The 50,999-nt window shown below is 41.2% G+C and overlaps 2 protein-coding genes across 4 annotated transcripts; one reads left to right on the top strand and one right to left on the bottom strand.

The window, feature by feature from the left end:
* Positions 1-40: 40 nt before the first annotated feature.
* LOC140538144 (uncharacterized) lies at positions 41-3,054 on the bottom strand. Its single transcript, XM_072660587.1, has one exon. The coding sequence runs from the start codon at positions 3,049-3,051 to the stop codon at positions 1,123-1,125; it is 1,929 nt and encodes a 642-aa protein (XP_072516688.1). The 5' UTR covers positions 3,052-3,054; the 3' UTR covers positions 41-1,122.
* A 13,621-nt stretch (positions 3,055-16,675) lies between these two features.
* ccdc50a (coiled-coil domain containing 50a) lies at positions 16,676-43,542 on the top strand. 3 transcript variants are annotated; one of them, XM_072660238.1, is made up of 12 exons: positions 16,676-16,907; positions 26,945-27,007; positions 31,461-31,590; positions 32,695-32,785; positions 33,012-33,114; positions 35,439-36,365; positions 37,037-37,161; positions 37,259-37,303; positions 37,442-37,558; positions 38,866-38,948; positions 39,044-39,147; positions 39,720-43,542. In XM_072660238.1, the coding sequence occupies exons 1-12, from the start codon at positions 16,859-16,861 to the stop codon at positions 39,737-39,739; spliced, it is 1,857 nt and encodes a 618-aa protein (XP_072516339.1). In that variant the 5' UTR covers positions 16,676-16,858; the 3' UTR covers positions 39,740-43,542. The 3 variants fall into 3 exon arrangements, with proteins under 3 accessions (XP_072516339.1, XP_072516338.1, XP_072516340.1); XM_072660237.1 differs by having other exon boundaries at positions 35,436-36,365; XM_072660239.1 differs by lacking the exon at positions 35,439-36,365.
* Positions 43,543-50,999: the final 7,457 nt, after the last annotated feature.

The raw sequence follows: 50,999 nt of genomic DNA, 5'->3' as shown, positions 1-50,999 counted from the left end.
ACAATTTTAATTTACTTGAAAGAAAATAACTTTACAGAAAATGACAAAGATGGTAACCTTTAATGGCAAAAATAAAAAAGGTTAATTTAAAGCACTTCTATTTGACAAACTATTATTTTTAAAAAAAGAGATATAAATGGAGATACATTTTTTCATACAGCAACAATAAACAGAATGACTACTGAGTTATGGGATCAATATGGGGCTCAGAGTGGTCCAGTGGATTAAGACCCAAGGATTGCTTTCCTTCAGCAGTCGGAACCCGAAAGAGCACAATTGGCCATGCTCTCTCCAACTGGCGCTTTCCTCCAAGCACGTCGTTTGCCAGCTGATGTTGCATTTGCAGCAGTTCAAAAAGAGGTGGTGGCTGGTTGCACGTGTGTCATAGGACACATGTGACAGTCCTCACCCTCCCAGTGTCGGGAGCATTACATGCGATAGGGGGAGAATACTAACGGGTGGGTTGGATTATCAAAATCTGAAATTGTGGAAGAAATTGGGTAACTAAATTTGAAAAAATCTTGGATCAACATTTATAAACATAATCTCATTGTTAATATTAAAATATTCCAAACAATAAAACATGTATGCTTTTCTAAGTATAGACAGAAGTATTGGGACACCTGCGCATTACACCTACATGAGCTTTTATGACATCCCATTCTAAATCCATAGAAATGAAATCCACAGGCATATGGAGGCAGTCACCCTTTGCAGGTTTGGAGCTCTGCAGTTATGGAGTCAGCAGAGCATTGGAGACTTTTCTGCACTATGCGCTGAGCTCAGCACTTGGCCCTGATCACACTCCATAACTTTATGTGTTCTAAGTTGCTGTGGTTCCTGCAAGCTTACACTTCCCAATAATACCACCCACAGTTTATACTGGAATATCTTGGAGGGAGGAAATTTTACCAATGGACTTGTTGCAACAGTGGCTTCCTATTACAGAATCGTGCTGGAATTCAGTGAGCTGTTAAGAACCACCCATTCTTTCACCAACGTGTGTAAAGGCAGGCAGACTACATGCCTACGTGTTTGAATGAAGCACCTAACTTCAATGATTAAGAGGCGTGACCCAATACTTTTGTCCATATAGTGTATAAGACAATGTATCGTTTTTGTCTAGAGTTTGCCTCTGAAACTTGGCAATCTTTTAGTTAATATTCTCTGATTTCTAGTAGCAAATGTGCCCAATTCCCACACCACTTTGTTTAGACGATACAAAACATAAGCACTGGCAACAATCAGGATAACACCAGTAGCTATGAACACAATATGCAAGGCCAGCAAGAGTCCACTGTACAGTCCAGTAGGTGGTATCGTCCAGAGGTACACCCAGCCCTTGTAACGACTATGGTGAACAAGGTCAGGGCAACTGTCAAGGACCACAGTGTCATAGAATGGATTCACTACTATATAGAATGCATCCTCAGCTTCCTCAGGAATGGGCATGGGGGTCAGGGCATAACTAGGGGTTGAAGGATGTGTGGTTGAGGATAGGGTTGTGGGAGGCAGCCTGCTCATATCAGTTCTGTTTTGTGGGGCTGTTGATTGTCTGGTAGTGGATAATAGTGGGAACGCTGATTCTAGAGGGCTTGCTGCTGTACTTGTCACAGAATTATATATGGGCCGGATTGTTGTGCCGCATCGCAGACTGTCGGAAGTCAGCGAGATCAGTTGGCGCTTTTGTAAGTAGTAAGGTTCATGGCAAAACACATCATCCAGATCTGAAACTAGATTTTGGTTTGTATTGATCCATTCTACTGTGTCCATAATACTGCACACGCAGTCCCATCGATTGTGTCCGAGAGTAACAGACTGCAGGGAGCTTACACCCACAAAAATGTCTCCTGGGAGATAACTCAGGTAGTTATAACTCAGCTCAAGCTTGGCCAGCTTTGGGAGGTTTTGAAAGATCCCTGCTGAAAGAGACCGAAGCATGTTACCGTTGAGCAAAAGGGTCTGAAGATTGATTAGCTGTGAAAATTGCTCTGGTTGCAGAGCCTGAAGACTGTTGAATTTTAAAGACAGCTTTAGAAGATTTGGTAGGCAGCAGAAGAGGTTCCTTGGCAAGGAGCTGAGCTTCTTATTTAGGTGTAAATTCAGATACTTGAGGCCTGTCATGTTAGCAAAGAGGTTCCAGGGCACAGTGCTAAGATTGGTATTATACAGGTAGAGTTCCTGGAGTCTCGGCATGTGGCCTACTAGCTGGTCTGGCAAGGAGAGCAGTGGGTTATTGTAGAAGGTAAGTTTGGTAAGGTTTGGTAGAAAGTAAAAGCTCTCTGCTGGAAGGTAGCGGAGTTGGTTGGTGGACATAGTCAGGGTCAGCAAGGAAGGCATGTGCCAAAAGAGCTTTGGAGGAATTTCTTGGATTTGGTTCTTATATAGCATTAACACCAGCAGGCTGTGTAGATGATCGAAGGAACCTTCCTCTAAAGCCTCCAGCTGGTTGGAGTACATAATCAGTGTCTTGAGTTGCTTCAGGTTGTGGAACAATGTCTGTGGGAACCTTCGTAGTAAGTTCCCAGCCAGGTTCAAGTGAAATAAGCTTGTCATGTCCTGGAAGACGTTGGCATCCAGCTGCGATATTTGGTTCTTGCTGATGTCCAGTTCGGTGAGATTCCCCAGCCCTTCGAACATGTCTGCACTGAGAGACACCAGCTGATTTCCATCCAGAAACAGCTGCTCTAAAATGCCTTGCCTGCTGAACACCCTGGGTGGAAGGACTGAGAGGGCATTAAATGACAACTTGATTGACAGGAGCTGAGGAGCACTATAGAAGGCTTCGGGGTGGAGGGTGTCAAGAAGACTATGGGTGATGCTAAATCTCCGGAGTAAAATGAGAGGCTGAAGGCTATGGGCTTTGAGGACTTTAAGGGATGTGTCATTAAGACTCAGGCGGAAGGTGTGACTGGCCTCCACAAGCGGGATATCAGTGATGGCTCCTTTGCAAATGACACCCCCATCTGGAAAGCACACACAGTCACTGGGGCATAGAAACCCAAAGGGGAGCTGAGATGCCAGTTTGAGTAGTAGAAGAATGAGCCACATGCTCAGACTGTGGAACAGAAAGCAACAACAGGTTCAGACTACAGCAAAACTCTTCATCTTAATTAATCACATGTGTAAAATAATTTCACCAATGACAGACCAGTAGAGAATATTCTGTTACATGCCGGATACATGCCGGATACATGCGGCCTTCTAGGAAAACTAAATGCCCCTACAATATGACTACAAAGGAATTGATGTGTACATATTACCTCAAATTAAGTTGACAAAAAATAGTCCCTTGCATGATTTATTTTCTAGTACTTGATTCTGCATCTCTTTGCCTTAATTACAGGGTCGATCCTGTCAGGTAAGGATTACAGCAGTCTTGCAACTCCAGTATGACAACAGTAGCGTGCACAGGACACAATCAATGTGTGACCGGTTCATTAAACAGGATGAAACTCTGGGACACCATGCCTGACCAGCAAAATCACCAGACACCAATCCCAATTTCTAAGAATTGTGTGAAAATATGAAAAAGAAATACACACAGAAATGTGCACCCAGTTAGCAGGAGGGTGGACTAAAAGGGTCAAGAGCTCCCAGGGGCACTCCTTTAGACCCCACAACTCTAACAATTCTGCCAGAATACTCAATTAATGCAATTTTATGACTCCTGTCAGTCATAGGCCCTTAGAATTCTCATAAATCCCCCTCCTCCATATGGCACCTCTGAGAACTCCTCTACTACAAACTGTTGTAATTGTAATTGGCAGGATTGGCACTAGGATGCATAGTCAAGTATTAGAGAAGAGCTGATGTTCAAATTGACCTTGATCTTCTATTCTGGTGAAGAAATTCTGTCGTTCAACTTCAGATATCTTGCCTGCCGTAATGCTAAATATCAATAGGATTTATAATTACATTCTACAAAAAGGTGCTAAAAAAGGTTCTTTGAGCAATGCCATGAGAACCACCATTGGTTCTTAAGGATTCTTTTTATCAAGAGTTGGGTGAGTGTGAAGAACCTTTAGATTCTTTACGCCTTTAAAAGGTTCTTTATACTCATACTCATCTCTAATCTCTAATACAAGCATGGATTTTTTTTTTTGTGGAAATGTCTATGGCATCACTCAAAGAACCTTTTGTCGCACCTTCCTCTTAAACAGTGTACTATTCAACCAAGTAAGTCATCAAAGTTCTGCCTACCTCTCATTCGCACCACAGAGTGTCTAGATGGAACAGAGAGCAGCTGCTGGTTTATAAAAGATCACTGGGTGGGAGCATTTCCTTAATACTTATCTATGGTCCTTCAAGAGACCACAAGGAAGCCTGAATCCAGTCTGATGAGCAGCGTGAGCAGACACATCCTCTGTCTATCTGTAATGCTCTCTCTCACTCCAAGCAGTCTTCAGGAGGTCATATTTTATGATAAATATGACTTTATGAGAATTTGATCCCATTAGACTCTTATCACAGCTGTTTAGCTGATCAGTCAGAACATTAGTACCATCTGCCAAGTACTGAGCAGGTCCCCATTGTGCCGTCACAACAGATCTGACCATTTGAGGCTTGGACTCCACAAGACCTCTGAAGGCATCCTGTGGTATCTGGCACCAAGCAGATCCTTTAAGTCCTATAAGTTGTGAGGTGGGGCCTCTATGGATCGCAAAACCCTACAACTGGTTTACTGGATGTCCTTTTTGGACCACTTTTGGTAGGTACTGACCACAGCATATTGGGAACACCCCACAAGACCTTCCTGATGATTTGGAGATGTTCTGACCCAGTCGTCTAGCCATCACAATCAGACTCTTGTCAAAGTGTCTCCGATTCTTACGTTTGCCAATTTCTCCTGCTTTTACCAACACATCATCTTCAAGAACTGACTGTTCACTTGCAGCCTAATATATCCAGCCCATCACCGATGTCACTGTAGATGAAGATCAAATTGTTTTTTACTTCACCTGTCAGTCAGTGGTAATAATGTTATGGCTGAAGAATCACTTTTGGTGAAGGACCTTTACATTGATAAATCAACTGATTCAGATTCTTCAGACCTTTAAAGGGTTCTTCACGCCCACACATCTCTTTTTAAAAACAAAAGGTGGTCCTTCTATTGCATTGCTCAAAGAGCCATCTGAAGCAGTGAATCGTCCACTTATGCAAGTTTTAAGTATTAAGTTCCACCAAGAACGATTGCTTCTTTTTTCCACTGCACTCAGCTAATGAAGTTATTCTGATTCATGCAATAATCATCCTCAATTCTCAAAAGATGGAAGAACAGGAAGAGTTGGCTGTGTAAATACTCGGTCACGTTGTTCACATACACAAGGTCACCTAATCACAGTGCTTCTTCATGTGAGTCATCGCTGCATCTGGCCCTATCATTAATTCTTTTGATGCACTGAGAACAACTGACAACTTGGCCCAGCATTGTATATCAGGGACACAATCTAACTCAACTCCTCTGCCTCTTTCTTTCTTTCTCTTTGACTTCCTCCCATTTTTCGTCTGCAGCTCATGACACGGTGCTTGTGGATGATAGAGCTCTATCTGCACAACTGCCTAGTGTCCGGCCACAGCCAGTGACTCAGCTGCTACTGGCTAAAATAAACACTAAAGGCCTGTTGAAGCTTCTTTTGCTCTTTTATTCGTTTTCTCACTGATTTCTATGTATTTCTTATCTGTAAGAAACACCTCATACACCTCATTAGAAACATCTAGCCTGCCACTGTACAGTTAGAGACTGTTGCCCATCTCCTTGCATGCACAATTTGTCTTAGCAGTCTTCTCACCCTTCACCAGCGGTTGTCAACTCATGACCACAAAGAACTGCTCTTGGCTTGACATTTCGTGGGGGTGCACCACACTTAAACTAGCAGTGACAATAATGACTGGTGTGCTTGATATCAACCCAGCACAGCAGGACAATAATATCTGCTCAATAGACCACTGGTCAGAAACTGGTGGAGCAGAGCTGACCGTTTCTGTGATAGGCTCCAGTATGGACACCTATATAGTCAACTTATAGGGTGGGTTTAACTTGCAGTGGTGGAAATACAAATTACCGCTAGATGGACAAAAATATTGGGACACTGACCTGAGAAGCTTTTATCCTGCTTTTGTTGGAGTAACTGTCCCTACTGTCCAGAGAAGAAGGCTTTCTATGAGATTATGGAAAAATACTGTGAGGATTTGATTGCATTCAGCAACAAGAGTGTTAGTGAGGTCAGGATGTTTGATGATCTCCACCCCACCTTATCCCTAATTCCACAACTCATCCCAGAAGTATTGGATGGAGCACCATCCATCATTCCTGAGAACTCAGTTTCACTGCTGTACAACTAAATGCTGGGGGGGTGTTATACCCCTCTAACCCATGGTTCATGTTTATTTGCTTGAGAGAGTCCTATTCTATTGGGAATATAAGATAAGATAAACCCTTTTAGTCCCACAGTGGGGAAATTCTCAATATATGTCTAACTCTACAGGGACTAGACAAGCTGTGTGCGTGCATTTGCACACCTGTGTCAGCTATAGGTGCAACTTAAGGTAGCTGCATGCCTTTTTGGGAAGGGTGATCCTCAGAACTGCAGGATGCTAATATAGCTAATCATCAAACCCTTGGGAGAACTCTTCTCAGGTGCGGTATATTAGAGGAAGGAGAAGCCTAGGATGTGCAGCGCCCTCTAGTGCTCAGACTAAAGCATCGTGTTTTACGCGAAATTCCACAGATGTTTTTTTAATTATTATTATTTGATGTGAAATGCTCTGTTGTAGAGAAACGTTACGAGGCAGAACTGTTCACAGAAGTGGTAAGCAGATGTCTTAAGCGTGAAAAGTCACTGAAAGAACAGACAGATATTATATGGTGCCCAGATGTCCTGTTTTCGGAATCTAAAGAAATGCGTCCGGCTGGGAAATCTGCTTTCATTTTGCGTCAGGCTTTGTTTACAGGCGACTCATACTCGGTGTATGGAGATGACGATTGCATGAGATGACGATTGACTACAGCCTAAAATTCCTAAACGCCAATGTGAATCGTCACTATTACGCAGAAACCTCCAAATATGCAACATTTTTTTTTTTTTTAAATAAATAATTCTAAGTAATTTTGGAGCAGAGTCGTCTTCTGTTGCTCCAAAGAAAGTATTTTTTGTAGTTTAAAAGGTAGCTGACTTTATATATTTATATTGTATATATATATATATATATATATATATATATATAGAGAGAGAGAGAGAGAGAGAGTTTTATATATTTATATTGTGTGTGTATATATATATATATATATATATATATATATATATATATATATATATAAAGAGAGAGAGAGAGAGAGAGTTTTATATATTTATATTGTGTGTGTATATATATATATATATATAGAGAGAGAGAGAGAGAGAGAGAGAGAGTTTTATATATTTATATTGTGTGTATATATATATATATATATATAGAGAGAGAGAGAGAGAGAGTTTTATATATTTATATTGTGTGTGTGTATATATATATATATATAGAGAGAGAGAGAGAGAGAGTTTTATATATTTATATTGTGTGTGTGTATATATATATATATATAGAGAGAGAGAGAGAGAGTTTTATATATTTATTGGTGTTGATAAATGAGTATATGCTATGATATTTAATAACGTCGTTGTATGTTTTTAAAGGTATTTAACTCCGTCCCACCCTCACACATACACATTACTATGGTCCTACAACTTAGGCCTTCTAGAAGCCCCCCCTCCAGCCACATCCGAATCATGGCATGTGCCAATTGTCATCTTTTTTAAAGCCTAAAATACGGTCACCCTGTTATACAACATAGTTACGAATATGTTGCTCGATGGCTAAGGTGTTAGGGTATCTTACAATACATCCTGTTATGGCAGAGATGTGCACATTTGTAAATCAAAATAATACCTCAACATTCAAATGATTTAGATTAACCACCATTGTATATGACATAGAAAACTCAGAAGATGGTACAAACCCAGATGTGGGAGTTTGGGCACTGGTTGGTTTGGTGCAACAGATAACACCACTATCTGCCAGTGAGCTACCACACACCATGTGGGAGACTGGGGTTCGATTTCTGGTCTGGGTGACCATGCTGTGCTACACTAGTAAGGGTCTGTGGGCAAGACTCCGAACACTACATTCTCCAAACCCTACATTCTTATGAATACGTTTAACCTTGTAAGTCGCTCTGGATAAGAGCGTCAGCTAAATACCATAGCATGTAAATAAAGAGCCTATATTTGCACTGTAGACCCAGTGATCCTTGCTTCTCATCACATCCACTGTATAAAATAACCACTTTCCATCAGTCTACTCTGAATGATCATCATCATTTAGGTCTGAGATGTGTGCTACTCGAGTATTTCACATTCTGAAATGGATAGAAATACTGCATGGCCTAAAGAAACCAAGGGCCTACCATTTCTAAAGCTGTAAGACTCCTTCAGTTACAGTCGTGAGAAAATAGATATTTTTGCCACCAGAGGGAGACAAGACCATGTGAAAGGATCAGGTTATGAGGAACAAGTGGTGTTGCAGACCAAAAAACAAACATTGTGGCGTATAATTTGTGATAGCAAGTGCAAGAGAGTGATTCTGTACTGAGTTTGTCTTTTTATTAAACTTGTGACATAACACTATATAACATACGAGATACTCACGCATTCATACGACTCAAAAAAACAACAGAATGGCTTTATACTTTATGAAATGTCATGTTTCTTCTAATGGATCTTCCTGTAGATCTTCTATCGGATCTTCTAATGGATCTTCTAATGGATCTCAGTGTCCCTGTTGTGGTTGATCTTAAGGCAGTAGACTAGGAGTTTCTTCTTCTAACAGCAGACCCTATACACAGTACTTCCAAAAACAGGCTGCAGGGTGAAACAGAAAGCGCTGGTTGAGTTTTAAACTCCTTTTAGACTCCTCATTAGAAACAAATCTATTATGTTCATTTTAACATTATGAAGTTTGAATGATTCTATTACTAAACACTACACACACTTAAACACTGCAGGACAACCATAGACATGGAATTTGATTGAAATAAACAATAAAGACACTTTCACTCACCGTCACTCCTTTTACCGGGCTGAGAGCTCGCTCTGTCCATTGCTCTGGAGGCTAGCTGCCTCTCTAAGTTCAGCTCTTCTCTGAGGGCTTCCCGCTGAAACAGAATGAATATGCATATAGTTTTGGCTTGCAGGAAGTATTTTATAACACTTGAGCAGCTACCTTTATCTGGCCTATCTGGTTAATTTACTCCCCCAGTTTTCACCAAGAAATTCAGTGTCTACACATTTTTGTTCCAAGAACACCACCTGATTTCACTAAAGAGCTTCGGTCCATAACAGTTATGAGAACCTCATAATAAGCCTAATAATATCTAAAAATAAGCATTATGGTTCATTTGGAACAAAATGATACACACACGCACAGGTATTTGTTTGAAAAGCACTACCTAATGCCTAATCATAGGTGTTATGAACCAAAGCACAATAGCTGCCTCATAGGCCTCGTACAGGGCATAGCCAGTCAGCCAGGCCTTTTAAAAAGGGTGAAAACCACTGTACCTCTTGTAGCTCTGTGATCCTGTTGGCCAACTCAAGTTCTAAACCAAAAGAAATATATATAATATAGATAAAGATATAATATTTACAGTGCATAGATGTATAGAGAATGATACCCACTATGTGCAATTCTGTTGCTGCTAAAAAACACAAACTGGGAACTTGTGTTCCTGCCATTTGTTAAATATTACAAACAACAATGAAGTAAAAATTAAGAATTAAGGCTTACTGTTTACTATAAATGTACATAATTGTGTTAGAATTGTGTATAATATAGTATATTATAAAGGACCTGCAGTACCTATCACATCGTCTTGGTCTGGAACCATGTTCTTATGCAGCAGAAAAGCAATGATTCTGTTCTGGACATTGGAATCATCCTTTGACTGCAGAACCTGGTTGCCTGCAAAAGAATAAAAACCCTGATTGACATCAAATCACGACAACTAACCTATTTATGCTGCTTGATGAACAAGATCTGCAATATAGGCAATGCTCTGAATCTTAAAAGCAAGAAAAAGACTTCAAGGAATGCTCCAAGGTGTTTCGGTCATGTACCCGTCTCATCAGTTACCACAGGCCATAAACTCACAAGGAGTCAAAACGCACCAATAGAAAGTAATGGGAAGGTCCAGTTCCAGTTCCAGCTCATTGGCCTCTGTAGTAAGTCCATTTACAGTTAACAGGTTTTTATTTTTTCCACATACAAAGAAACGGACCAAACCAAACCTGTGCCTGTGGTAACTGACCTCATGGTAGAGACTAGATTGAGGAACTCTGGATGATTCCTCTCAAACTGAACTTTTGAAAATAGAAGCTGTAGACCCTGTAGCCCATCTGCATACTTACACTGCTGATGTTACTCACCAGCGCTCATGAGGCTCCTCGACTGTACGCTGAGAACGCCCTGCAGGAGGAAGAGGGCGATGAGTGTGGGGAGAAGGTTCGCCGAGGGAATTCTGTCCATGGTCCTGAAGCGATGCTCTGAGCGGAGGGTACGTCTCTCTGTGACCAAAAGGTCTTCTGCTCACGGTGCCTTCAGGAGGGATGCTTTAAATTAGGTGAGGGAATGTGAGGTAATACGTCATCGCTGTAAATCAATAGGTTGATGACGTGGTACTTTTTCGTCAAGGGACCATCTCCAGCATCGGGATGGCAACAGGCAGGAGTGATGATGGGACGTTCGGCTCAGGGTCGACATCCTTTATCAATCAGTCTAATAAAAACAACGGTGTTGAAGCGCCCATAAATCACTAAGGCCTTGTTTAGGTGGGTGCTGTTTATCAGTGAGGCTCTGCGAGTGTACCTGGCACTGGGCTTTTCATTTGCTTAAAAGGCTTCATCGTAAGATGTTAGAAGAGAAAGTTAGATTTATTGGCTAAAGCAGAGCTGTGCTTCCTTTTCTCTCACTCTTTTAGGTTTTGATGGAAACAGAATTCTCATTGAAATCCCTGATACAGGTGGTCCATAAGTCTGAGACCACTTCCCATCCTCTTATTTGAGTGAAAGGCTCCTGAGTGGCACAGCTGTCTAAGTGCTGACCTAATCATCAGGCCGTCACTTTGCGGGTTTGATCCCTGGTGATGCCACAGCCATCCGTGGATGGGGTTATTTTAATCACCCACCATAACCCACCATATCCTCCACCAACATCCTACTGAAGACATGGAGCACCATTGCAACCACCTAGCAATATCATAGCAACCACCTGTTGTATCATAGTACCTGCTAAGCAACAGCATAGTAACTGTTTAACAAACCTGTAGTAACCACTTGGATTACCATAGAAACTGCTTAGAAACAACTTGGACTAGCATAAAAACTGCTTAGCAACCACTATATCGCAACACCATGGAAAACCATAATACCTGCTTAGCAACAGCATAGCAACTCTCTAGTAACCCAGAATGCCACAATGCAACTGCTTAGCAACAGCATAGCAACACCCTGGAATACCATAGTAACTGCTTAGCAACCACATAACAACTCCCTAGTAACCTCATAGTAACCACCCAGAATACCACAATGCATCTGCTTAGCTACTGCTTAGTAACAGCACAGTGACCCCTAGTTATACCATAGTGCTTGCTTAGCATGCTTAGCAACAGCATAGTTACTTCCTAGCAACCCTATAGTAGGCTTCCTAATGCCATAGCAACTGCTTAGCAACCACTATAGCAACACACTGAAATACCATAGTAACTGCTTAGCAACAGCCTAGCAACCCCATAGTAGGTACCCTGGGATGTCATAGCAACTGCTTAGCAACCACTATAATAACATTCTGGAATACAATAGTAACTGCTTAGCAACAGTACACTTCCAAGTAACTTCATAGTAACCACCTGGAATACCAGAATGCAACTGCTTAGCAACAGCATAGTAACCGACCAGCAACTCCACAGTAGGCACCCTTGAATGCCATAGCAACTACTTTGGACCTGCATACGAACTACGCAGCAAGCACCTGTTCTTAACATGGCACGGACAGGTAACTAGTGGCAGCAGAGTGTAGTTACTTAAGTAGTATAGCTGACAGGTTTCACACTACTATCCCAAGTGTGAGCTTTTCTAATAAAAAGACTAACTGAGAACAGTGGAGTGACTCCTGTGCCTCTTGTTCAGTTATTACTCAGTAACTACTCACTACAAATCGTTTGTTACTGCTGTTACTACTGTAAATACGTCATGTTGGCTAGCTGTGAATGTGAGGAACTGAATGTGTGGGCCCACACGTGCACCCTGGGGGTTAGAGTTGAAGAGAGTAATGATTAAAGTCCTTACTGTCCCTTTGTCATTTTGTCATACAACTTCAAGGCAACCTGCCCATCCTGCTTGACCTGCACACCTGCAGAACTAGGAAGCGTGCAGAGAAAATCATTGCTGACCTATTGCACCCTGGCCATCACCTCAGGCAGACGCTTCAGTCAAATGAGGATTAACTCAACCAGACTGCAGCAGAGCTTCTTTTCTCACGGCAGCACACTAATGAACAATTACTGCACAACAGCTTTACTGCCTACTATACTTAACAGGCTGTCTGTGCACTTAACCCTTTCTTCTCCGCATTGCTGTCTTATACAGTCTTGTTTCTCTGATTGCTTTAGTTGCTTACAAATGTATTTGTACATGTATGAGCTTTTATATGTGTGTGTGGGTGTGCCAGAACTCGGGATATTTGCAAGCTACTGTGTCACCAAAGATAAATCCCTCAAGCAAACCAGGCCAATAAAGCCTGATTCTGTGATTAATTACTTAGTACATAATAAATTAGCCCTGCATTTAATGTATGTACTGTATCGGATGCACTTCTGAGGTGAAAAGTGTAGCGGATGTTTGTTTCGTTCTATTAAAGAAGGCCTTTCACGCTACTTCTTATCAAAGCTAAATGATAATGATCTCATCTTCCTCTTAAAAATGCAAATTTCACATAAACAGAGGTGGGTAGAGTAGCCTAAACTGTAAGGAAGTAAAAGGATTGTTGCACAGGGCTAAGCACTTCTAGCACTGCAGTGGGATAGGAGTTTGTAACAACACTTTTGGCCTGCCGGCGGCCCATTAGCTGTTTAACCCAGTATCTGTCAGCACAGGATCTGAAGAGTGTTAGACTCTGTTCTCCTCTATTTGTTTCACTTTTAGTCTTAAATAAAATGCTAAACCTCAAAAGTCAGCAAAGCAGTGCTGGTGCAGTCACCAACTTCACTAAATGATCAAATTAGTCAGAAAAGGGAATTAGGACCTAAAGGTTTAAGACAAAAATGTAACTTGAGTAAACAGTAGATTCCTTTCTGAGGTCTTAAGCAGAATTTTGGGCCTTCCTTGCTCATTTTGCAAAGTAAAATTAACTGAGCATTTTTATTTGCAGAATATTAATATATTGAAAAACAAAAAACACAAAGCTTTCCACATTGTATGATTTACTCCTGTCCTTTGTGGTAAATTTAAAATAAATAGTAAGTGTTTTTTAAGGTGTCCTGAAATGTGTCCTGTAGAGGATTTCCCTACAGCCATACATCCCGTCTCGAGTTTCAGAATTACCAAGCTTGTTTTAATGAGCTACAAGATAGAAAATTGTTCATCTAAAATGCACCTTAGTCTTTTTTTCAGGTAAGACTCGAGAATGCCGAATCTGGAACCGGAGAAAGCTAATGGTTACAATCTCTTTAGTTAGCTAACCGCACACTAGCTAACTTATACAAAGAGGATATATATATATTATATATATAATTATATATATAAAATATGTTCTTATATATTTTTTATAAGAACATTATAATTATAATAATTATTATTATAATTATAATTTTAATTATATTTATATTCTTATATTTTATTTATTTATTTATTTATTTATTTATTTTCAGGGTTCAAAAATCTCCACCACATTGTGCTGCTGTGAAATGCATCTCCTGTGAGCTGCTGCTGTGCCGTAAACCAGCCAACCAGAGCTTAGCAGAACTTATCTCTTTTTTTCCCTACAAAAAGGAAAAGCAGCATGTTTTTCTTCAGAGATAAAATAACAGGGTTGTAAAATTGTAATTCTGTCACCTTTAAATCTACATCTTGAGTAGCATAGTGTAATTTACATCACAAAGCACCTCATCTATCTAAAATGATGCCATTTTGTTATTTCCTTTTTTTTTTTTTTTTTTTTTTTACACCTTTTCAGTTCCATATAATCTATACTTTCTTGATATTGTGAAAATGTGTGCTGAATTTCAAGGTCATCATATTGACAAGAGGATGGGTTCCCCTTCTAAATCTGGGTTCCTCTCAGTGTTTCTTCCTTGTATTCTTAGGGGCTTTTTTCCTGCCTCTTTTTCGCCCACCTTCTTTCTTATTATGTACTTCTGTACTTCTGTAAAGCTGCTCTGAGGCAGAGTGCTCTAAACCTGCTTTACAAATGCAGCTGAATTGAACTGAATTAGAGATCCTCGCTCACACGCTGCTGAACACTGATGTGAGGCAATTCACTTGTTTGTTTTCTATTTTTAGTTTTCATCACCAATTTAGTCATTCTGAATTTCCACTCATTAGCTAGGACACCCTCTTTAATGTGATGTTACCAGAGCTAGGAGATTGAAGGCTTTAAGCTACATGAAGAGAGCTACTGCATGATCACTGCATCTTCTTGGACTGCCATTGGACAGCTGAGCGCGGTTGGGGAAGTAAACTTACTTCTAATTCTGTTAAGTCCACTAAGGGGTCTCAGAGACCCCAGAGTATCATTCCCATATACAATAGTTTTTCTTTTTTAAAGAATGCCTGATTATGTGCAACATAAGGGATCTCTGTGAACTGAGAATCCAAACCCTGGCATAGTCCAACTAAGAGTTTGGTACATGGAACTGCCCTATCATGAACCTCCAACCTAAACAGAGCTGTAAAACAGTCCAAATCCAAAACCTTTTATTTACGCCTCACAGATGTACATACACCCAATCCACTAGCGAAACCCTGTTGACACCCATATCTGTGACACTGTATAGCGCGATGGCCACCTCAGGACAGTATTGTGTTGCTTGATCCTTGTAACACTGCAGAGCAGCACATCACCTCCACACTCTGCAAGTTATGGCAACATGGGTTGCTATGTCCATCAGACCTCATGACTACGGCTTTTCCTGTGCCAGTGTTTGCAGAAGGGGAGCTTAAAACTCTGCACATGCACATGATGAAGCAAAAGCCAGGGAAGTTTACGTGTACCCATGCTAAGCTAAAAGCTAATGCCTTTACCATCTCCTGTCTCCAACGTCCGCTCCCTCGACAATACACTGGACCACTTCAAATGCTACCAAACTGGCTAGCTAACTGCACACACTGTGGCAAGAGGACACAGAGAGTACAGCCACACTGTCCAGTACAGCCACACTCTCTACACTGTGAACTGTGGCCCCTGTGAGCTGCTGCAGTGCCGGTGTTGTGACACATACTGTCCCCCCCAGACACATCCTATCCCCCCAACTGTTTCATTGGTTAAAATCATGCATGTGATTAATTGCCACGCAGTTGTCCTACTTATATGCCAGATTAAAATTGATCTAAAGATATTTAATGATCATTACTGAGAAGATTTTATAGGATATTTAGGATAAAGCGTCGGTATTTAACTTCATTTATTAAATGTGAATTAGCAAATTAGCAAGTTTAACGATATAATATTGTTGTTGCTACGCTGGCATATAATGCTGATACCAACACGTAAAGCTAACTATCGTGCACTTGCTGTCTGCTATCAAGCCAGTTCTTTTAGTGTGTGTTAGCTTGCTAGCAAATATTAGCAACAGTTATCTACATCCTATCCCATCCTATCCCCGACACCTCATCTCTCTTCGCAGTTGCTTTGGGTCATTGCTCACTGTATTGGGTCCTAAATGGTCCTTCTGTAAGATGATGTCAGAGGGGATAGGATGTGTAAACCGGCCAATAAAAGCAGAGCTAGCCTCTTTTTTTCTCCCACAAGCCCTGATTTCCATTCTAAGGTGAAATAACAGGGTGGTAAATGGGCCCAACCAGTCAAAAAAACTATAAATTAATAATAAATTAATTAATAAATTATTAATAATAAATAAAAAAACATATATATTATTTATTTATTTTTCTCTACCTAATTAAGCTACTATTTTATATTACATGTATACTGTTTATACTATATTATATTTATGTAGCATATTGTAATTTACACCTCAAAATATTGACTATAATTAATCAGTAATTAATCACTACTCTAGTTTCTGGCTAGAACTGGATTCATTAAATCACTGATAACTGGTATCAAGGCCACCATAACAAGGCCATGTTTGTTTATCCTTCATATCTCTGTGAAACTATCCCAGCTCTCTGAGCTGATTCCGAGGTGTCGCCCAAACCGTTAGATCTGCATATCATCCCCACGCAGCACAATGCGGTGGAGATTGTATGAAGATCGGCAGATTAGCCTGAAACGCGCGTTACGTCTGCGAAGAAGGCGTCATGCGCTGCGCTGCGCTACGTAAAATGGCGCTGAACGTGGCCGTGTTGTGATAGTGGGAGGGGTGTGTGAGTGTGTGTGAGGGAGAGAGAGAGAGAGAGAGAAAGAGAGAGAGGTAGACCGACAGATAGATAGGGGAGGGAAAAAAGCTCTGGCACTGGCGTTCGTTGACCACTGAAACCAATTAAGGGGATACTACACTCGAGACATCAATTGGACACCTGACAACAAGGAGCCGTCAATCTATCAGTGGCGACCTTCGGAGAATCATTGGATCTGAAATATCGCCGACAACATGGATGATTTAAGTATCGATCAGAAAAAGCTGCCTGGCGTCAAAGAGGGTGAGTTGGTGCGTTTGATGGGAGGTTTCTTGCCTACATGTGTTGGAAAGGCTTGGTTAGAAATGCCTACGAAGGTTTTCGTTTGGGTCCTTATTGGAACTTTTCCGTTCCACCTTAAATGGTGCAGCAGTTACATTCTGGCGCCTCAGGCGCCAGAATGTAACTGCTGCACCATTTAAGGTGGAACGGAGAATTGAAAAAGAGGCTGGCGATTTCGTGCTTTTCAGTTCAAATAAGACTCTACGTTTACTAAAACCGTCTCAAACAATCATGATATCCGTGGTTTTGGTCCTTTTACACTATAATTACTACCTAGCCCCTGTGTTTATACAGTGAAAAGGCTCCGTTGCGGCAGCAGAAGGGAGCCCAGCAGCTGCAGCCATCCCTTTCTCTTAAGACCGTCTACGACGCCAATAGCTCCTATCTACCTAACCCACGTTAATCGGTTAGTCAGTCACTTAGTCAGCTAGTCAGTCAGTCATGATTAAACGAAACAAGCTTTAATAATATTATTATGAATAATAATAATAATAATAATAATAATAACACGCAGTTGCACTGGTTGGTTTGTTAGTTAGCTAGCTAGCTAGCAACGGTGGCTAGCTAGCGAACTCCTACCCTCAACCGGAGCTATGGCCAGGCAGGTGTGTCGCATTGTCTGCTGTACAAACACTGCCCATTCTGCCCTGTACTACAGTATTTACAGCCTAACCTCACACTGGACGTCTTTAATTCAGCCTCAACCTCAATTCTGGACCTGACTTGGTGTATTAGCTAGCTAGTAGTTTCATTAAAAACCGGGCACAAAGTGTCCCGGCTTGGCTTTGTGCTCACATCTGTGTTCGCCAGCATACTTTGCATAGTATGCTAGCTAGATAAAGCCCCAGCTGGTAGATAGCTACAACTGTTTTCGTATTAAATTGTGAGTGAGAATTTGCGTATCGTGTATTTCAGGTGCTGTACAAGGTCCGAGGGCAATGTTTTAGCCTCTTTGGGGTTTGTATGTAGCTGTTAATCAGAGCAAAACACACAGGGCTCGGGGTGGTCGGTAGCCTGCCATGCTGTGAGTCCCATCCAGAAAGTTACCGCAGTGAGGAACAGGAGGGCTCTCTGCATTGGAGTGAGTAGAGGTGGTGCGGTACGACCTGTACGGTTCCGATATCCTGATACCGATATACTGCAATATACCATATCTGCCGATACTGATAGCTGTTGAGGTGCTTGGGTGAGTTGTCCTGCTCAAATGACTCCAACAACTAAAACAGCAGTATAGCTGGGCCCTAATCTTTTACTTATTATTTTAAAGAAGAACCATGCAGAGCGAGTAATGGTGTACCCTGTTTGGAAAAATAATAATAATAAGTAAATAAAAATATTTATATATGCATAATATATACATATAGTTTATATTATTTATATATATATATATATATATATATATATATATATATATATATATATAAACTTTGACATGTCAGATTTGACAAGTCCACACAGTCCTAAAAAAACTGATCTGCATCACTGCGTCTGGTACGGAGTGAACGGAGGCCTAGTTTTATATATAAATATTTTTTATATATATATATATATATATATATATATATATATATATATATATATATATATATATAAATATTTTATTTATTTATATATATATATATATAAACACACACACATATATATATATTATATATATGTGTGTGTGTGTAAATATATATATGTGTATGTGTGTGTGTGTGTGTGTGTGTATATGTAATTTAAAAAAAAAAAGTTTAGTGACCATGTTAAAACCATTATTAACTATCTGTTATACCTGGTTTGGTAATTTTTATCATTAATGTTTAAATAGTTCTGACCAGAGAAGGATGGGTCCCCCTTGTGAGTCTTGGTTCCTCCCAAGGTTTCTTCCTCCAGCTCTGAGGGAGTTCTTCCTTGCCACTGTCGCCGTTGGCTTGCTCACTGGGGGTCTTTGATCCATCATGTCTTACGTTATTTTCTTCTTTCTTCTCTGTCTCTGTCTTTTATTAATCACTATTTATGTAAAGCTGCTTTGAGACGACAACAGTTGTAAAAAGCTCTATACAAATAAATCTGACTTGACTTAACTTGTCAAATCCAACATGTCAAAGTTTTCAAATCAGAGCTCCACACTGAGTCCACACTGTTATTTGCAAGTGGTCAGCTCTGATTTGCATGCTTTCATACTCAGAATCAGGACATGATACAAATATGGTTTGGATGGTCTGATTTTCAAAAATTCTGGCTCTGATGCAACAGACGCCAGTGCCGGGCAGCATCGCACTAGCTGGACCACTCAGGGCCTATCCAGGTTGATTTCTGATTAGTCTGGACAACCTGATTTCTGATTAGTGTGGTTGATACTTGTCCAATTCGTGGGCATGCTTCATGAATGTAAACAGTCAGATTGTATTTCATGTGTGTTTTTGCTTAGACAGCTGTCAGTGGAAGGGTGAAGAAGTTGGTTCGGTTCAAGCGAAGAAGTATTTTTGTTGTTGGTGATGGAAGCAAATCTGCCAATCTGAGCAAAGAATCGTGATGGCTTAATGAGGCTTGTAATGTGAACGTAGTCTAGGTGTATTGATTTATTTATTTTTTTATTAGTAGTAGCATGACACTCCGTGTCACTCTGCTGAAGTTTCATTTGCTAATATTTTCTGAGGAGACTCTCAAAGCTGGGTGTCTGAACTGTCACAGCATGTAAATGTTCTGTTGAATTACCTGAATCTCTTGTGCCATTGGTAAATGTGATGGCGGGACAGATGGCATTGCATCTGGTCTGTACAGCATTTAGCGTGCCTCAGGAGAACTATTCCAGAGAGAAGTGCGGTTTGGTCTGTAATTAATCCAGTTTCCTGGAGTACCATGCCAAAACCACACAACTGTCACTGTTTAAATCTAGAAGGCATCAGACAGACCCAGACATCTAACTGTCTAGAGGAGTCCAGAAGTTAGGACTGAGGATATCTGGGGTGTTTTTTTTTTTTTTTATTATTGTGAACGTTGCGATGTCAGCGTTCACTGTGGATAACAGGTTCTTAATCATGAGAAAAAGTCAAATAGTACAAATGTAAAATGGCGTTCAAGCAGCCTGATAACCAATAATTATTAAAAGATAAGTGCAATACATTTTAATAACCACAACAATGCTTTTAAAAACTTAATTTTCCATTTAACAGGTTTTATAGTGGAAAGTGAATCTAAGTGTATTAATGGTTACAGGGTTATTGCGTAGGGCAGGGCGATATTGTAAATATCACAATATTTAAAGGTACTTTCACGCAGGCAAAATTCACCCGTAGGCCCAGATTTTCAGAATAAAATGCTGTCATACTGCCCACCCCTGCTGTCGCGGTGACTTATTAATCCTATAGTTAGTAAAACCACAGCCGGAAGCTTTCAGTGTCAACTGTTTGCGCACTGTAGCAAGAAGTGCTGTGTGTGTGCTCAACGTTAAAGGTCCTACTGATGTAGTGTGAAAGTAGCATGGTTATCACTTAGCTGTTTTCTTGTGAGGTGGGACCTAAATTTATCAGCGATGCTTCCCCCAGCACGGTCGCTGTGCTACTGTAGTGGCACTGCTGTGGTCTTGTCAGCCCTGTTTGAGAGCCTCTTTCACACATGCTCTTGTACCCTAAGTAATCATGGAGGGGTTAAATGTGAATGTGAGCTGGAATCCTGTTAGGGTTGATGCTGTGGTGTACCGGGACAAGGTACACCACAGCATCAAGGAGAGCTCATGGGGCAGCAGAAGCTGATATGGCGCTGGGAAGTTGAGTGACCTCAATGGCAAAGTGAAAGGTTTCTGTGCTGCTTTTGTTTTTACAGTTGAGGTTGGTACGTGATTCTAGGGAGAAGCAGCAAAATTCAGACGGCCAGTCCCGGCTAAACGGGACAATTCCAGGCGCATTGTTTATGCTGTATTTGATGGTTGTTGATGCCTAGAACATCATGTCCTGTTTCCTTAGACATTCATGGCAGGTATTAAGGCACTCCTCCCAGGCACATACCACCAAAGAGCTGCACGAGTCAAAGTCTGAAGGTTACCAGTTAAAGTATCCCAGTCTTTTCTGGGGTTTTGAGTGGGAAAGGTACTATCCCTGGGAAAGCAGTACAACTGTGCCGAAAAGCACCACGCCATGCTGAGGACTTTGCGTCCTGTTTACCTGGGCGCTTGTGGCAGGTATGAAGGCACTCTCTCATCCCAGAAAAATACCTTCGAAGGCTTGCATGTGTGAATGACTCAAAGACTGAAAGTAAATGGGGAAAGTATCCTGGTAATTTCCAGGGCTTTGAGTGTGAAAGGGACTTTTGAGATGAGACAGTTGGAGGTTTTGACACCGTACAGGAAGGAAGCAGCTGGCCTCTTTCTTTGGAATGTTGTTGATGCTAGTATAAAAAGCAGAAGGCTGTGAGAATGTTGACTTGGCTCAGCTCAGGCCTCCAGGGATGCGTTCAGCGTGGGTTAGGGTTTCATATGCGCTCGGCTTCAGTGCTCTGACGGTTTTGCTTTGGTGTGTCCGCTGAGATTTACGTCACTTCTGTTTATTGATAAATCTCATCTGGCTGCTCCTCCCCCTTCCAAATGTCCACTTAATGTAGCTGCTCGCGTCCAAGATCGTTTGTGCAGACATGTCCAAGTTCTCCTGGCCGCATCACAGGTGTGCGCGTGTGGTGTTCTGCTCATAAGGCGCTTAAGCATATGGCTGTGGCCGGTCTACCCTGACTGACACGGAACTTGCTCGGGTCGGCTTGAATCTGCTTAACCGCTTCCCAGACATCAACCCACACATCTGTCTCTCTCTTGCTCTGTTGAAGTTTTGTATTTGCTTATTTCCTTCCACTTTAGATCACTGCATGCTTCCTCAGAACATGCTTTGACTGTAGGGTTGGAGGAATCTAAGTTGTGGGTAGGAGAAAGGGTTTAGCCGTTGGTCAGTGGCAGCAGTAATCAGTCGTGGTTAAGAGATCCTGGTTGTGGGAGATGGGAGAGTAAATAAATGGCCTCCCAGCACAAACTATGAATTTCTTAATCTTTTGAGCTCAGCCATTACTTTACTGACATTGTAGTATGGTAGTCTGTCATGCCAAATGAGTCTTCTAACTAATCACTGAGTGCTTTGTTGGGTTCTGTGTGAAAATCCTGGCCAATCCTAGATGTCCTTTGAGTGGTTTTGTCTAGGGATGCACCGATCCGATCTGATATCGGATATCCGTCCCGATATTAACAAAATTAGCTGGATGGTGTGAGACTGCACTAAATACATAAATAAATGACAAATGGCAGTTATTTATTATATCTATATGTGTTCATTTGTTATATAAAGTAATGTTGAAGTCAGTCCTGATGCCTTAAGTCTCTCCCACATGGTGAGGTATACGGTTTATTAATTCAGCAGTGGTATCGGACAGGTATCAGGTATCGACCAATATGCAAACTTTATGTATTTATCGGAACTGAAAAGGCCGGATCGATGCATCCCTAGTTTTGTCGTTGCTGCTGTCTGTTTTCAGATGGTTCTTAACTCTGATCTGGACTTTAGAGTAAACTGTATTGATAATCTTTGTTGAACACACAGAACACCATGCTTAGTTAAGTGAAGCTTGTGATTTATTCTGGTAATAAACAACACTTGGACTTTCCCTTGCCATGATCCATGTTGCCACTTAGCGTAACTCGATTGAATAAGATCTGAATCATCATAGCTTTTCAGTCTGAGACAGACCAGCTCAGCATTGCTCTGGGCCTGCAGCACCTCCGTTCCACCAACGCAGCTCAACAGCTTTGCTTTAATCCCATTCACACAGAGTCTGACTTCCGTGAGCGGACTGTGCATTTGTGTACATTGTTTTACTTATGTTCTGCTTTGTTTTCTGTGTTGTACAGATTTGTTAAAATCTGACCAATCAAAGCTCTGTTGTCATAATTGCTGGCCAAACAAATGAGCTTCGAGACCGCGGCAGCTCATCTTGTTTGTTTCAGAGCACAGAAGATTATGTGATTGTTTTATTGTATCTTCATCAGTTTTGTTGTCGTGGTACACTATGCTTTTATGAGTGTATTGTGAATATCGTCAGTGCGTAAAGAGCATTGATTGACTGCATATTATTACAAAGAGTGTAATCAGTCTTATTTATTGAATGGAGTGCAGCATATTTTATTAAAAATCACAGTAAAAAAATGCTGTTGGTGCATTTTGTCTACTTGCGATAAAAATCATATATCATAAAAATGTCTTTAAATATTGTGATATTAAAAAAATTCCATATCGCCCAACTCTAGCGCTGACTAAAAACATGGAAGTTACATTCAAATATATGGTGGAGAAGAGAAAGACTGAAGGGCTGGGGAATGACGGTGAAAACTTTACAGCCACCTTATGTAGCCAACTTCATTTTATTTATTTATTTATTTATTTATTTTAAAGAAAGTGGACCTGGGTGCATCTTATTCTGTTCATGTCCTCAAAGAACTGTGAACTGTAGCTTCTCTCTCTAATGACCGCTTTCTAGCCCCATTTACAGAGCACAGAAGGCAAAAAATCGCCAGGCTTAGTTTTATGGTTTCAATAATCTTTTTTTTATTATTTTTTATGATTTATTTTTGGTCTGGAAAAAACTGTAACCATGACCGAAGTTATGGCAGATTGTTTTTGTTTGAAAGGTCTTGCCCTCATGTAAATAGGCATTTTCATTGGTTCAGTCAATCAAGTTTGAGTGTGTATTCATAGCTTCTTGCCTTCAGGTCAGGTTCAGTACGATTTAGGAAGTAGATTTCTTTTAATAAGCGTCATGACCCTGTTAGGATTATGAAATATGGGTTTTAAATTTAGTTGGTCGTCTGAATGAGATACTTTATTGGACCAATTCCAGCTTGTGGGCCCCTGTTCTCTAGACTTGTGAAGAGTTATTCAGAATTTTCGGAATTAGGCCCAGGCTGTTGCAATGAGCTAGGTTTAGAGATGAGACAAGACTGGTCTTTCTTTTAAAGCATAAGACTTGGCCTAACTGTCAAATTACCCACGCTAATGGAATTGGGTGAAGCATTACAGTATTAAACTCTTTTGGTATTAAACTTGTTTTGTTTGGTCTCATCTGTCCAGGTAAAGTGTGCCAATAAAAGCTGTATTTGTGTAGAAGCCCATATACTGGATTTGTGAAGCTGCTCTTTTGAGTTTGCCGTCAGTAGATGGTTTATTGTTCCCAAGCCTGTCGAATTGCGCTCTGTGTGCGTTTGCTCGTGTCGCAAAAAGGCTGAGGCTTTAGTTAACCCTGCGTTTAGCAGCAGATGGGGATATGTTTAATCACTGGTCTGTAATCATGGCTTATTGTTATCCTCTCCTCGTGCCTTAACAGGCTCCTTCCCAAGGACACAGTTTACCACAAGATCTAATATATACTATCAGGAAATGTGTAATTGCCTATGTTGCCTAAAGTCACAGTACAACCAGCAATGAACAAATCAAGCAGTAGCTGACCAGAAGCGGCTTGCCTGTTATTTGAAACAGATGCTAATGTAAGGCTGGTTTTTGGAAGTCGCACCTTCTACAAACTTTGATATTTCCTGTTTAGGCTCGGAGAGTTTGTGGGTTGAATGTAGGGCGACTTCAAAATGCAGTTAAGACCAGCAAAGATAAACAGTGTCCAAAAATCACAGACGATTGCACAAATTAGGCTCTTCTAAATTGAATAGGTTATGATTCAGTATTGCATATTGCTAAATATATTTAATCCATTATGCTCTAATGGAATCAATCTAATCTACATGCAAATCAGTGCAAACTGACTCAGTTGTTCCTAGGTTATAACAGTGACTGTGCGGGGGCAGGGGCGGAGGGAGTTCCAGGAATCACCCATGGTTCAGAAAAGTTGAGTTTTGCATTGATACAGAGATTGATGTTTAGAAATGGCGATGGTAAGACAACTTTGCTAACAGACACTGGATTTAGACAGTCACCAAGCTCATGCATAAAAATGTTGCTCAACCCACTCAAATGCTTCCATATTTTCATTTGTTCTGCTATAACACACATCGGTGTGATCAATAACATGGTATGACTTTTTTAGTCTACAGCGACAAGGTGTGTGAACTTGGTGTCATTATGCCTTTTGTGGTAGTAGTCTGGAAGTAGACCTGATGTGCGTGATGTAGGCCTGTAGCTTAAAGGTGAATTACATTCTCTTTACTAAATTCCCTTGTGCTTGTGAGTATTTACCGTGATAAGAGTCCGGTCCAGTGCTTGTACGGTAGCCTAGTATCTCTCTTTGTAAACCAAATAAGCACACCTCAGACACCAAAAAGGTCTTTGTCAAATTTTCCACTTTCACTTTCCACTCTCCCAATTTGGTACTGCCAAATAACGCACCCGTTAGTAGATCCCCCAAACACTAGCAATGCTCCTGACACTAGGAGGGTGAGAACTTAACAGATGACTTCTCTGATATAAGCGAAGCCAGCCAGTGATGAGGTGAGAGAGTGTTATCTACCCATCCAGAGAGAGAGCAGCCAATTGTGCTCTCTTAGACTCCGACTGCTGATGGCAAATCGGCATGGGCTTGGGATTCGAACTCAAGACTCCCGGGCAGTGTTGGTTCAATTTTTGCCAAACTTTTCCTTTATGGCTGAGCCTACACTTAACTGACTCGTCAGTGTTCAGTCACTGAGGTTTGTCTTGGTATTGCTATTATGACCATCTTACAGCCAGATGGAACGTACATGTATATGCTGTCCTCATGTTTCTTTATGAAAATAAGAAGTAGCGCTAGCCTACAGTGTATTTATAGCTTGAATTTAACAACCATCAACATTGGTACCCCCTCCACGCATCTGTTCTTTTGTTTCCTGTGTTGTTGTTTTTTTTTTTGTTTGTTTTTTTTTTTTTTTTTTATGCATCCAGACTTTGTCCTAAGTGAAGTGGAAGTGAGCTAGCTCACCACTGCTTAAGAGGAATGCTATAAATAAATGAGACTATAGAGACCTGTTACTTACAGCAGTAATTATGACATTGTAATAAATCCTAGATGTTTCTTAGGGAATATCACCCACCCCATGCAGATAATACCTTTTCAAATAGGACACTTCTCCAGTGCTCCAGTTTTTGCTCTTGCAGAGAAGGGAGGGTATAGATTCAGACAGGAAAGCAGCACCTTTGCACACTGTATTGAAAAGCATAGCTAGGTTAGAGGTAGGGTGGGTCCTCAGGACTGTCCTATGGAAACTCCTTCGTAGTAGCCTATTGGTCTCAAAAAATGCAACGGCCTAATTAGGCTGCTTGTCGACATCACCGGAAAGCATTGTATGAGTGCAGAGAACTGTGGGTAATCGAGGGCTAGGAAGGATACGTTAGTTAGATCATCCTCCAAATTGTAATGAACTTAGCCTGCATTTCTGGGCTGTGTAAGAAGGGTCTTTCACTTTGGAAGAGCTTTCTATCACGTAGCGACTGAGAAATGCAGTCTACCTCGCTGCGAACTAGGCTTTGGGATATTACAGTGCAACCAAATTCTTCTCTCTATATATCCCAGCTTAGAAGGCCGGAGGTCAGAGCGCAGGGTCAGCCACACAATGGCGCCTCTGGCAGATCTGGTCATTGAACCCACAACCTTCAGTGATCAGTAACCCAGCACCTTAACCACTGAGCCAACACTGCTCCCTTGAATAGCCCAGCATAAGTAAATCCAGGCAAATACAGCATGTGTAATGTGGGGTTTATTTTCTTGCCTTTGGGAATATACACAGGAACTGGACAGGTGACAATTTTACACCTGCAATTGCTGCTTTCCCTGCTTTTCCTCAGAAAGAGCTCAGAAGTTCCTCATAACTGATGTTTTAAGTAGTGTTGGGGTGAAAATACTGTTGTTGCTTCATTCTGGAGTTAATTAGCGAGGAATGTTCTCTTAGACCATAAATCCTGTCAATGTACTGCTTTCATATTGGAGGTCTGACCCTGTAGGTCTTGGTAATGACACTGATGAGGTGACTTGAGTACTCAACCGTCTTGTTGTGCCTCTCTCCACAGTGTGTCGAGACTTTGCTGTGCTGGAAGACCACTGCCTGGCCCACAACCTTCAAGAGCAGGAAAGTGAGTACACTGGTCGTCTGTTTAAATGAATGAACAAGTTGGTGCGACTGACTTTACCTGCCCAGAGCCAGAATAGAGAGCTTCATTCTTGGCTTCAGTCAGTGTGATGCTGGGTTCGGTAAGCTGTGTCGTTTTTTTGCGCTTGTGTAGGTTTGAAGAGACTAAAAAAAAAGTCTGAACGCTATCAGAAGTGGTGAATTCAGTGTCTTACAGAGTGAGCTGTTAAAGCAACTCTATGTAACATTTTGTACCTTATTAAACGGCTGATTTAAAATCATATTAATGCTCCACTGACCTGTTCTAGGGGCCTAGCGGCTGTATCGTTGCCACTCTGTTATCAGCACACCAGAAACTGCACTGTGTAAGGCTGGTAAAGCGGGCAGCACAGTGTTTGTTTTGTGTAAAATCCTGAAATAGGACTCTGACAACTTCAGTCCACATGCTTTGTTCACTTTCAGATGCCAGATCTGTACCTCTCAGCTTGTCCGTTACACGCCCCGACTGTAGAACTCAGAAGCAAGAAATGCGAGTTATTTGCAGTGCTTTGAGCAACGTCTGTACTGGTGTGTGAATTCTGTGTAATAAATAAAATAAATAAATAAATTAATTAATTAAATTGCCCTAATGACTCATTCGATGCAGGGCACAGGCCAGAAGGACCTCCTGTACCGCTCCCTGCTGCACTGTGGGTCAAAGTAAACCAGAGGCAATGGTTGCAAGCGTCCAAAACCCAAAACCAAGTAGTTGTTAGGGGTAAAACTCCTGTCTGGGCTCAGATTTACTGCTCCACCGCACTCTCCCTCTCTTCTTTTAGCAGATATGGAGACATAAACCACCGTGTGAACGGAAAAAGCCTTAAGCCTAAACTCATTCAGCACTCGTTCTCCTCTCTGGCCGGCGGTGCGGTGGTTTGTAGCCGCAGCGACAGCAGAGCTGCTGCTCTGGCGGTCACTCTATACTTGTTCTGCACATCTGCATAGTTTTAAACGCTGCCCAAAACCCTTGCTTGCGGCTGCTGACTTACAGCTAAAGAATTGACTGGAAATGTAGCTTGCTGAGCTGAGCTGACCTGTGTGTGTGTGTGTGTGTGTGTGTGTGTGTGTGTGTGTGTGTGTGTGTGTGTGTGTGTGTGTGTGTGTGTGTGTTACCATAATCTGACTCGCGCATGTTTTTTATTATGCTGCAGGACATGCTCTTCTCATTATCTTTGAGGGCCTGAGGATATAAGGGATAACTTAGACATAACATCGGCCTCTGCTCATTACACTGTAAAAGGACAGGCTCAGGTCGCACTGACCTCCTTTAACTGGGTCTTTCAGTCCAGACGTGTGCAGACTTGTGCAGAGGGATTTCAGCATGGACTCTTATACTTTGTTGTTTTAACTTTGAACCAGTGCAATTATTTATTCATTTTAATTTATAAACATTATGTTAATATTATGGCTGCAGCGATACCACTTTTTCCTTTCCAATACCAATATCAGATTTTCAAGTATCTGTCAATACCTTCAACCAATACCGATACCAACTCTGACTTAAATACTTGACTGAACTAGCTGCCTAAACTCAGCTATAGGTATCAGAACCAAAAAAACACCACTTGCAAAAGATGTCAGGCTTTTACTGGTTGTTTAAACTTTGTTTCATAATAGTGTGCAAACAAAAAAAAAATATTTAAAATGTATTGCTGATACTGATACTGCTGCGTAAATGCTAGTATCGGCGCTGATTCCAGTTTAGTATTGGTATTGGTGCAACACTAATAATATTATTTTTAAGCATGTTAATATAATGCTCAGGTCTCTCTGAATGCAGTTTCTCACTTTCCGAGTTATCATTTATTCATTTTTAATCCATTAGATGTCCAATCCAAGCCAACAAAAAATACCTGCTTTGTGACCTGTAACCCAAAATGATCCTTTAATTGAATGAAATCTTGAGTAAAAGTAATATAGTGAGGCTATCTAAAGTGTGTCTCTCTCCTTTATGCCGATTAGTTGGGTTGGAACTAGGGTTGCAGCGGTATATTTTGTTGTTAGGCATGCCATGGTATGAAAAATGCTGGTTATCACAAGGTTTAAATCAGTCAATTAATGGAGAATATAATCAGCAGATTAATCAATAATGAATGAGAGAATATCTCTATTATCTCTTAGCTGGAAAAAAGAGCTTTACTTCAAATGCAGCTTTCTTATTTATTCATGTTTTATTTAAAAAGAGGAACCTTTACTTCCAAGAATAAATATTTTAAGCCTTGACTGTAGCAAAGCTTTTCTTCAACCAATAAAAAGAGTTAGTGGAAAACAATACTGTGTACTGTGATGCCGTATAACCTCTGAGACGGTTATCATGCCGCACAGCCCTGGTTGGATCTTTAGTAAGGCAAGTTAAAGTGTTAAGCCCCTAAAATTTTCTGTCCTTGATCGTTTTTAGTCATCAAAGTCCCCACACTGAATGCATTCAGATTATGCACACGACATGACCAACGGCTCAGAACCACAAACACTCGTAGGAGTTTCTCACGAACTGCTACATCACAAAGAAAAAAGCCACCTGATATGTTTGTGCATTTAAAGGCTGTTTATCTGGGCAACAAGAATTAATTTACTTCAAAAACACTGTGGACAAAAGTATTGGGACACCAGCTTTTTTGTTCTCAGAAGAAAACAATAAATAAGTAAATAATAGAGGATTTGATTGCATTTAGAGCCAAGAGCATTAGTGATGTCAGGATGCATGTTGGATGATCACCATCTCTACTCCTCTCCAACTCATCCTAAAGGTATTGGATGAAGCCCCATCATCTAAGAACACATTTCCACTGCTCCAAATCTCAATGCTGGGGGGGGGGGGATACCCCTCTAGTCCACACCTGGCATTAGGCATGGTCCCAATAAGTTTATGTTTATTATTTGCTCCAGAGAGTCCTATTCTATTGGCAGTACTTCTCTACAGGTACTAGATAAGCTGTGTTTGTGTCCACAAACATTTGGACATACAGCGTATGAAGCAAAAGGTAGATGACCGTACCACTGAACCCAGCGCGGGACCAAGTCTTAGAGCAACAGCAGTGCCGAAAGCCTCCCTTCAGTAACTCCTGTAGTACGTAATGTGTATTTATCATGCTTATGATCAGCTGTATGTGTACTTCCTGATGTTGGCTAGATGCTAACTACTCTGGCTGGCGTCGGCTAGATGCTAACTACTATGACTGACGTCGGCTAGATGTTCAGCGCTGTAGCTGCCATTGGCTAGAAGTTATCTGCTCTGGCTGACGTCGGCTAGCTGTTGACCGCTCTACAGACCTTGGTTAGATATGTGTGTAATATGTGATGTGTGTATTTATCACGCCTTATGTTCAGCTGTGTCTCTTACAGCTGCTGAAGTTGAAAATAAATGTCAGTAGCTTATCTTTGCTGAAACCCTTCTGATAAACACTTGAAATAGATCTCAAGAGCTTCATGGTGCCAGTTTCAGAAACCACAAGGATTGCTGTGTTTGCTCAGAATCGATCTAAATATAAGGCATATGTTTTGGTTAAAGTCTCACTTCCTCTGTCTGTCGGCTGCTAAATGTTAGTCCTTTTGCTTTTGCTTCTGATTTAGCTTCTTGTTTGAGTGCTGATCCTGTTGCAACCAGTGTCCTGCCAGTTTCAGAATTATTTCATGGTTCTTGAGCGTACCTACCAACAGCATTACATGAGCAACTTCCAGTTTACACTGTAGTGCACATGTGTTTAACACCATCTTTGAGAGCCACAGCAGTGCAGAGTTAAGTGTTTTCTCTGCTTTAACACGCCTGAATCAACTGGGAGAGAGAATTCCCAAGCTTGATCAGGTGTCTGTAGGAATGCAGCCAGACAGCAGTGCTGTGTGTAAGTGATCGCAGCATAGCTGTGTGGTTTCTCTGATGCCTTCGTAGAACTGATACAATCTGGGCTGATTTCAGTGTCGATGGAGAATATTGAGATTGGCTCGGTTAAAAAAATGTGATGTTTGCTATTGGGGTTGCATATAGCTGTGTCCGTCAGGGTCCTGCTGAGACAATTGTAAACATTATAAACTGCTATAATGAATAAAATCTCGAGAGGACGGACACAACCAATGTTGTGTTTTAAGCCCATGTTCCAAGGCCTGTTACTATTCGGTATGTTTAGATGTTAGGGTTAGATGCAAACTGTTCTGGCTGAGGTCGTCTGGCTGTGTTTACCGCTGTGGCCCAGGTCGTCTGGCTGTGTTTACCGCCGTGGCTGAGGTCGCCTGGCTGTTCACCGCGGTGGCTGATGTCGGCTAGAGATGGAAATTGATAGTCTAATAACAAATTGCGACAGTTTGATCTAAATAACCTCCTAAAAGTATCAAAATCCTTACTATAACCAAGCAAAGATGTAAACATACATGTAAAATGATATTCACTCATCAGCCCTTCTTTTCTTTGTTGTTTTCCTGTTTAGTTGAGAACCACCTGGCCTCCAACATCCACAAAAGCCGACTGGTGCAGCAGGACCTTCGGGTGGCCAAACGTCTGCAGGAGGAGGAGGACCTGCGGGCCAAGGCCCAAAACCGAAGGCAACACAAGGACATGTAAGCTGCCTGTACACACATTACCAGCAACAGTGGTTTCATTGCCTTTATTATTACTAATGTAAATCCTATTAGAAGGTTAACAGCGTTACTAACGAGTTGTATACCTACAGTCTTTGTAGATTTATTGATGATAGAAATTTTAGTTGCAGTCGTGCTTGTTATGAACATGTTGGCTGTGCTGAATCAGAGGTGTTCTCTTTGTACTATTCCAAGGCAGAGAGATTTATTCTCAGGTCTCCTGCAACATGTCATTCTCTGCTGACGTCTCTGTTTTTCAGAACAGCCCACATTTTAATCAGGGCTGTATTCTGTTGCTGATCAAAGTGTGGCGCGCACACACACACACACACACACACACACACTCCTCCTGCTCGGTTAACTCTTCAGGTGTTTACACCGTTTCCCATGTGTGTGAAAAATGCAAAGACCCCTTAAACAGACTTCCCAGTTGTTTCATTTGGGTCAGTTTTAGAACTTCAGAATTGTTTTAATATTTTTTTTATATGTAATTAAAACCACCCAGATTTTGTTCACATATTAAGACCTTTTTGAAGCTTTATTGGTTGTGTCTGATGTTAATACTTTGAAGCCGGTCCAGAGCGGAAAGAGTGTGGGCCTCATTTGAATCTGGCTCCACTTTAATACTTCCTAAAGCTCTATAAATAAGCGCACTGAGCATTTTCTGAAAAATAGAGGAAATTGACCCCGTCTTCAGAAGAAAAGGGGTAAAATTTGTGAAGAGGCATCTTCTCTTATTTATCTGTCTTTCATGATGCAATGTTGGATTATAGAAAGATTGTCCATTTAAAGCCTGAGATTCCTCCCAGTTCTTTTGAACTATATAACAATATCCCCTCAATTGATGTTCATAGTATTGACACCTGGGCTTTAGGCCCAATACTGCAGCCAGAGTATTGGCTTGTGGAGGAGCTTGTGCCACTGAAAACATGAACTGATGTTGAATCTGTTAAAGGATGAAGTTCTTATAGCAGTTGTGGATGTAAACTATGTAGTCGCTCCAGAGAACATCAGTATTTCACTGCGTTGTGCTCCACATTGTCTCTTTATGATGCATTTTCATTGCTCTTTGTTTTTCTTTAGTGAACGCATTGACAATGAAATCGCTCAAGAGATTCAGGAGCAACTGGTCTGGCAGGCTGAGCAGCAGAGGCAGCAGGAGCAGAAGGATGAGGTTAGAGAGCACCACCTCCTTCAGCCTGTTTCAGACTGGCTCATACATAGTATCGATTACTGCCAGAAAGTTCACACTTGGTCCACGCCACCTTCATTCCCTCAGCATTGTAATAACATTGGGTTGCATGCTCAAAAGTGACCGTTACCTCTCTCTCGCTCTCTATTTCTTTCTTTGTGTGTGTGTGTGTGTGTGTGTGTGTGTGTGTGTGTGTGTGGGGGATTAGGCCATTGCTCGTAAGCTGCAGGAGAGGGAGATGAAAGAGGAGCGGAAGAGAAAGAAGCAGCTGGAGGCTAACTTTGAGGAACAGTACTATGAAGACAAAGGAGGTGAGCAGAGCACCATCTAGTCCTGGAATGAGTGAATGGCAGAGAACCCTGGTCCTGGAGTACCCCTGCCCCGCCCATTTGGCACGTCTCTCCTGCCCTACCACACCTGACCTAAGTAGTCAGCTCATTAGCACCCTTCCAACATTTCAACAGATTGTTTTCGAGTTTTTGGCCAAGCGTACATGCATTATTGTTGGGGCTTTCCTACAAGTTAAAGAAACCCTATAGCCGTACATGCCAAATTCATTGACCGTTCCTTTTCATTCTCTGTTAGCAACATTAGCTTTATTGACTGAACCGTTCTTTTAAGGGACTTTCACGGCTTGGTTTCTAAATGCCATTAAAGCCTGTTTGAGGTTAGTAGAGAGAATTTGAGGCAGGAGTGTGACTTGCATAGTGCTAAAGATGATGGCTATAAGCTTGTTGGCAACATTAGCTTCCTAGCTCCAAGTGTGGTTTGTGAGACACAGCTATAAGCACTTGGGCTTTTAGTATATTGAAAAATACAAGAGCAGGAGAAGCACTTGCAGAAGCACTTCATTTTCATTTGTTTGCTGCTTGTAAAAGACGGGGAGGCCACAGATGTGCTGTCGGCCGAATACATCTGCAAAACCACACGGCTCTGTGTTTCCAAAAGGGAACTTCAGGAACTGATTAGTGTTTGTTGAGAAAGTTCAGAGGAACATCTGCTGAGGTGACCACATGTTAGTTTTAAAGTCTGCATGTTTACCAAACATCTCCACAAGGGCTCTCGTGGACTGACCGGCCACTTTAACCACCTCCACCACCACTGCTGTGCTTCAGCGTGTCTCGGTGGCAGACGGCGCAAAACTGGAAAAGCAAGATTGCCCTTCATTACTTCTGTTGACCCCACCCTCTCATCTAGACTGCCCTCGTGTTCCTGCATTTTCATTTGTTTGCTCTTGAATGTTACGCAACAGCCGTTTCTCTCAGACTGGATCACGGGTTTGAAATGCTGCTGGACTGAATGCTTGTATTCAGCCCATATGAGCCAGAGCCTCCTTTCAGACCTGCCACTTAAACCTTTGTCTGAATACAGTTTCTAGTTAAAGGCACCTGGCTTTATTTTGAGGTTTTCCTGTTCCTGACTGTTGTGAACAGAGGCGAAGTGCAGGTGCGACCTTGAGCGAAGGCTCACTCTTCCTTTTTATCAGTACCCTGTTGTTATTGTAGAGATTTGGTAGCGTATCTTCAGCAGGAGGAAGAGCAGCGTTTCTGCTGAGCTGGGTAGTTTTCCACCCTGTCTAAGTGAGGAGGGGGTCCAGCAGATTTTTAAATGCTCAAAACTGAAATTCGCAGCAAGAACAGGAAGTGTGGGAGGAGCATCTCACCCACTCATGCTGTCTCTGGAGGGGGGAAAAAAGGATCATCCTCATTTTATATTATTCATATAGCCCTGGTGATGCAGGCTGCTTTAGCGTTTGTTAGAATTCACCTTGTTTAGCATGGTTCTTCAAAGATTTTTCAGTCTGGTAAAGTGGATATGTTTGACCATGACCACTTGAAGAACTACACTGAAAGAACCTTTAAAAGGTTCCCTGCATGATGGATCGAAGGGTTTCACTTTTGTTGTAAGTCAGAGAAGTGTTTTTTAACCCACTTTTTCACCCCAATTTTGGCTAGCTGAGTACTCCCTCTCCCTTCTTATAACATGTAATGCTCCCAACACAAATGTAAGACCAATGCCTCCTCCGACACATGCTCAACCAGCCATTGGCTCTTTCCAACAATGCACCGTCAACCAGGCATCCGGAAGTAAGCGCAGAGTAGACGGCTCTGATGCATCGGTTAGCAGATGCCTGTCCTGGCCATTGTCACATTGGAGTGATGTTGGGTAAGCGAGAGAGCCATCTACTCGAGACCAGTTGTGCTCTCTATGGCTCTGGCTGCTGATGGCTGGTAGAATGATCCGGGATTCAAACCAGGCATCCCTCAGGTTATGGGGCAGCACTCTGGTCCACTGGATCACTGCACTACAGCACTGTAAAGTTGCTGCGTAGTAGCCATGTTAACCTATGTGACACTAACAGACCACCTGAAAATAAAAATATCAATGTAAAACGGATTGAGTCACCAGTGTAAATTCCTGTGAATAAACTACCGCCATTTCCAGTGTCTTCCCTGTTGCCTGCATATTAGCTCTATTCAAAGTCATGAACGTTCCTTGTAGAGATGTTTTAACCTTGTACTTTCTGAAGTGTGCTATGAACTAACCCCTTGTCCACTAACCCAGCTCAGTATATCTCATCTTTTTCCCCATTTTGCAAACAACTTCTGCCTTCCTCACCCCCCTTCCTAAGCAGCTCACCGCCCTCCATCAGACCCACGCATGCAGAACCCAAGCCCTGATTCTCCGTTGTCCAGCAGGGAAAGGTACCGGGACTTAAGTCAAGGTCAATCTCAAGATCATCGGTCTCCAAAGCTGGACCAAAAAAGGCGACATGACCAGTATGCTGAATATTACCCTGCAGAAACCGGTCGCTCAAGACCCCCAGAGCTTTATAACGCTGAAGGCACCAGAGGTAAACATGATGGCAAGGGCAGAAGACCTGAACACTACATCCCAGAAAATACTAAATACCCTGAGGAGTATTTGTCTGAGAGAGGTAGACACCTTGAAGCTGAATATTCTGAACATCGAAGAGACAAGAAATATCAGACCCGGGACCAATGGGATGAACCTCCTTTCGACCAGGAACCCATGGCGTCCATGAAGGACAGACCTTACAGGGATAAATCAGTTGACCGGGACAAGGCCTGGGATAAGGAAAATGATAGGGCAAGGAGAAGGGACAGAGATAGAGAGAGGGAAAGAGAAAAGGACGGAAGGAGAAATAGGGAAAGGGTGCAGTATCAAGATCGAGAGAGAAGTCCAGATAAGCTGTTGAGTGTTGATGCCAGCAGAGACCAACGCTGGAATGGAATGGAATTGGATGTGGACACCAATGGCTACAAATCCAGGAACAGAGAGAACGATTTAGACAGGCAAAAGGAGCGACGTGGAGCCAAGGATGCCAGGGAAAAGGACAGAAATAGGGAGAAACAGAATAGAGATGGAAGCAGAGGGCGAGAACTGGACAATCCAAGCTTACCCTGGGCCCGGTCAGAAGAGAACCTGGAGGATGCAGATTATGGAAGAAGACATGGGGCTAATGAGTTGTTTGAGGAGCCTAGTTCCAGGGGTCGTTCTGGTGAGCCCAGATCTCCAGAGCATCCGTCCAGGGAGAGAGGTATGGAGCAGGGTGTTTGAGTGTGCTTATGCTTCTGTGATGGGCCTCTGGTGCAAAAACTGGTGGTGGGTCTGCTGCCAAACTACATTTCTGAAACATGTTTCCTACTTCTCTTCCACCTCTCCTCACCAAGGTTTTTTTTTTTCCTCTCCTCTCATTTGATGAATATTCTGTTTAGGAGGTACCGGACACATGGTGAAAATCCTAGGAAATCCATTCAGTTGTAATTGAAAGGCTGCAATGGTTAGCCAACAAAGTCAATAATGGGACGAAAAGGTATCAAAAAGATCAGGAAGTTGGTTGATGAGTGATGCATGAGCGATTGATTGGTTGTAGACATATTTCTGACTTCTTAATACTGTCCTGCTTTCTTTTTCACACTTACTAGATCATTGTTCTTTCCAGCATCCCTGTATGGGGCTTAGAGTTTTTCTTCTTTTGGGAAAATTCAGGGGCATGGATGTCTCTGCACGCTGCATGGTCCAGACTCTGTTTCTGCTCTGTTTTTCTCAGGTCATTGCACCGTGTCTTTGTCAAAACGTAAACCAGATTTGGGGGTTGTGGATATTTGAAACCAAATTTGCTTCTCGAGGTATTGACTGCTAGTGCTAGTGTGTCATAAAGTGCATCAATTGACTCTGGTGGGCTTGCCTCTCTCATGCCCTCCGTAGGACGAATTGTGCGAGGAGAGTATGGCGTGAAAGAAGCAACGCAGGGTTTGGCTCAAATGGATCTTCGTGAGCAAGAGCTCATAGACATGGAGGTGGCACGCAAGCTACAGGAGGAGGAACTGAAGGTACCCACAATAAATCCTGATAACAGGGAAACGTTTATATGGGACAATTACAAACCCAGTGTCCGTTCATTCTGTTATTTCTATGTTCTTCTTGTAGGCAAGTCAGCTTGACAAACGAGCTGCTCAAGTTGCACAAGATGAGGTTAGTAGATGCTGAAACTTTCCCTATGCTAAAGCCATGTTTCTTTTGGTTCTGGGTACGTCCTAGCAATTAGCAACACTCCAAGACTTGTAAGGACATCAGTACAGAAAAAGTAACGCTTTTTGTACTCTATGAAAGGAAATCGCTCGGCGGCTGATGGAAGAAGAGAAAAGGGAGTTTAAGAGGTCTCGTGAGAAAGAGAAACAGGCAATGGACAGACAACAGAAGGAGAGGCGAGCTGAAGGAGACTTCAAGGTATGTGCAAACTGCAGAAAGCAGTATTTAAATAAGGCTGACTTCTCGCTGTTCTCCATAATAATGGTGAGGTCTGTATACAAGTCTATGAAGAGATATAGCCAAAACAAACCTTGAATCAACAGTGAAAGAAAAGCATACAGTACAACTTGAGCAGTGGCAGTTAAGGTCAATATCAGGTCTGGGCCCAGTTTCCCAAGCTGGTAAGATGGGCTTAACTGTTTAACATGACCCTTGCTTTAACAATTAAAAAAAAAAAAGTAATTTGCTAATATGCTTTCTGAAACCCAGCCCAGGCCAAGGGTGCTGTAAGCTGAGGGGTGAAATGTTGTTTACTGTAAGCATATGGTAAAAACGCCTACAACACATCTTGCATAGATAAAGTGAAATAGATAATCCTGTCACTGTTTCTCATTGAGTAGGGAGTAGGGACCACAAATACGCTTGTAGGATAGGGATGGACATTTGTGATAAATATCATATTGAGGTGACATTTAGTAGTCAAGTCAAGACCAGGTTAAGATATTTTGTTATTCCTCATGTAAAAATAAAAAGAAGAAAATGACGCATCACAGTGCTCCAGTCAGCATTGTGCCATTACTTCCTTAAATTAATGCCCTATTGAGACCAAAGAAAGCCATAGATGACGTAGCTTAAATTTTACAGAGATTTTTCACCTTGAACACAGTGAGCTTCAGACAGGGTAGTAAAAGTTCTATAAAACATGAGAAATGAATGTCAGCTTGAACCTAGCATTTATTACGCATTGTAGTATAGACCTGCTCCGAGACTACCGTGGCTTTGATGGAGAAAGTAAAAAGTTGGGCTCTTCAGCATGTTGATTTCTACACCCCTAAACATGACACTTATTCAATAACGACAGAAAAAAAAGTTTAGTTTCCAGTAATGTTAACTCAGACGGACACACTGGACTCTGCTTGTCTGGACAACAGTTTCTGCGCCCACCTCCCTGCGAGACTGAGAAAAGCCAGAGTCCAAAGGAGGTTGAGACAGAGACGAGACGGGACCCCTTGTATATGGTCTCGAGATTGGTCTCAAGTACTGCACCTCTGCATGCCACTTCTTATTATTTTCCATCTGTCTGCTAAACTTAGTTTTTAAAAAAGGTATTTCTCTCAAGGGTATTTGCAAACTTACGAAAGAGTATCATGAAGAAGAGTATTACAAGTTTCACCAGGTTTTGCTTCTAGGCTTCACCAGGTTGCATCCTGAACCTTCATGCAACTTTTCCAAAATGGACTTGATTGTAGAAGACTCTCAAACAGTTGTGTTTTTGCATGTTTCAGCCGACACAGGAGGACGTAGTGCGACCACGGACACGGGAAGAGTTTGACTACCAAAGAGCTCGGAATAATCCCAAACCAACCAGGTACTAGAAGTGTTGATGAGCATTTATTACATTGATGGTGTTGCAGCCCCACGCTTTCTTATAGGCTGTTTTTCTTACTGCCTGTGTTCTTTCAGACCTCCTCCTCCACGCACCCCTAACTATGAGAATGTGGACAGTAGTTATATGTATCCGGACCATTACTCTCCTCGGCCACCTGCCAGACCTGATCCATACAAAGGTTGGTCCAACAACATGGCTTCCAATTATTGATCTTCATTGTCATTTAATGTGATGATCATGGTCAAAGGACCTGTTTTAGCACATTTCTAAACATTAACCTTGAGCTGAGAATTTGTGCAGTATTGTGAATTTTATGCAAATATTTGTTCATTTGCTTTGTGGTGGTGTTCTTGTTTTTTCTTGTACAGTCTCTCAGATCAAAAATTGTGTAGAGTAGAAAAGATTGAAGTAACTGGGCTGTTGGATGTACGAATGAAACGCAATAATGGTAAAGATGAATGGTTCAACATTCACGGTTGACAGTATATTCAAGCATCCATTACTGTTTCAGCTTTTTTTTGTATGTGCTGTCGCTGTGTAGAATATAGTTAATATTATAAAATAATTAAGTAAGTATTCATTAGAAACTAGCCTAGCTGATAATTATATGGCTTTCGTGGGTAAATGCATGAGGTGACATTCTGTAACGCTCATACATGCAACCTAGAAACTGAAATTTTTTACATTCAATTGTAATAATAAAGGATTATATTAATAATTTTATAACCTACATTTATCTCTCTTTGGTAGGTGCCTACTCCAGACCGTGACCAAGGCTTCCGTTTGCTGTTCTTGAGTGGTTTGTGCTGTTTTCCTCTTCACTTTTTGAAGACGGCCATAACTTGCTGACAAAGGGTGGGGCTGGGTGACATTCAGGCACATCCCATTTTGTTCTCCAAGACTCAAAGACTGACTGCAATCACTAAAGCCATCACCTTTTTGTTGTTTTTATATCTTCATATTTTTTTATTTGCCTTTCTTTTATTTAATGGCTTGACAAATGACTCTCCACATGCTGTATTGTGTATTTTATTACTTGACATGGAACCAAAACTATTGTACTATTTTGGGTCGGGGGGTCACCGATTTTACCCCTACTATACTGCATTGTCAATTTGGAAACCTTTCTTTTTCACTTCCCCTCTTGTTCTGTACATCACTGGTAAAATGACACTACTGTTCAAGATTTTGGAATTGCAGTTTTTCATTATAGATATCCAGTTTGTTTCAGATATGCATGTAAAGTGATTATGATGCTTCATAGATTTCAACTAACTGCAAAAACTAAACAATGAATGTTAGGTGTGTCCTGAATGGTGAAGTTATATGGGTCTACATCTGTAAATATGTTTAGTTTGTAATTTATGTTAATGTCCAGGTTGCCTCATAATGGAAACAGGATGGTCATATCTTGAGGCACGTAGCATATCAAGAAATGACTTGGTTACAGTACTTTATTTATTTATTTAATATTGAATTAAATGTACCTGTAATTATACAAAAAGCTCTGTATACAGTAAGCTATTATTGCAGATTGGTGATTCCAAACTTTTGAACTGTAGTGTAGTGTGTACAGAACCTGAAAATCTGCCCTTTTTAGGGAACACATTTCTGTTAATGTAAAGGAGTTACTAATGGGTAAGAATATATACTAATGGGTATACAGATATACAGCTCTGGAAAAAATGAGAGACCACTTTTTTTTTTTTTTTTTTTTTTCCCCTTCCCCTCTTAAATTTGCATCTCTGTGTTTGGCAGCCATTTTATTCCAGGCATTTCCTCAAACAAAGCCAAGTTGGCATCCAATGGCATAAAGCAATGTGAAGGACTAGTGGAGAGCCTGCCAAGACATGAAAGCTGTGATTGGCAGTCAAATTTCACCATAGTGATTTTTGAATGATTTTTGAGTGATATTTGAAAGTTCAAATATTAGCCCTGTGTTTAAATTTGGATAATAACTTCTTTACATTATAATTATTATAATAATTTCTTTGCATTATTTGAGCAGTTGTTTTGAGCAACTGCATTTCTGCAAATAAACGCTGTAAATAGCAATATTTTTATTTGGAATTTTGGGGAAATGTTGTCCATGGTTTATGAAATACATCGCAAATGTTAATTTCCCTAAAACACATTGCCTATAAATAGTAAAAACAGAGAAACTGATCATGTAGGGTGGTCTCTTCATTTTTTTCTTGGAGCTGTATGAATTTGTTCCTGGGTGATTTTTGGGTCCTTTCTGTAAGACTTGCCCAAATTAGCCCTTTTTATTGTTCTACAGTAATTAAGAAGTTGTCCCACACTATTCACCTTTTAGCTGATGTGAAGTCCTGTTATTGAACCAGCTTGCCTTCTCTCAGATTAATGAAGAAAGAAGGGACTTTTCTGACATTTTGAAGGGATTTCTAATTTTTGTTTTTGGGCGTTTGGGCCATTTTAAGCTGTTTTGGTCTCTGTACTTGTGGGCTGACTGCACTCTTGGTGCATACACTTTGCCTTCGTCCTACATCAAGCCTGAACTCAGGAGCAGTCTTTAGAGTAACACTCTGTAATGCACAAGGGTGAGGAACACTGGCTCGTGGTTTGAGAGACAGCTTTTGATTCTTTAGCACAGCATTGCACTTACAGTACCACTCAAAGGTTTAAGATCAGAGTGTCCAACAGTGTGAAGCTGGTGCCTAAAAACGTTGCTGGTACCATGTGGTTTCATAGACTTCCTTACTTGCTGGAAGCTTTCAATACAAATAATTTACTTATTTACATTTTAGACGTGACCTGAATGATGACCAGAAATGACCGAGAGTATTGGACAGCATTGAGAATGTTCTAATAACATTAATATCCTCACTGCCTTTTATTTCAATAGGCATGACCTCCTAAGCTGGATGCTTTGATCAAAAGTCCAGAAAGAAATATTGTAAATTACACCGTAGCATGCAAAAGTTTGGGCACCCCTGGTTAAAACGTGTTACTGTGTAAGCAAGTAAAATATGAGACATTTCCTAAATATTTTAAGAAGGAGAATATTTTTTATTATTTCATTCTTTTACAGTATTTAACATAAAGAAAAGCCCTTGAAGCTCAATTCTTGGCACCAGGCATGGTCCGTAACTATGTAACACCCCCCTTTTGGCAAGTACCACAGCTTGTAAACGCTTTTTGTAGCAGCTAAGAGTCTTTCACTTCTTATTTGGGGATTTCACCCATTCTTCCTGTCTATCCACAGATTTCTGATTATGTTAAGATTTATTTTTTGAAATGTTTAACTTAAAGCAACACTATGGAAATGTAGCATTTCTTGCTCCTGGACTCCCCCCTACAGTCGGAAAGTGTAATGATAGTAATAATTGTATTTTACACAAATATGACTCTGGTTACACACACAGTTCTCATACTCACATGCAGAGCCTGGAGTAGCACTGACCGCCATACTATTCTCCCTATTACAGGTCAGTGTAGCATCAACATGATTAACCCACCTGTTCTTGGCTATCCCTAGCACTAGCAAGCTCCCAACACTTAGGAGGGTAAGGACTTAACATGTCTCCTCCAATACACGCAAAGCCAGCCACCGGCTCTGTTCAAACTTTTCGAACTCTTTTCGGGCGGCCGGCGCAATCAGAGGAAAGGGCCGGGTGACCAGCTTCGCCGCACCAGCTGACAAGATGCCCGTGCTAGCCAACATTGAATTTGGATGGAGTATGGGTGGAGCATGGCCAAGTGTGCTTTCTTAGTCTCTAGCTGCTGATGGCAATGTGGTATGGCTTGTAATTCGATGACCAGGGTGCCCAAATGTTTAAATGTGAACTCTTGCATATATTATTGCATATTATACTTATTTTATAGTATACTTTAAAATGTAGAATAGTGAGATCTATTAGTAGTATTGAATAAGATAAAAAAAAATCTAAATTTTTGAGTGGTAGTATGTATTATGTGCATTCTGGCTGGAGAAGTAGTGCCCATTGTTCACTTTCCTGCACATTTTAAAGATTTTATTTTTCTTCTTTCCTTTTTTCAAACAAAGTTTTTTTGTTGTTGTTTTGTTTTGTTTTGTTTTCTTTTCTTTTTACCTACAACCAATGATCAACCATTACAGCTTTTTAATGATTATTTATTTATTTTTAATTTATTTTTTATGTGAATAAGATCAACTATACGATTGCATCTATCCAGATTCTAATTTATTTCGGGGCCATGGGCGCCGGCGTGCACAAACCTCTATGATCGTTCTTGAGGAGTAAATACTAATATTTCCTGCCACCTTTGAAAGGTTCCAGCTGTGCCAATACTGCACAGATATGAAGCATAACTCCTTTGCATAATAGACTATTATTGAAATGTCTCTGCTTGCTGTTTTGGATGCAACCTTGCCTTGAACTGGACACACGGAATATGCCTGTAAAGACGAATGCAACTAATCGAGAGGAGCAGCTCCTCCAGCTTTGTTCTGTTGAAGGCATTTTTCATCGTCATGTTGCGAACATTCCAGAATTGTCTCAGTCATACGCGGTTGAAAGGGATTATCCTCGTGTGCATCTATAAATAGGGATCCACCCACACTCTGCATTGAAGGGGGTGGGGGGGTGGGGGGGTGGGAGGGAGGGGACCACGATTGTGCGGCGGACCATATGTAGCTTCCTGTACTGAACAACGGGCATCAGTTAACTCTACTTTGGTATCATTAGTGCCTATACTAGACCAATGTTCAATGGCCAGTACTGTATGCCTCCATTTCTATACATTCATTAAGAAGCAACTGTTCTACGCGTCTGTCTTGGTGAGCTGACATCTGAACAGCATGGTCTCCAAATAATTAAAAAAAAAATGTGAAAGGGAAGTATCACGATGGATTATTGCCAAGTCGCTGTGCTTAATGTTCTCGAATATTAACAATTGAATCAGCAATTCAGCTTCTGTATATTTTAGTGATGAATTATACATATAAAGGCATGGTGGTCTAGGGACTTAGTGGGATGGCTCTTGTCTGCTCTTCTCTTTATCTATCAGGATGAAATGCTGGTGCAATGTTGTTACATTGCACTTTAGGATTGGATAATGGAGATCAGTGTGTTTAAACGAAGCTCGCAACTGGCTGTTCAGGCCCTGTGCCAAATGGTCTACTTTCAGGGACGTCAAGTGTTGCTGTCAAAAGAACTTCCTTCAAGTACTGTCAGCATCTCCATATCGTCTGTGGACAAGGTCTCCGGTTTACAAATCTGTTTTCTACTAGGCTGAAACAAAAAGGGCAAATCGGCCCCGTATGTTAGAGAGTGTGTGAGTGTGTGTGCCTGTGTGAGTGAGAGTGAAAATCATGCTGGAGGTGAGGACCTCGCACCCGTACCTGTTTTTGTTCTACAATCAGCTGCTGTACATGTCTTGTGACCAACCATGAGTGTTTGTTTGTATCTTGCACATTCTTTCATAGCTTCCACTGGCCAATTGAGTATCATTAATGTAAATATCAAATAAATTACTTTTAAATAACATCGTCTTTTTAATGTCTCATTTAAAGTCTTTGTTTATATATGATTTCCTCAGATCGGGACATTTGCTGTGGGTTCAGAGAGCCCCCTGCTGATGAAATCGTAAAGCTCCCCATGTCAACAACAGGGTTTTCTTATCTAGCGCCTGCCCTGCATGTTTATGCCCACAGTATAAAAAAAGGGGGGGGTTGTTCTAATACAGGAGAGTCCAAAGGACAGAGAAACAACCGAAGTGAAAGTATGGGTACTGTGTCAAACTCCGCTACCAAGTTAAAAGTGAAAGCACTGTCAAAAACAGACTTGAGAAACAGAAGCTACACTATATGGACAAAAGTATTGGGACACCTGCTTATTCACTTTTTCTTCCAAAATCGTGTGTGTGTGTATATATATATATATATATATATATATATATATATATACACACACACACACACACACACCCTTTGGTGGAGTAACTACTGTCTCTACTACCGAGTAAAGAAGGCTTTCTACTGGATTTTGGAGCCCTGTTGTGAGAATGTGATTGCGTTCAGCGGCCAGAAGTGTTAGTGAGTTCAGGAGGATCACCACCTCACCTCAATACAGTTCCACTCCTCCACCACTCAATGCTGTGGGGTGGGCTTTATATTGGCTGTGTGTGTATATATACTTTTAATCTGTGTGATCACTCATTTTTTTGCTATGAAGACATTTATTTTTGCTAAATACTGAACTGGACACAATATTCCTTCACATTGCTGGCATGAAAATATGAACATATCAATCCCTACAGAATTAGGTTTTGTTATTGTATTGTGTTTTGCTCATCAGTTCAGGTATTTTGTGGTGATATGAAGTCATTATGTGATCAATAACCTTCAGTATTGATTGGTTTGGTCTTTAGTCTAGTTACTTGACTGACTTTTTTCAGATTTCACAACTGTTGAAAAATTAGGCATTCCAGAGGTTTATTTTAGTATGACCTCATTCTTGAAGCTGCACAGTTTCCGCAGCCTCTCTGTATGATGGGCACACCTTTAACAAATCAATTTAGCATTTCAACTTTTATTTGTGGAGGTATCCAGGACTGGCCTGAGATTCAGTTCAGAATCAGTCCATACATCCATGTACAACCAACCTGCAAGCATTCCAATATGAATGTCATTTTGCTGATAGCTGTTGGAGCTTGTCAGATGCCCCTACCAGAATCTCCTCCTCAAAAAACACCTGCATAAAAAAAAATTTATGTTTGTTAACTTAAAGTTCATAAAATAAAGTTGAAGTTAGGAACTAGGTTTTGAGAGCGTCAATTGTTGAGTATCTCGCATCAGACTCGTTTGGGCACTATTCATCTGAAAACGTTCTGCAGGGTTCAGTCATGGGTCCAGTCCAGTTTTAAAAAGCTCTGGGTTGAGCTGGAATTTATCAGTGTACTGTGATCTCACACAGACTACAGTAGACTGTATGCCCATGCGCTCTAAAACATACACTGGCTTTAACTTCACCAGACTATTTACTCATTGCATATTTAATAGAATCGCCCATTCTAAGGCAGTGCTGCCTCCTTCCTCCATTATTAGTAAAAATGCTCTATGAGCTATGTTGTGATCGCTTGGAGCAAAAACAACACATGAATGAGGAAGTTTAGGTGGCAAGCAACACCTTGGCCCGGGCTGGTTCACCTGCATGCCTTCGGTTTTCATGGCTCTTCACATGTGCTAACACAACCACCAGATATGCAGTGGTAAAGACTTGGCTGAAGCTCAGTTTCCAAACCCCCAGTCCTGCATTAACCAGATAACTAAAGCCAAAAAGCAAGGCAGTCCAAAAGACAATCTAAGAGCCGTTCCTTTTTTTCCCAGCTTACTAAGGTGACCTCCCTTGTTTGATACACACCCATCTACAAAAACACAAGCGTGTCTTGAGATAAATCATGTGTGCTGGAAAAGGAAAGGCATGACATAGTGCAGATGATCCTTGCGAGATGACAGTTGTGAAATGCCAGGTTAAGTAATAGGCATTGCATAGGGATGGCTCCCATTACTATCTGCTGCCACCTAGAGGCTGTGTGAAGCTATTTCACCGACGCCAAAATGTCCCTCTTTGCTCCTGTGGGGTGTGACATCATTCCATAGAGCAGCTGTGGAGTTGATCGTCTGCTGCGCCCACTACCAGAAACAATGACTGAAATTCAGGTGAGTGTCCATTTCAGCCACGGTTCCCAGCAGAGTGTGTAGCAGTGTCTGTGGGTTTCGGAACAGGAATTGGCCTCACAAAACCTGAAAGCACAAGGATTAGGAGTTGTTGCATAGGCTGCATTGGCTTGGCTGCATAATACTGAACATATATGGCTTAAACAGCAAGGAACATTCAAGGAACATCTTGCACAGAGACAAAAAGCAATTGTTGAGTATCTTCCATCAGTCTAATTTGGGCATTATCCATCTGAAAACGTTCTGCAGGGTTCGGTCATGGGTCCAATCCAGTTTTAAAAAGCTCTGTATTGGGCTAATAGAGACGTGAAAGAGGTAGCTGCATTCATCAGCATACTAGCTGAACTCATATAGACTACAGTAGAAACAGCACTAGACTGTATGTCCTTCTACTTATTGCATATTAAATAGAATCACAGTCTAAAGCATTGCTACCTCCTTCTTCCATGACCGGTAAAAACAAGCAAGAGGTTGGTGTGGTTTCTATAAACACTAGACAAAAAAAAGGAATTCAAGCTGCATGTTAAGACAGCACCTAAAGCTAGCGCCAGTGCTTACCTGAGAGAAGGGCATAGAGCGCAGTCGGACGTCAAACACGGTTCAGGCTGAAACCCAGAGAATCTCCACAACCATCCCAGTGCAGGCTGAGAGAAAATCAAACCCTTGTACCTCTTAAACGGTCTTTCGGGTGACCTGTCTAGCTAGCACCTTGTAGAATGTGCGGTTCTGAGTTGTCAGAACTCACCTGTGTCTGTGCCTCGCTCTAACCTTCACTTTAATTCAGCCCTCCTTTGCTGCTCCCCATAAGCCTTGGGCACATCTTCAGGAAAAACCGGTAGAGGTGGTCACGAGGGTGTGTCAGCCAGGCCTGTAGGTAGACTACAGAAAGGCTGGAAAATGCAGGTGAAAAGGTAGTTTGAGCAGCGACTAATACTACAACTAAAGAGAAATGCGTGCATCTGTTGTTATTTAATAGAAATATTAAAGCTATTGTACTGCCTTGATTTTTTTCTTCCAGTGTAATCAATCCTCTTTGATGTGTATGTGTCTGTGCCAATAGGAACACCAGATTCAGAGTTTCTGTCTGTTTGTAAAGACTTTGCACCTCATACAAAAAAATGGACATTTCCCAACTCGTGTTCCTTAAAAGTAAATTTACCAAATTTTTCACACATTAGAAATTTTACATTTCTAGAATATGTAACATGGTTGCATGCAGCTGTTTTAGGCTGCTTCTAAGAAACGTAATTTTCTTTGGTAAATCGCACCAAAGTATAAACGACTGAATTTATCCAATTTAAGTTATTGCTCACAAGGTTGTGGGTTCGATACCCATGTCTGCTAACCAGGCACAGTAAGCCCTTTAGCAAGGCCCTTAACCCTATTTGCTCTAGATTCAGAAGCAATTCTGCATAAGTTCAGTATTTCCATCCCTGCCTGATCTTTTCGAGGAAAAAGACTCTAACTGAAAATATCAATATTAGCTGAATTCTTTAGGCAGTTAACTGAGAAATCTCCAGTTTTGCAGATTAGGACTTTTTGACATAGTATGAATCTGGCAGTTGTTCTTAATTCCAAAAGTTCATGATGAATGGATCAATAGAAATTCCGTTTTATAAAATCTGTTTACATTGACTTCCATTCAAGGTAAAAAAGGTTTTTCTCCTTTTCCTGTAAAGTTACCATTCTGGAGATACAGGATTTCTGCATAACACTGATAATATGAAAATGTAAATGTATTTTTAGTGAACCAGTTCTGTGAATATATATGTGATTGAGTTATTATAGACACCATATGGGGTATTAGGATTGTAAGATTCTAATCAAGACCAGCACAGACTTGGCTTTCACACATTAAAGCTTTCAGTTTTAACCCAGTCAGTGTAATTATATGTGTGTGTTTGTGGGTCTGATAAACTGCAAGTGTGAGTGTGTGTGTGTGTGTGTGTGTGTGTGTGTGTGTGTGTGGGTGGCCGTTTTGCCTTAGGCTTTCTTCCCTCTGTAGGAATGGCATCAGACAGGTTTGAGATCGGCAGGCCTTAGGCACAGAAGCAAAGAGTGGGAGCACTGAGCCTTTAGCAAGAGCAGCTCCGAACACTGTGCCATTAACACGCATAGCTGTGTGATGTGAGGTGAAGACCTATGCTCTGACCAACTGCACAGCTATGCCTGACCTGTAAAGTAGCATCTGTTTCTTTGGCTGAAATAACATTTGCTTTAAAAAAAAAAGGTTGAATATTTTTTGGTCTAGAGACTGATAGCAGACGATGCCTGACACTAGATGGCAGTAAATCCGTAACTGTCTCTACTGCCCTAGAAAGAGTTTCAACTAGATTTGGGGACAACAGTGTTAGTGAGGTCAGAATGCTGGCTGATTATCAGCCCACCTCATCCATCCCCAACTCCCAAAAGTATTGGATGGATCATTCCAGAGAACACAGTTCCACTGCTCCACAGCTCAATGCTGGGGGGCTTTATACCCATCTAGCCCATGCCTGGAATTAGGCATAGTGTCAATAAGTTCATGTTCTGCTGAAAACGTATTGGGACACCTGCTCATTTCTTCTGAAATCAAGGGTATTAGAAGAGTTTGCCTGCTTTTGTTGGTGTGACTGTCTACTGCCCACCTGGCATTTAGCATGATGCCAGTAGGTTCATCTTTATCTGCTCTTGTTCATTGACAAATACCCTAGAACTGTTCCAGAATTGACAGGTCCATCAATAATGGTGAGCCAAGCTGCACCCAATGCAGCAAAGCAGCCCAAAACCATGATTCTGCCACCCCCATGCTTCACAGTCGGGATAAGGCCCTTATGTCCATATGGACATGTAAATATAACGTTTTTCAACAAGTCTTTGGCCACAGAACAATATTCCAAAGGGCTTCTGACTCATCCATATGAGACCAGCAGCAGTGTGGTTTTGGAGAGTGAGGGCTTTCTCCTTGCTGTCCTGCCATGCACTTGTTCAATGTTTACCTGGTGGTGGGATCATGGTAATTGACATTACGCAATGCAAAAGAGGTCTGTTGGTTCTTAGATGTTACCTTGGGATTCTTACTGACTTCCCATAATATTATTCCCTGTGCTCATTTTTGCTGGTCAAGCACTTCTCGGGAGCGTTCCTTAAGACAGTGGTGTTACATTTCCTTCATTTTTTCTCCATATATTATCTGCTATACAGTGGGTGGAATGGTAAAAATGTAGATATGGACATATAGTGTATACATACACAAAAAATGTACTAATACTTTACTAATAATAATATTTATATAAATTAAGCATCTTACCAAGTTTGGGCCCAACTTCCTCCCGTAGGTCTCTCTCTTCACTGAGCCTAGTGATGTATTAGCGATGTAATCACAGTGTCGCTACTTCTGAGCTCAGATGGTAGATTGCACTTTATTTATGCTGAAATATGGATTAAATCTTATTAAACGAACTCGTTCTCCTACCCCTTCCTCATCCCTCTCTCACATAGCTGCTCCTCTCTTTGCTTAGCTTAATCCACCCCAATGACTGATCATCCATTTATCTCTTAAAAAGTTGTTGAAGCATTTTTGCTTCTGTGTCTGAGCTTTGTCAAGTTCGACTCTAAGGATCCCACAACTAAACTCAGATATAATCCGAAAAAAAAACTGATTCTTCTAGACAGATTATTAGGATTAATAATCCTGCCCAAAAATTCAAGGATGTGCTAGCTAGCATTTTTAACTTTTGATTAATCAGAATTAATCAAAGAATATTGTTGTGATTAATGTGATTAAACTTTTGGATATATTTAATACATATATTTTTTATGTATTTGTAATCTCTAGTTTGATATATATATATATATATATATATATATATATATATATATATATATATATATATATATATACACCTCCCTATTATATGTTCTATTTTTTTTATATTTAATATTTATTATATGTATGTTAAAATGCTGCTCTACACAAATTTCCGAATAAACGTGTTGAAAGAAACTCATGGGCGTTGTGTGTTGGAATGTTTTTGTCATTAGACGCACTCCTGATTTACAGGAAGAGACCCTATTCCAGCTGATGCTGGACCTAGCTGGATTGCCATTACCAGTGGAGCCTTAATCATGCTTCCTCCCTTTGTGTCATTTGTTCTGGAAAGAGAAAGTGCACTATTGGACAGGTGGTCATCAGGTCAGATGGAAAACAGTGTAAATGGCCACTGACATCACACACATGTACAGTACACACATAGAGTAAAGGCCTTGCTCTAAGCCTTCCCCGCTGACACTGGGCCATGCAGGAACGGGGTCTTTTCCCGTAAATCAGGAAACATCTAATGACAAAAACACCTATTTGTGTTTGGAAG

Source organism: Salminus brasiliensis, chromosome 17 (genome assembly GCF_030463535.1).
Source record: "Salminus brasiliensis chromosome 17, fSalBra1.hap2, whole genome shotgun sequence".
In the NCBI taxonomy this organism is placed as follows: domain Eukaryota; kingdom Metazoa; phylum Chordata; class Actinopteri; order Characiformes; family Bryconidae; genus Salminus; species Salminus brasiliensis.
The sequence above is the reverse complement of the archived record's forward strand: the minus strand, read 5'-3'. Positions and strand labels throughout refer to the sequence as shown.

Coding starts and splice junctions, on each gene's coding strand:
- LOC140538144 (XM_072660587.1), bottom strand. CDS start 3,051: ATGTGGCTCATTCTTCTACTACTCAAACTGGCATCTCAGCTCCCCTTT.
- ccdc50a (XM_072660237.1), top strand. CDS start 16,859: ATGGATGATTTAAGTATCGATCAGAAAAAGCTGCCTGGCGTCAAAGAG. Junction 16,908..26,944: donor GCTGCCTGGCGTCAAAGAGG/GTGAGTTGGTGC, acceptor CTCTCTCCACAG/TGTGTCGAGACTTTGCTGTG. Junction 39,148..39,719: donor CAGACCTGATCCATACAAAG/GTTGGTCCAACA, acceptor TCTCTTTGGTAG/GTGCCTACTCCAGACCGTGA.